The sequence below is a fragment of the Malus sylvestris genome, chromosome 12 (assembly GCF_916048215.2).
Source record: "Malus sylvestris chromosome 12, drMalSylv7.2, whole genome shotgun sequence".
Classification (NCBI taxonomy): domain Eukaryota; kingdom Viridiplantae; phylum Streptophyta; class Magnoliopsida; order Rosales; family Rosaceae; genus Malus; species Malus sylvestris.
In genome coordinates this window covers 18,744,616-18,799,675 of record NC_062271.1, presented here as the reverse complement: position 1 = coordinate 18,799,675, position 55,060 = coordinate 18,744,616, and the positions used below count along the sequence as shown (strand labels likewise).

The following is a 55,060-nucleotide window of genomic DNA, read 5'->3' as shown; positions in this document are numbered from 1 at the left end:
CCAACATAGTGTTTCAATGTTTGCAAATGCCTACAATTATAAAACGAAACACAAATTATTATAATTATTAATTAAAGTTATGACTACAATTATAAAAAAGTTATAAAAAATTGTTAATTACCGTTCAATTGGATACATCCATCTATATTGAACAAGCCCTGCAAAAGCTGCTTCATCTGCCATGTGAACTGGGAGGTGCACCATTATATCAAAAAATACAAGAGGGAATATTTTTTTCAAGTTGACATAATATCAAGGCAATTCTTGAATTCAATTGCTTGAATCCTTCCTCAGACTCATTCTTACTACACAACTGTCTGAAAATTGAACTCAACTCTAATAATCTGAAAATTGAACTCAACTCTAATAATACCATAATAACAACTTTATGCAAAACCGGACATATTGCAAGCGGGAGTAGCTGTTGCATTAAAACATGGCAATCGTGACTTTTCAACCGATGTATTTTTCGTTCATTCACGTGCACACATTGCGACAATTTTGATGAATATCCATCGAGGACCCGAATAGTAGACAACACTTTGCAAGAGGCAGTTTTTTCTTCTCTTTTCAACGTGAACAATGCTGGAGGTCGAAATGTTGTATTTCCATCTTTATGTGGCTGTTGACTACGTCTTATGTTCATGACTTCAAGATATGCATGTGCAGCTAATCCATTTTTAGACTTTTCTATATCTAGTAATGTTCCTACCACATTGTCACATATATTCTTCTCGATATGCATAATATTGTGTCTAATCAACAGATGCCTCCAATAAGGTAGTTCATAAAAAATAGATTTCTTCTTCTACTGATTGTTACTACTTTTACTGCTTGAAGTTCTTCTTCTGCGTTGCCCAATTGAAGCATATTTGTTTGGTTTTCCAAAAGTAAATCTCAATCTAAAAAGTTCTTCAAGACATTGTAAACCAGTCAACTGCCTTGGTGCACTACGATGCTCTTTTCGACCATTAAAAGTTGTGGTTTGCCATCGAAACCTATGATTATCTGCAAGAAAGCGTCGATGCCCCAAATAACAAATCTTACGACTCATTGGCAAGTAAATAGATTATGTATCATGCATGCAATGTGGACAGGCTTTATAGTCATGTGTACTCCATCCTGACAACATTCCATAAGCCGGAAAATCACTTATCGTCCATAAGACGGCAACCTTCATTGTAAAATTTTGGTTGGAATACGCATCATAAGTAGGAGTGCCCACCTCCCACAACTCATTCAACTCATCAATCAATAGACGGATGTACACATCATCTCTTCACCAGGACTGCGCGGTCTTGATATTAACAACGACAACAACAAATTCGGTTGCTTCATACACATTCAAGGCTGCAAATTGTAAACAGAAAGCACCACAGGCCATGTGTTATGGTCTTGCCTCATTTTCCCAAAAGGATTAAATCCATCACTGGCCAACCCTAATCGGACATTTTGAATTTTTTACGCAAACTCTGGATATAAATTATCCAAATGCTTCCATGCTGGAGAATCTGAAGGATGCCTCATAAACTCATCCTTAGGACATTCAATTGTGTGTCACCTCATATGTTCAGATGTATGTTTCAACATAAAAACTGCTGCAATTGTGCTTCTAAAGGAACATACCACATAACCTTAGCTGCGATTTTTTTCCTCAAGGTTTCCTTTGTGTTGGTAATTTTATATCTTGATTTACCACAAATCGAGCATACGGTCAACTCCGAAGTGTCTTTCTAATAGATCATGCAATCATTAGGACATGCATCAATCTTCACATATGTCATACCCAAGTCATTTATAAGTTTGTTTGCCTTATAACATGATTCAGGCAAACAATCCCTTTCAGGCAACATTCGTTTAACTCGAGTAAAGTGGTGAAGATCTTGTCTGGCATTCTTGCTAAACACTTGATCTGATACAGTCTTACAACCGCTTCCAATTTCTTAAACTCCTTACAACCTAGCCACAAATCTTGATCTACCTCTTTAAGCAACCTAAAAAAAGTCTCCACCTCTTCTTACTGCCCTTCCCCAATAAGGGGTTCAGTAGATGACCCAACACCTTCTCCTGTTAATGGTTAGACAAATACATCATTAAGAAAATCATGCATACCAGTCACCTTATCTCCTATTTCTTCTTCTCCAATTGCCACAATTTGCTCTCCAATGTTAGGCTCACCATGATGGCGCCACCAAGCGTTTTTATAATCTTTATCCATATCATACAATACGAGATGTTCAACAATAGTGTTCCTAACAAAAGTATATCGATTACAACATCATTTGCAAGGACATCTAAACTTATCGGGGCCAACACCATTTGCAACTGCTTAATCCAATAATAAATTAATTCCATCTATATACGCTTCAAAATTTTGAGGTATCGTCAACCAACTCTTGTCCATGTTTTACTACTTTACAAGGCAAAATATTACGTTGACACTAAGATCCCTACAATCTTTCAATCCCTATCATGTAGGCATAACTATTAGAATTTTCAATTTCTATCTTTCAACCCTTGAACTCTATCACGATTGCAATCTTTTGATTTCCAACACCTATTATAGTAAAAACAAATTAAAATAACAACAAAACGTTATCAAAATTATGCTCATCTAATCTTGATTGTTTGTTAAATTCAAGTTTTGAATATCCTCGTACCAATTAGAGTGCAAAAAAAATTTAATTTAACATAATATATTCTTATATTACTATATATTATCAGTTTATGTTATATTTAATAATGTTAATTTAACAGAAATGCTTATAAATATTATTTATTTTCATTTTCTCATAACAATTCAAGTGACAAAATTAATTAATTTGACTAAATGTTTATTAATTTAATATAAATCGTACAAAATTATCTAAATACTTAAATTAGAATTTTTAAATAAATAAACTTGTGTATTATGCAATTTAAAAATTAAGGAATTTAGTGATAGAAACCTGAATTATGGAAGAATTCCATCGTCGATCAATTCTTTATGTACTCAACCAGCTCAAATAAAATCCCTACAAAATTAAATTGCAAATAAAATTAAACATAAGAAGAGAAAATAAAAATACTAGAAGCAACAAAAACTTACTATGGAGAAGAAGGAATTAATGAAGTTGGAAGAACAAATAAGAAATATGCGAGAGAAGAAGAAGAAAACATGGGGGAGGGTTTATAAATTGGAGGAAGAAATAAGAAAGTTGTGAGAGAGGAAGAAGAAAACATGGGGATGGTATATAAAGGCTACCAATCTGTCGCCTACAACTGACATCAGATTTCAAAATATTTAAAAAAAATTAAAACTATGTCGGCTGCAACTGACACTGGCTTTGAAAATATTTCTTTTAACTGAAGCTAACATTATATCGGTTACAACTGACACAAGGTTTCAAAATATTTAATAATAATTAAAACCTATGTCAGCTACAACTGACACTGTCTTTGAAAATATTTAAAAACTATCATTAGTGTAGGGTAGAAGCGACACCAGTTGTCTTTTAAGTGACGTTAACGTTATGTCGGTTAAAAGTGACACAATTTATTTTAATGCGACACCAGTATTAAAAATATTAAAATCTATGTCGTTTATAAGCGACATTAACAATTTATGTCGGTTATAACCGACAGTAATTCTGACACCATGTTAAGTAGGTGTTGGAATGTCTTATCCGCCACTATGTTGTATAAAAGTGACACCAACCACCGATATAGTAAGGTCCTTTTGTAGTAGTGTAAGTTCGAAGTTTTGTTATTAATAGTAGATAGCTTGAGCTAGGTATTGAGCTTAAATTTTTTTCAAGCTCAATGGAGCTCAACTTGTATAGAAAGTAAGCCAAGCCTAATTTGATCTCGAAAATTATTAAACAAGCAATACTTAAACATTGATATATGATTTGGCTCGACTCATTTGTGGACGATATATGTGAGTCCACTGTTGTGTTTTTTATTTTCCCAATGTATAGTATACTTTGGGTCTACTCACATCTCTTTATCTACTTGATTGTAATTAAGATTATTCGATGAAAGATCTCGATGCAATTATAAATGTTGTTTATCAAACTCAAACAATATGGTTTTGGTAGTATAAATATAAACACGTAAAAAAAAAAAGAGTAACAACCCTATTTTATTGTAAGTTGGGAAAGTTGCTATAAAATGGGAGAAAGGTAATTCGTATGATATGATGATTTAAGCTACTGACTTAAGTATACTGTCGGTGTAAAATCATCTGCTGCTGCTATTACTACTACTAAAAAAAAAAACTAATAAAATTACAAAGAATTACATGATAAAAGAAAAAAAAATGATCGAGTAATTTGTCCTTTTGGTTTGCCACCGATGGAATTAATTTCTGTTTGTTGGTTGATTGATTTGGTGTGGTGTCGTGGCTCCTCCTGCGGCATGAAAACGAAGACACCAAAGCATGATCTTGGAGCAGTCTTCTGGTGGGATTCCTTTTAGTTTTGTTTCGTCTTCAAGAACCACTTGCTTTACAAATTTGATCGTCTGTTGCCAAAACAGCAATTGTTAAACTCAAGAAATATATAAACATATATATAAACGCCTGTGTTTGTCAGTACTAATGTATAGGTGTCACTAATAAACATATATTCAAAAGCAAAATAAGCATCCACATGCTTTTATAATTCAAAAAAAAAATATGATTAGTTTTGATATCGTATCAATTTAATAATCTTATTATCTTCGTAATTTCGGGCATGGTTTTATTTTTATTTTTATTAGATTTGAATCAAGACGTTACCCTTACAAACATGATTCTACATATTTAGCAGTCGTAACTTAAATATTGACGTTAGACTGTATAAAAAGGTCGTACCCAGTGCACAAGGCTCCCGCTTTACGCAGGGTCTGGGAGAGGTGAATGTCGGCTAGCCTTACCCCCATTTATGGAGAGGCTGCTCCCAAGTCTCGAACCCGAGACCTACCGCTCATGGACGTTAGACTGTATGATAGGAGAAAATTTATGTACCTGATAGGAGCTTTGAAGAGATGAAGTGCGGCCCCATCTCTCGGGGTCCCAAAGAATTGAACTATTGAAAGCAAAACTTGAGATATGAATGGGAGGCCTAGTCTCAGTTTCATTGTTCATTTGCTTCAAATGCCATCCTATGACTTGTTAAGAATCACATACAGGTCCTTCAATGATCACCTTCTTTATGTTTGCTGAAAGTAGTGCCATTGGCCATGTCCCAAAAACCCTGCAAATTAATATGCAATTGAAGCATGCATTTTTAATTAATAACACACTCAAAAAGCAGTAGAAACAAATACTACTTTACAAAAGATTCTCCTTCAATAGATTTCTGTTTAGATATTACAAGAATGTATCCATTTATGTACAGTAATATAAAAATCAATAGTAAATTTTATTTAGTGGTTTTTATTCAGAAATTTCGAATGAAAAACTATACTTATATAACAGTCACACCACATACATAAACAACTATCAGCTATATTGATGCACGTAGATCCCACTGCGAGACCTATGGATGGTTTCAAACCTCGGAATTAGTAATAAGAATAGTGAGAAACTAGACACATGAACATTAGAATATGGTGCTATCCACACATTTTTTTACTTTTTACATACCTTTATTAATATATATTATTTGATCATCTTAAATTCATTTGATTCAACAATAAAAAATTTAAAAGGATGTGTTGATAGCACCACCCTAGAATATTTGCTGTATTCAGTAATCACAACCTTTTTAGTCCTAATACGGGACACTTCTTTTCCTCTTCCGGCAATCACACATTTCTTAGACACTACTCGAACTTTGAAACCTCCATCCCTTCAGATAAAGAACCATAAGTTCTGACGTTCAAAGAAAGAAAGAAAATGTTTGACATTTTCATGATATCAAAATCCATTTCTAACAACATAATACTAGGCAAAATTAATAATACAACAAAATATTCGAAGTAAAAAAATTTAATCGAATGAGAAAAATAGTGAATTAAGGAACATTTACGTACTCAATTTCTCTGAGCTGGTCGAAGAAGCCAAGGTCGTAAACATTAGAAAGCCCGGCAAAGTGAACAATCCCACTAATCCTGTGCTTCTCAATGTGCTTAAGAGCAATGTTCCTCTGGCGATCCCTTTCAGCTTCTGCGTCTGTGAAATTCTTTCTCGAAACCAAATGCCTATACATAATCCCCGTTCCCCTCAGCAATTCAGACACTTCATTCGTCTCTGTTTTCGGCGCCACCACGACCCAAAGCAACGGCTGAGGAACCAACCTTAAAGTATTGGCCAGTCTTTTCAAAAACACACTTTTAAACTTAATGTCTTTCGTGCTTGTTGATGTTGCAGTGACTATGATTATGAACCTTCTCGGTGTCATCACCTCGGGTTCTTTCTCTTCTTCCACTTCTTCTTGTTGTGACATGAACCTCGTGTTTTCGGAGTACTTTTTATGCCTTGCAGGTTCTGCTGCTGCCGCCATTGACACATTTTGTGCCTCTGTAGCTATCAAACTTCTATTAATAGCATCCCGTACTTCTTGCGGTGGTTCTACTGACTGCGGCGGAAAGTGCGGTGATTTATTGGGGGAAACCACGGCAGCGGTTCTAGCGGAAAGTGACGCCTTACCCGTTGGAGCAAAGCCTGAGAAGAACCCCATAACAAAACACAAAGCAAAATGGACCGCTGCTTTCTTCCATAATTGAGCCCTCTTCTTTGTTCTTTCTGTTGTCCCCATTTCTTTGAAAAAAGCTATTAAATTTGGTATTAGGGTTACTGAGTTTCGGTGGGTTTTGGTCAGAATAATATATGATGTAGGAATTTATGTGTAAAATTTTATATCAGTTTTGTTTTTACGAACAGGAGTAAATTTCTTATAAAAAAGAGACGGAGCTAGCTAACTTGGTTATGGTTGGTACTCAAAAACTCAAAGAGCATTTGTTTTTGCTTTGAGGTGTTTCTTTAGGTAAGGAATTTGCTTTTTTAGGTTGTTGCTTCAAGTAAAAACGAGTTGGAGAGAAATCGGAAACTTGAGTTGCTGTCTTCGCACCAAATTGTTGTTGGGATAGAAACCCATCAACTAATTGGCATCAAAATTCAACCGATTGCTAGGATTTGTTTTGTAATTTGGAGTCGACCAAATTATATATAAAGAAAGGAACAAAAAAAGAATAGAGAACATGAAAGGGGATCAAAGGGCATGAATTTTCAGAGTCAATAAACCATTAAAATAAGAATAAATACACTCAAATAGAACATGTTTAAATTTTACTTAAAGATAGAATTAGGGAATAAGTTATCTCTACTATTTAATTAAAGATTGTAATCGGTTTTACTTGTGTACATGTTGTGGAGACATAAATTAATCACTTCGAATAGGAGGAGGACACGCAGACAATATGCTCATTATGACGGTTTTTACTTGAAGTCAATAGTAGACCATTAATTACCTAAGGGAATAGGACATAGTTTGACCTAAGGTAGTTAGGCTTTTATGCCACTAACGCACCATGAAGTTTCCGGGCTGCCCATGACATATATTATAGGCTCACCAACTCTCCGTAATCTCCCCTTAGGTGCTTGGAAAATGCACTTTTACCAATAGGGATCTTCGGAACTGATGGCAGGATTGTAGAGACTGTTGTGTATCATTAAGGATTGCCTAGTATGTTCTACTACTTTTTTGACTTAGGCATTGGAAGTTTGTTGGCGGACACCCTACCTTTTTTTTAAGGGCGTTCGTCAATTAGGCTAATGGTGTTTGTTCTCTTATAAGTAGAATTACTTCAAATTAGCCGTGTACAAAATTTGCATCTACAAGTATCTCTAACGTAATTGTGTTATTTTCATCCTACTTTATTCTATTTGATGATCATCAACATGAAGGCACACTACTACGTACTTTAGCATTCTGTCAATGAAATAAAGATACATGAACAACAATTTACACATGTTTGTTACATTAGCATGAGACGCCATAATAAAACTGTAATTCGTTCTATATAAGTCTTTCTTCCGCAAGATTAACAAGAACATGTACATACATAACAGCCAAAGTAAACGTGATGTTATGAGTCGTACGAATTTTGAGTTTCACCATTATGATAAAAAATCATATGTAAAGCTGATGATTGTTGAATGAAAGCAAAACTCAATTGCTCAAGGGCCTCTTGTTAAGCTTAAGATTAGATATGAAAATTCTTCCACGTACCCCGTTCCTGATACTTGAAGGAGCCATTAAACTGACACATCATCTCATTCCTTATATTTTGATCCAAGGCAACAGACATTGATGTCACTAACTACTCATTGAGTACCATTAAAAAGGCTTCAAACTAGAATTTTTTATTTTTTAAATTTTTTATTTTTTGTGGTTACTTTTGGAAGATATACTTTAAATTTGAAAGAGTGAATGTTTTTCTAAGTGAGATTTAAATTAAATTTCAGAAGGCATAGATGTAATTAATTTTTTATTTAAATATTTTTAATGAAAAGTTGTTGAGAATCAGTCTTATATTGATAGGAGGAGAGATATTGTACGAACAATTACAAATAAGTTAGGTGACTCTCGATATTGCTAATTTATTTTGTGGTAGAACGTCAACTTTCTTCAAAATGGCTTCACAAAACTAATTTTTAGTGAGAAGCACTTAATGAAATTTTGTTAAATAATAAGGCCAAAAACAACGGGTGATTGCAATATCATAAATAAGTTAAAATTTGGAGGTAATGATAGCATCATAAATAAGTTTAAGTTTAGAGCAATGACAGTATTAAAAACAAGCTGAAATTTGATGGCAGTTATTTATTCATAACTAATTGTTTCTTAAGAAACAGTCGTCGGTACCCCAAAACTTGTTGGTTTATGACAATATTTCAACCGTCTATTATCATTATTATTAATAGGGACATTTTGGATGCGGTCCCTAACTATTAATATTCTTTAATTGAAATCTTGTTGGTTTTCAATTTTTTATCGAAGTTCCTGAAATTAATGTGATAATGTATTTCTATGTAGGTTACTATATTTTTTAAATTAAAAATTAAAATTTATAGTTGTTTGTATTAATGAGATTTTAAATAAAAAAAAGCCCATAATTTGTGGATTAAAATTATTAAAATATAAATTATACTCTCCAATATATTGTGTGTGTGTGTGTATGTATACAAACATGGGTACATTCATCAAAATTAACAAAAAAATTATTTTGTACCAAAATATAGGTACATTCTTCAAAACCACACAAAAAATAATAGATATTAGGCTTAATAACATTAGTAAATTTTTTTGATTAAACTTGACATGGATACATTTTCAAATCAAGAAAAAGAATGTACCCATATAAGTTTAAATTTAGATTAGAAAAAATAAAAGTTCATCAAGAACTATTATTAAAAATTAGTTTTGTGAGACCATTTTCATTAGTTTTCTTAATTTAGGAGTGGTCAATTTTAGTTTGAACTTATTTGGTTCTTTTCTACCTAAAAATCGAACAGGACCATATATAATGAATCTAACACCAGAATCCTATATAGCCTCCTCAATAAGTGGGAGGGCAGACAATCCTTGTCCCCTATTTATATGGTGGATTAAATGGACTCTTGTCCAGCTTGGTTTTTAGGGGTGGAGTTGCTATACGATGATGTAAGTTGTAACATATAAGAAGGCATACTTGAAAGGAAATAATTCCTTTATTCTAAAATCCTTCCTGAGTTTGAGTGATGTGCGAAAATCATTGTTGTTTCAAACAAAAGAGCGGCAGATGAGACGAACGAACATCATAAGCCAAAAACAAACGGGAGAAATCTCTCTCCTCTGACCACGATGAAAAGATTAAAATCCCCACTACCGTTGACATTCCACAAGAGTCAACCAAGTCGACCTCCATCTCTTTTACCAAACTTCAACAACGAACAGTTTAGCAACAACTACATAATCTCCTTGTGCAAGCAAAAGCTTTACAGAGAAGCCATTGAAGCATTTGAGTTTTTACAAGGTCACACGAACTTCCCAATATTTCCCAGCACTTACACAAATTTGGTTTATGCTTGCTCGTCTTTGAGGTCTCTCGAACACGGCCGGAGAATCCATGGCCATACTTTGGCATCCAATTACCAGCCGGACATTGTTTTTCAGAATCATGTTCTCAACATGTATGGAAAATGTGGGTCGCTCGCGGATGCACGTAAGGTTTTCGATGCAATGCCTGAGAGAAATGTGGTTTCTTGGACTTCACTGATTTCTGGGTACTCTCAGAATAGTCAAGAGGATAAAGCCATTGAATTGTATTTCCAAATGCTGAGGGCAGGTTGTGTGCCTGATCACTTCACCTTTGGAAGCGTCCTAAAAGCTTGTTCGGGTTTGCGGAATGAACTGCTGGGGAGACAGCTGCATGCCCATGTTGTTAAATCAGAAACTGGTTCTCATCCTATAGCACAGAATGCCCTTACTTCAATGTACACGAAGTTCGGTCTGATTGCAGATGCTTTTGATGTCTTTTCTCGTGTTCCGACAAAGGACTTGATTTCTTGGGGTTCGATGATTGCAGGGTTTTCCCAGCTTGGTTATGAAAAAGAAGCTTTGGATCACTTCAAAGAAATGCTCTTTCAGGGTGCTTACCAGCCGAATGAGTTTATATTTGGGAGTGCTTTCAGTGCGTGTGGCGGCCTTCTTGAACCTGAATATGGAAAGCAGATACATGGGATGTGCATAAAATTTGGTTTGGGGAGAGACATCTTTGCTGGATGCTCCCTTTGTGACATGTATGCAAAATGTGGGCAATTGGAATCTGCAAGAACAGTGTTTTATCAGATAGACAGGCCCGATTTAGTGTCCTGGAATGCAATTATTTCTGGGTTTTCGAATGCTGGTGATTCTAATGAAGCATTATCATTCTTTTCTCAGATGCGGCATAAGGGACTGATCCCTGACGAAGTTAGTGTTCTCCCCATACTAACTGCTTGCACAAGCCCTTCAACACTCTATCAGGGTGAGCAGATCCACTCCTACATTATCAAGAGGGCTTTTGATTTTACCGTTATTGTATGCAACAGTTTGCTAACCATGTATGCCAAGTGTTCAAATCTCTATGATGCATTTCTTGTGTTTGAAGATATAAGAAATGATGCTGATTTAGTTACTTGGAATGCTATTATTAGCGCGTGCATGCAGCACAACCAGGCTGGGGAGGTTTTCAGATTACTAAATTTAATGCGTATTTCTGAAACTACACCTGATCATATTACTTTGGGTAATTTGATTGGAGCATGTGCAAATATATCATCTCTAGAGGTTGGGAATCAGATTCATTGCTTTACTGTAAAAAGTGGGATTGTGCTTGATGTTACCGTCAGCAATGGATTAATTGACATGTATACAAAGTGTGGATCAATTGGAAGTGCGCAAAAGCTCTTTGGCTGGATGGAGGATCCAGATGTTGTCTCGTGGAGTAGTTTAATCGTGGGTTATGCTCAGTTTGGATATGGAGAGGAAGCTCTTGACCTTTTCAAAAGAATGATGGAATTGGGCATAAAACCCAATGAAGTTACACTGGTGGGTGTCCTTACTGCTTGCAGTCATATTGGACTGGTAGAAGAAGGGTGGAAAATATATAAAACCATGGAATCCGAGCATGGGATTGTACCGACAATAGAGCATTGTTCTTGTATGGTTGACTTACTTGCTCGTTCTGGATGCTTACATGAATCAGAGGCATTCATCACGCAAATGGCATTTGAACCTGACGTTCTGGTATGGATGACTCTACTTGCTGCCTGCAGAACCCGTGGGAATGTTGAGATTGGAAAACGGGCAGCAGAGAATATACTAAAATTAGATCCTTCCCATTCTGCTGCTCTCGTGCTGCTTTGCAACATCCATGCATCTTTTGGCAATTGGGATGATGTTGCCAGGTTGAGGAACTTGATGAGAGAAAGGGACGTCAGGAAAGTCCCAGGGCAGAGCTGGATTGAGGTTAAGGATAGGATCCATGTATTTTTTGTTGAAGATTGCCTGCATCCTGAGAGAGGTAAAATATATGCAATGCTAGAGGAGTTGTGGCTGCAGATGCTGGATGATGGTTATGACCCACTTCAGGCATAGGCTTCAAGTAACAACGTCGAATTATTGTTTCCGGAGCAAGATGAAGTGGATACCAGGATCTTTTGAAAGTTCCTAGTCTAAACAAGATAGCATCAGTCAGTCGTGATCTAAGACCCCAAGAAATGCTAAACTGCATTTCGATTGAAAGGCAGGGCGGCACAGCCCTCACCTGAGGGACTGGTTAAGGCTGCACAGCAGTAGAGAGCGTTAAGACCCTTAACATTGACTGAAGCAGTTGGATAAGAAGGCAGCGGTCAGACCTGCAGCACCAGGGTAGTATGCAGCGGCAGTTTCAAGTTTCAACCATACAATGTCTACTCTAAGTCTGCGTATCAAGAGGAAAACTTTTCTCGTTCGCAAAGTTGAAGGCTTAAAACTATGAACTGCAAAACGATACTTGATGAGGTGACCGGATTTGAACTCCAGCAGGTAAAGTTATCATTGGAGTTACAAGTCCACAAAGACTTGCATTCTTTTGCCCAGTTGAATCGACAATTTTCGCTTGTATTGGTTCTTCTACAGCCGTTGAATTGACAATTTTCGCTTGTGTTGGCTACTCGCACCCAAGGGACAAGCTACCTTCAAAGGAGGATGTTTTGTTGTCAAGTTTTAGACGGCAGGGGCATACATTTGACTACAAAAGATCACATTAGCATGTACTTGTGGATAGTTATGGACTTCTGAAACTAACTTGGACCATTCAGATGGATGCGAGTCATCATTTTCCCTCGCGTTCACAACGTTCAAATTGGGTTACTCAATTATGAACAGCTTATTGATGGCTAGACTCATGATAAAGGAACTTTGAGTTGTTTCATAAATTGAATGAAATAGATGTTAATTTCGACGTCAATTTGTAAATATCGTGTACATTTCGATCCGTACAGCATCCCAAACTATTCAATTTGTAAATATAATTCATCGATGACAAATGGTTGCTTTGAGGACTTCCAATTCAAAATTGCAAAATCCGGTCGACGATATGACAATTGCTTCACTCTTTCTCATCTTTCGGTTGTGTTGATATCGATTCCCTTCGGGGTCGGTGCTTTTTCCACTTCTGTTTGCGCAAGGCCATGATCCAAGACGGAACTTCACAACCTGATGTTGACATCACATTAGCTATATTCTTAAGATATGGAATATCTTCCTCTGTGTAGAAAGTAATAGCTTCTCCACTCCTCCCTGCTCGTCCGCACCGACCTTCACAGAAAAATTACAAACAGATTCAATGGCACCGTAAAATAATTCCCCAAAAACAAATTCAAATAGTTGTAGCGAAACGTGAAGCAGCCTTGCACTGCTTGTCTCGGGAAAAAGTGATACAATCAAGTGACTACGACATAAAACGAGAGAAGTTCTTCAATTTGATAAATAAATTCTACAAATTATGAAGTGATGGTTAAACCAACAAATAAGTCTTACGGAACAAACCCAAAAAACATCATATTTGTTCGATGGTTTTCCAAATTAATCATCTACCAAATTTTCTATTAATACATTCTCATAAACCATATATGATATGTCTTCTAGAGAATTCTTTTCTGAAAGAAACTACTGACCATTGTAAATTTAACACATTCCATATTTCATGTACATACGTTACAATCATAGGGATGGGGAGACATACCAATCCTGTGAATGTACGCAGCTGCAGAATCTGGAAAATCATAATTAATTACACAGTTGACACCTTTGAAATCCATACCCCGAGCAATAACATCAGTGGCAAGTAAAACCCATGTTTTCCCAGCTCTGAAGTCATCTACAGCATTTTCTCGCTGTATTCCAATTTATAATCAGTATAAAGGAGATGGAAAAATTGTTCAAGTATAACATATGTAACACGAGAAATCGAGCATGATATACAGTTACAAGTGACTCAACATTACATGGGCCCAAGTACTAGTAGCGGAATTCCAATGTAAAATGAAAATGCTAGAAAGAAAATGTCAAAATTCCAGTTCTTTCTTATTTTCATGCAAACCTCCTCAGGATACATAGATATTCAGGACCAGCCTTTTTCACGATACCATGAAAACAAGTGCATAATCAGGTATTAACATCAGTTAAGGTTTTCTTTCCTTAATTATACACTTATGCCAAGCCATAGGATTAAGGCTGATCCTCTGATAACGGTGGGAATAAATTACCTGTGCTTGGGACATATCAGAATGTATGGCACCAACTCTTATGTTCTCAAACAACAGTTCTCCATAGAGTTCCTTAGCTCGCTCCTTGCTTTGTACAAAGATCAACACTGGTGGATTCAGACTCTACTAACAAGATAAAACAATAACAAGAAATTGGTCAGCAAATAAAACTGATCCAGGTGAAAGTCTGGAATGTTAAACTGATAAAAGATATATGTCAAGTACGTGGATTAAATGATCTAATAATTGGTGGTTATTCAGTAACATTGGTTAACTTCTACACAAAATTCCTTGTTTGGTCATTATCTAGATCTTGTAGCTTTTCAAAATTGCGAGGACGTACACTAGATAATAGCCTTATTCAATTAAAACTAGGTACAAAACTGTATGAAGTGCCCTTGGAATACTATTTGATACACAATGAGGACTTGTATTTCATATCATCATTGAACTGGATCCTGAAGCGGTTATTTAGAAGAGGTTCTTAAAAGCAAAATGTTGCCTCTATCATACCTCCTTAAAGCTTTGACGAAGTGCTAATAGCTTCCCCTCTTCACTTCCAGCAAAGACCAATTTTTGCTTGATAGTCTCAGAAGCAGTATTTCTGTATGAAGAAAACATATGAAGAAAAGATGCAAATCAAAGGAACCACTGATGCAAGTCAAGGGAGCCACTCCATGATTTTCAACAAGATAAAGTCAAACTCACTTCCTGCCAATGATAACTCGAACAGCATCATGCATTATAGTGCGGGCAAGCTCCTCAACGAAATCAGGTAAAGTAGCACTAAACAAGGAGCGAATAATTGAAGGGTTTGAACATGCTTTGACCACAGAGTCAATCTGCTTTAACAAGCCAAGCTCAAATAGCTTATCAGACTCATCCAATACCAGATACTCAACCCTGTACAACACAAAATATTTAAGAGGAAACATAATCAATGTATCTGAAATTTGTGTAGTGCTTCAAAGACTAACTAGTCTTGTTATTCATCAAATTCACTTCTTGAGCCATTTTAAAAATGATCATTTTGCCCCAAAATCTCATTTGTACACGTTGATTTCTTGTTTATACCAGCCTCTTTGAGTTTCTATGAACAAAAGATGAACACACCTGCTTAAATCAACCTTCTTTTTCCGGATAGCCAACCGTAACCGAAGTGGAGTAGAAATGAGTATGTCACAGCGTATTTTTGAAAAATCTGCATTTCTTGCCAGGTCTTTAGTCATTAATTTGATGTAGAATTTATTTCCTTTTGCCATCTTTTTGCACTCTCTGGTTGTCTGAGCAGCTAATTCTCGTGTAGGACACAGAATAACAGCTCGGATGCCATCCTTAGATGTATGCTGGTTATATGGGAAAATTTTCATCAGAAAAGCTCAGCCATCAACATTTGCAGAAAGAAACAGTTGAATGCATGAGCAATACCTTAAGTTTCATTAGCATGGGACAAACAAAAGCAAGGGTTTTTCCAGATCCAGTCGGAGCACAAGCAAAGCATTCCCGACTCTAAAATAAAAACGATGACAAAGTTGATGAGAACATCTTTCAAACAAATGTCAACCCGTGCTGAAGTACTGCTGAAACTGAAGCCTTATAATAACCAGGTGATCTCTTACAAAACAACGTAAAATTTACAAGAGTAGCAGATAGCATAGGTAAGAGACCATACAGATAAGAGGACTGGAATAGCCTGCCTTTGGATTGGCGTTGGTTCTTTAAATCCAAGTTCCGCCAAATTCTGAAGTAAATATGGCTCGCACCCATATCTAAAAATAACCAAAGATTAGCTCTCATTTCAATCATATTATCATATGCAATATCAAGCTTATAAGCGAGAAAGCTTAGAAAATCTGTTCAGCATTCATAGATATCCTACCTAAGAAACACTAAAATAAAAAGAAAATAAGGAATATACCTAGAGGTTAAGTCTGCAAAACTATCAAGTGGCGAAGGGATGTTATTTCCGGACACATGAATGTTATACTTCTTTCGCAGCAGCGAATCCCGCTGAATCACAAAGAAAAGTATAAATCCTTGAACTTTAATTTAAGCACAAGGAAATTAACAAACACAAAAAAGATGAAGGAACCAGAAGCAAAACCTCAAGTTGCCTATTTAACTCCTTCTTATGCTCGGATAGTTCATTTCCAGGCTTCTGTTTCTCCGCTTTCGCTGCCTTCGCCATTTTTGAGGTCTTAAAGACACTAATCCCCTCCACACCCTCTATCCCATCACAAAATCAAACAAATCATTAGCAAAAATAAATCTCAGGGTTTCAACTGCATACAAATTCAACACCGAAAGCAATGAAATTACCAGAAACCTCCCCCTTCCGCTTCCTCTTCTTAACTGGCACCGCTCGCACCTCCTCCTCCTCCGCCGCCACTTGCTCCGTTGCAGATTCCGTAATTCCGAACAAGCTAGAATCTTCTACCACTTTCTCGCTCTCTATGTTCTTCTTCTGAATCAAATTTGAAAAGTTAATTCAACAAAATAATAGAAAAATCGACACTGTGATGTGCTTTTCTGAGAAAAAACAATCGGACCTGGAATCTGGAGAAGTCCCTGGAGAACTTTTTCCGGTTGAAGTTGACGCCGGCGAACAAAAATGAAGTGCCTTCTTCCATGATTGGAGGCCGGTGACAGGGCGGCGAATTGGCCAAGGTGAAGCGAAAGCTCTGTTACAATTTGCGGGTTTATGAGTCGCTCGTTAAACCCTCGGCTTTGCTCTTCCCCGCGAGTGCTAACATTAATCGCTGTTTTTGGTCAATTACACGGACATCCTTTAACTTTTTGAAAATGACATCTCTGCCCATAAATTTACTTTAAATTGCATTAACGTAATTTTAATTAGGGGTAATTTATTTCAATTTTTTTTTTTTTTTGTACAGCGATATATTTTACACTAAGGGGAGCGGGAAGTTTGGCTAAGTTGCATAATGGGTAATCTAATTTGTTATCGAATTCGCCATCCATAAAATTCGAACCTAAAACCTCTTACTTACAAGTAAAGAGGAACACTATTATATTGTAGTACTGAATAACATGAGTAATTTATTTGAATATTAGAATTGAGTCAAGCTATAAAGATATATATATATATATATATATATATATATATATATTAGTCTATTCTGGAAAATAAAATGATCATTAAGTTGAAATATGAAAATATTTATCGACTTAAACCAGAATTTCTAATTTTTTTGGTTGGAACGGTTATGTTGCATGGACACGGGAAAGCAAGTATATGACAATTAAAATAATATATGAATTAAATATGTGTATATATATGTGTGTGCAGGGATGGATTCGTGATACTATTTTTTTTTTTTACACAATTTTTGAACTAAGTTATGTCTGGATGAGTGACTTTCAAATCTTAGAAAATTTAGACTACGTGACGAAGAAATAGACTACAAAGTGGCATTAAAATGCACCTTGTACTCATTGCAAATAAGGATTTTGTAAATGACTTCGTTCAAGACCCATTTTTGCCAACATATCTCGAGTAATTCCTACTCGAGAGGATGCCAACATTTTTTTTTCTTGTAGAATACAAAAGACAGCATTCTTTTGTAATTCCTGAATTTTTAACATTTTAAACAAAGAAGATTGGGTAAAAAGAGAAAAATGTGTACGAATATCATTTTCTTTGGGAGCAATAAGAATTTTCTGTGGACAAAATTGTAAGAATTTCTTCAATCGTGTGAGAAAATTTGGAATCTCTAAAATCAAAGGATAAATCATAAATTGTAATCGTTTTCCTCATATTTAACGAGAAACCACTTGATCATCAAAACTTTACATCTCTTACAACAATTCATCATCCATGGCATACAAGCATGGAAAGATGCAAGATAAGAACCATTGGAAACCCCATGCAACAGTCTGCCTATTCATCTAGCCCATAGTCCTCCCCAAAGTACGTATCCACCAGACTATTCGCCATATTTCGCAAGTCCTCGTTTTCATGAAACTGAAATCTTTCCATCGCTTCGATCCCATTTTCTTTCTCAACAAGCTTTGGGCCCTCACCGTTCGGCATCCCTCTCAAAACCTGCATGAACTAGCAATATAAGAACCACCACTTGTCTTCTTTTCTAAGATAGAGGATTTATATTGTGGTTAAGTTGTCAAGGATTTTCATTACTCACTCTGGAGTGGCAAACTTTCATTTACGGTACAACATTTCATATCAGTTTATGAAAACAAATGTACCTAATGAATCATTCAGTAGTCACATAACCAATGTTACTCTGAACCATATTCTGTAAACTCCTCCAAAAGTGAAACGTACAGTGTGAAGCCAATATTTCGTAGATGTTTGCTTACCAGCTCTGTGAATTGTAGTCCGAGTCTTGCAGCTTCAGTATCAGCAGAGTTCACCAAATCAATGAAACCAGCAAGGCATCCTCGACCAACAAGTGAAACCAAGTGCTCCAGAATAAAGTTCGGTTTTCCATCACGTTCTGTAGGTGAAATAGGAAGAACACAGAGGTTGCCTAGTACATATGCTACTTCCTTTCTTATATCAAATGGTGCTGTGGAAAGAAGGCGTAATAGCACCAGCACCGCCTCACTTGAATATATTAACTGCTTGTGCTCTACAGAACCAGCTGCTATATTAGATAGCACCCAAGCTGCTTCCTACATTAATGTAAGTTGAACTTTGAATAAGCATGGGTGAGTAAAAGATCTATCTCATAACATTAACGACAAGCTTATATACCTTCTTCAGGACCCGGTGCTCACTATTCAAACACTTCACCAGGACTTCAATTATGTTTCCTGAAAATTTCATCATTATACATATAAATGAACTTGTCTTATAAATACGTGTTCAGAACAGTTACAGTTTCCCATCAAAGGGGTAATGGACTAGCCTGTGATTTCATGCCCAGGAACGATAAGAGCTTGTGTTGTCTGTGAATCACCAGCTATAAGGTTACCTAAACTTCTTAGCACCTAGATGGAACCCAATTGTCAGTACGATCCATATACTAGAAATATTCATCTCAAATCCATGTACTCTAAACAACTTTTACAATGCCATCTCCTCATAAATGGATCAACTTAAGATGGTACATCATATATCACGTGAACTCTGAAGATATGATACATGATAACTAAAAGATCACAGTTTTTGCTCAACAATGGAACCGTGTCATACTTCTCTAAATTCCCTTGTCAATCTCACAATAAGAAAGATAGAAGGGCATATACAAACATGTAGTATTTGATGTTCACCTCGATTTCATCATCAGGATAAATCTAGAAGCATCTTATAGCTCAAGAAACACATAGAATCTGGTTTTTCTTTTGGGTTAGGGCAGGGTAGGGGATATTGGCACTTGACATACAACTCGCATGTGGTACAAAATTTCAAGAGAAATAGCCAGAGGGTAGGTTTCTGCAGTGGGAACAAGTACATCCATACAGATAACAAATAAAGCATAGCGAATGATAACTTGAACTAGTACAGCCATTAATCAAATAAAACAATCAAAAAGGTAAATTGTTATAACCTTCAATTTGATACGTATAGTTGCTCAATGAGCCATTATTGAAAGAAAGAGAAGGTCAATAAAGAGCTTATGTATACATTTAAATTCCACCTTACCGGAATAAGCAACTGCAAACTATGGGATGTTGCCAATCTCTCCACGAGCAGTTGAAGGACATCACTCTTCACTAGCATACCGGTGGCAAGATTTGAAAGGGCTGAGAGATACACAACCACCCATGCTACTTCAGTTGCTAACTCATCATCTCTGAATTCAAGAAAAAGTTTATGGTACACTATCATCATAAGGAAAGGCAGTCCAAAATTTTAATGACAAGAAATCATGATGACCAGAATTAACTATGGTGTAAATGCAATCTACTTAGATTGATGAACCACAACTTACGATTTTCTCAAGTGTCGAATAAGTGCATCCAATACCCCATCAACTCTAATGAGCTCCGTTGTAGCCTTTGGATTAGGTCCCTGCATATTTAGCAACCGAGGTTATGTTATAAGTTCTTCTCAAAGATGATGTGTAAGTCCACATTGATGGTGGTATGTTGCCAAGAACCAAAAGAAAACAAAGTGAAAAACGAAAAGAAACACACAATAATGGTGCAAAAGCAAGGGGTGCTGAATGTCACACTAATTTCCAGGTAAGAATGGTTACTCAGAAATGGGGCAAAGAGGCCACAGAAGTCCAAAAAGAGCTCGAATTGTGAAGAAAATGGCATGGTGCTATAAAATTGTTCATGAGGTGAATATTTTAGCACCTTGATTAGGTTTGATAGTGCCCAAGCAGCTGTTCGCACAGTTGAACCCTTGTTTGGAAGCATCATTCTTGCAAGAGGTAGTAATGCACCTTGAGATAGCAAAATACTTCTCAGCTCTTCCCCTTCACCAGCAACGTTTCCCAATGCCCACGCACATTGCTCAGCAACAGGCAGGGAACTTTTTTCTGCAAAAGACGTGCAACTATATCAAAAGGGCCATCTGATCAGACAGCTTAAAATTCTGCACTAAGTATTGCATGCCATGATCTCACTTTGAAGTGGTACTTCAAAAGGTTAGGTGGTACCTTACAAGCACTACCGACACCAATATCACATTACATATGCAAAGTATAGAGCCAAAAGTATCAGCGAAGATAAAGAAAATTAAACAGGAGAAAGTAATTGCTATTGCGATCTAAAAGGAGCACACAAGACATTACTAACCTCCAAGATGAGCAATAAGCAACGGTAAAGCGGGCAACAAAGCTTTTGTTTCCTCAGGTTTCCCCGCTGCTATGTTCGTGAGGCACCAAGCCGCCTCAAGCAACTGCATTATATTAAAAAATAAAAATAAAAAAAAAAGGTGAAAGAGGCAGAATATATCCTTAATTCTTACTCAAGAAGTTTCTTAATTCCAAATGATTTCTGAAAACATTCACTGGCGTATGATACTTTAGTGCCCAAACTCCATAGGTGTGTCTGATGGGTTTTTAGAAACCAGAAGTTCTGAAAGCTGCTAATTACTATGGAACCTAACAGCAAATAACATAAAAGTTCCTCCTTTCCCCTTTTTCCTTGAAATAAAGTTCCATAAAAGCACTACTTATCAAGTCTATGTTGAATATACAAATTAGAATAATACCAAATGAAACCATATTATACGAAAAGTTGGTTGAACCTGCTCGTCTGGAGAGCCAAATGAAAGACATTGCACTAATAAAGTTATTACTCCAGCTTTAAGGGCAGCTTCAACAGGAGGGAATTCTGATCTTGACAGTAAGCGTCTGAGTTCACGAAGGGCACTCACCCTCTTTTCCAATGCACCTTTTCCCCTACAAAGTACACAACGACAATGGTGTTTAATGGGGTTGCTTTGAAGAGACCATTGAACGGTTTCATGTTTCATATCTTTCGATGAAGTGTTTCATGTTTTCACAAAATTGAGCCTAATGTTCCTCTAAAATTCTCTCAGTATTAATGCAGACAAATTAAATTCACATACTGATATGCAACCGCAGACTTCAACCCTTCCACTGCTGAAGAAGTTTGAGCCTCCAAGATGGATTGCTCTTCATCAATGATCATTTCACTCTCAACCGTATCATCACTATCTCCGCTAATCCCCACTCTGCACAAGCGCTTCGCACGCACCAGCAACTCTCTTCTTTCCTTTCCTACAGAAACTGCTTGCTGCCGCCTTCGCTGTCCCGCAACATTGGCAACTAATTTTCCACACAATCACAGAACAACTAAATACAGCTCCAAAAAAATTAACAAAAATTACAAGTAGTCCGCTCACTCGCAAGACCAATGATAAAAAGTTCAAAACTTATGTATCTAATTAATTGTCAAGAGGTTTAGGACCTCAAAGAACAGAACCCAATTCAACTAATCCCCTCTTTGTTCTTCCTTAACATTTACTTGCTTGATTTTCCGTTTGGATGCCGAGAAAAAAAGGTGGGAAAATTAAAGAATCAAACACTGAATTGAACCGAATCCACAAACCACAGAGACCCAATACAGAATTCAAAATAAATTCCATGAAAGTTTGATTTTCCAATCTATTTCCTTAATTTATGAGCAACCCAATAGCGTTGAAGAACTTACCCGAGGACTTGATAGGGTCTCTTCTATGGGAAGCCATACTCTCATCCGCCATTAGAGAGAGATAGAGAGTTCCGAAACTAGCTTTAAAGCCTAGCAGCAGAGAAATGTACGAATTACGAAAGGAGGGTTTTGAATTGTATTTAGGAGGTGATGACGTTGCCGATACGCTTGTGGGTTTTAGGCAATTGGGCCGCCCTTGCCCTGCCTTTTGACAAACCGGTGGAGTTACGCTTAGAGCATAGTAATTTGTTGTTGCTCGTGTAAAAATACATATCCCCTTTTAGTCGATTTCCGACATTGAATCCATTGTTAATTAAGAGCCTGTGCTTTTAAAATAATTAAAAGTTGTTTTGGTGAAATTGTTTTTGTAACCAATTTTTAATAAAAATACAAGTAAATTTTGGAAAAGCACTTAAAATGCTTCTTGGAAGAAGCACATAACTGGTGTTTCTTGTAAAAAACACTTAAAGTGCTTTTGGAATACAAAAACATTTTCTATAAAAGTGTTTTTAGCTATTTTAAAATCATATTCAAACGAGTCATAACCTTGTGTGTTAAGGCAAACCTATGGAAATACCCCTTTATCATTGAAAAATAGACACAATGTAACTTTATTGCATTGGAAAAAAAACTATGTTGTGGACCCTCTTATTAGTGGATTATCTTGGGGAAAGAATTAATATTTGTTTGATTCTTTTCAATTACTTTTAGTAATATGATAAATGCCAACATTAGTAGGACACTAAGGGTGCGTTTGGTACGTGGGACGGGACGGGACGGAACGGGACGAGGCGTTCCGTCCCGCGTTTGGTGCGCCAAAAATTGGTGGAACGGGCTGTTCCACGGGACAGATTTTGGGTGTTTTTGCGTTCCACCTCCCCCCTGGAACGGGTTTGTTCCACGTCTGTGGAACACAATGTTTTACCATTTTAAGACAAATATACCCCATGTCTTTTTCAAAAATTACACCTTCGTTCCGTCCCGTCCCGTCCCGTCCCGTCCCGTTCCGTCCCGTCCCGTCCCGTCCCGTCTGCGTACCAAACGCACCCTAAGGGCCCGTTTGTTTTGCTTCACTAGGTTTCACTGGACTAGACTGGACTAACTTTTAGTCTAGTCCAGTGTTTGTTATCATGCAAGCTAAGATTAATGAGATTAGCATGGACTCGCCAGTACTAGCAGCGTCACTAGAGGTTCTTAGCTAGACTCCTTGAAAACCATGAGACTAGCTAAGACCTGCTTCGTTCCTCTGTCGATTGTTTGCTTCCCTTCGCCAACTCCACCGAAAAATGGGTTTGATTTTCCCAAAAAGAAGCTCGATGACTCTGCCTTTGAATCACCACGCGCCTACCGCACATACATTGGGAAAGCCTGGACTTTCACACATTCTGCCGTTGAATCATCGACTCAACACACCAACTCCCCTAACATGTCTCAAATCACAGGGCTCCAGCTCTAAGAAGAGTCTGGGTTGGCCAGATCTGGGGCCCGGGAAGATAACGGTGAATTGACAAAAAAAACAAAAACAAAATCGCTCAAGACTTTAGGTCATTCTTGAAGCTCAAGTGTAGGAGAATTAGAGCAAGTTTCTTCATTTTTTGTGACTTGAGATAGGAGGCAGAGATGGAGAGGGTAGAGAAAGAGGAAGACAGGGGACTGAGAAAAATGAGGAAACAGAGAGGTTTCTAGAATTAGAATAAAATATGAATTGAATGATATAATATTAGCCAACAGGATCCTCTTCGGATCCTTTTGGTAAGGATCCTAGGAATCTGTGAATCGTGTTCGTTCGTCGTACATCGTACGGTCAGTTTTTATCAAGTACTATTTATGTTTATTTTTAAATAAAAATATTTAAAATAATTCACTGATCCCCGCGATTGATCCATATATAGTATGGTCTTCCAGCGAGGATTAACAAAGCAGAACCACTAGTGACCCCCTAATGTGGATTAGCCAAGTAGGGTCAAGATAATCAGGTAGGTAGGTAGTGACCTCCCAACGTGGATAAACCAAGCAGAGTCACACTTACAGAACTATTAGGCAGTGATCACCCAACACAGATTAACCAAGCATGATCACCCCTAAGTATAAATGGCCATAAGGATCGCCCAATGTGGATTAACCAAGCGCGATCCATATATAGTATGGTCCCCCAATGCGGATTAACCAAGCAGGACCACTAGTGATCCCCCAATGTGGATTAACCAAGCAGGGTCATAGTCCCCTACTAACCCTTAATTTACGAAACATTTCAATATGCAATTTGAATCACTTTTTCACAAATATTACCAATCCATGAATCAAATCACATTTGATAAAAATAGATCGATGACTAATTATAAAAGAATCACATTTTAACAGAAAACACATTTATAAAACCATGTCATATCCACAAAGGATATTAATATAAGGAATCGGGTAATCACTATATCACATATATTAAAGTCACTCACCAAGATAAATCCGCAAAGCTTCACTGAGTCTCTAGTAATATTAATTTTAGTAATTCAAATGGTTTAAGACCTGTCGACCAAATGTCAACGGTGGGGTCCACACCCTAGCAATTTAATCTGAAAGATCCGCACATCATAATCTAGATCCGTAATTTCCTAAGGTTCGCATTATGCTCAAAGAACAACATATTAAAATCTCATTGCGATCCGACGGTCGGATCTCAACCAATTGCTAGAATTAGGTGTCAGTTAACAATTTACTAACTTAGAAATTTAATTCTGGAAGATCCGTATGTCGGATTCCCGATCCGTCAGTTCCAGTTATTCTCGTTGGATTGGTGATTCATATTTTGATCAAGTAATGTATCGTAATGAAACTAACTTCTAACAATCAAATTACATCATACAGATATCAATTATGGAATCAGGGCATCCAATTGAACTTAGGAAGACATCATCGGCCCACTGGCCTCGCTTCGCTGCACGTGTCACCGTGGGTGGCGGTCGACCGCCCCAACTAGTCGAAAAATTCAACTATTTTCAAAAATTGATAAATTTTACAGGCAAGTACATCTCAGTAAGGGGAGCAATTTTCATACATGTGGTCAAGGCCAATTCAGTCGGGAAGTGTCCCAATTTCATCCAAACCCGTCGGAAACCCTAAAAATGGTGTACTTCGATTCGTCACCTCCGATGCTCCGCCACCTTTATAGTTTTTTGGGATTTGTTCATGGGGTTGAGATGAGTCTATTGGTGGTGGTTATTGGTTGTATTACCTTCATAAATAGTGGATCGCCGTCGTAGAACCCGCACACCTATTGATGCGGTTCTTCGTGAACCCGAGCCAAATTTTGTCAGTTTTTGGGTGTGTTAGGTAGAGGGAGGATCATGAAACATTTTCCAGGTGGTAGATCACCTTACTTCGCTAGAGAAATGGTGAGAAAGCCGTCGAAATTTGTCAAACCTGTCGGGTCAGGTCGAAGAAAGGAATTGGACAAAATGATACGGTGAGCCTCCCATTTCTCCCTTCCCCTCATTTCTTTTCCTCCCCATTGGCCGCCTCCCCCTCATTTCCCTCATTACTCTCATTTCTCTTCATCCCTGTCTATCACAGCCTTCCATCTCTCATTTCTCTTTTCTTTTCTTTCATTTCAGCCACATATGTGGCACATCTTAGACGCCATCTCAGACTCCAAAAAATTTGGGGTCTTCTAGATAAGGCCAAAATTACATAAACGTCCCTAACTTTAATTGTTAATAACTCTTTTGTGATAACTCCGTTTCACGAATGGTTTACGCCTACGCGTTTGTGAGATTGAGCTCTATTCAAATATATAAATTGTGATCTCGAACAGTCTATGAATTTTAAATAATTAATTTCCAAACTTCACTTTTCGTAACTAGTTTAATAAAAAAATCTAAATTCAAACAAATTAAAATAAATTCTTGAAAAATAATATAAAATCTCAATAATACAAATACGTGGATTATAACAATGAAATCCAAGAACGGGATTTCACAGGTTAGGTCTCCACCAATAGAGGGCATATGGGAAGAAGCACTACTCATAGGAATCAACACACGAAAACTTTGTTATATATTAATTATCCCTTTTCCTTATCAGGATCGAGACTAACAAGAATGGTTGGGGCAACAAACATCCATCTCGTTCATTTTTTTGATACTTGTATAACCATCGAAGACTGTTGAAGTGACTAATTCCTGCAAATTAAAGGGCGTTGAAGACAGAAAAATTATTGGAGTAACTTTTTATCTAATACCAACATGCTTGATATTAAGTAAAGGTCTTTTCTTACCATCCCCATAGTGTACGAGACAAATGTATGCATATCGATTAGAGTCGTATTCTATAGGTATGATTCTACCATATATGTCTTTTTCATTTCGTTGAAAATCGATTTTACAGTATAAACGCTGTGACCTCCCCCTTTATGCCTTACGATAATGATTCCTCTACCATTATGATAAACAACATAGAGGAAAAATGAAAGGAATATCTTATCGAGGTAATCGTACTTGCTTCGGTAGATATGCTCTTCAAGTGCATGAACCCGCTTGGATCACTTCTAGACAAATAGAAGTAGGGTGGTGAGCAATGACACAAAATGCATGCCGTGGTGGAAAAATATAGGTATGCATATTTCCAAACAAACATGTTACTGTAAGACCTACAGAAACACATATGGGTTTGGGGAAAGGATCTCCCAAATATTGGGTAGTTGTCGTTAAACCCGGTAGAATACTTTATGAAATGAACAAAGTAGTACAAAATATAGCAAGATGGGTTATTTCAATAGCGGCATCTAAAATGCCTATATGAACTCAATTCATTCTTTCTGGATAGGAATGTAGAAACAAACGAAAGGGATTTTTGGATACGATCTCAACTAACATTGTTTTGTATAATTTTACCTGAATGGTTTTATAAATGTAATTGCAGCATCCGTACTTGACTGTAGCTTAATTAGACTCGAACTTAATAATAACAAGGACAAAAAACAAGGCACCACATCAATCCCTAGATTCATTTGAAGTTAATTAATCACTTTGTATCCAAGTTAATCTCATGAGAGCTAGCCACCTATAATGACATAATTTTGTGTTGTGATAGTAAGCAATATCAATATGATGGCTACATCTGCAATCCGTACAACAATCATTAGTTGTGCTCCCATGGTGGCCAACGCCAATTTCTACATTACCATGCATGACCGTGAGTGATTAGTATACCTCGTGATGAATGAAGAACAACACATCCTAGCCTCAAGTTCATTTCTGCTATGCCCATTTGTGTTATTGTTTGGCGACCATTTTTTTTTTCGTTATACCTGGAGGAGCATGTTAAATTAATCATCAACTCTCAAGCTTAGAGTCAAACTTCTTGAGTGGGTAAGTTAGATTTTTCAGCCTTCTTAAGATTATCTTTTAATTGAATTCTTTTTTGTTTTATTTCATTATCCTCCCTGACCTTCTTACGATATAAATTCACGAGGAAAAAATTCTCGCATGTTATGACCTATATTTAACTGAGAGGTGCAGCATAGAAAGAAAGAGAGTGGAGAATAGACTTGAGGAATTGGTGTGTTAATTCTCCAGTCCTTGTGCCTTTATTTATAGTAATAAGGAAGGGAGAAACTTGCTCTCCAAGTAATACAAAGTCTATTAGGAAAGATCTTCTAGATCCCAAAGGATTCCTAATCTATCTCTACTTAGGATTTACACAATCATAATATATATTACAACATATGTCACAACACTCATCCTTGAGTGTGCAAATACTCAAGTAGATGACGCATCAAATCTTCAGGCAAATGTAGAAGCAGTTGATGAAGTCGTCTCATCTAGTCGGCACAAGTAGCGAATGCGAGTCTCAAAACAAACGGAAGAATGCATGGGTAGTTAAACTCACAAAACCTTGTTATGGCAAAACCCAAGGTGGGACAAAAGTCCATAGTCAAAGGAGAAAAGTGAGAAGTTGCATTCAGTCAAAACTATATGTCTTTGGGACACAAGCAGAACATACACAAGGGTATGACCAACCTAGGAAGGGTGCTTCGTCAAAACCTAGTCAGGTAGCAAAAACCCAATGGGGAAAATGCTCATAAGTGTAGGGAAAAAAAGTACATTAAGGTCAAGTGAGTATACTTCTAGATACTCCTCCTAAGTTTAACAAAACTTCCAAATGAAATTACAAGCATTGCAAATGAGAAAGTTACGCATACAAATTCCTCGAACAAGTTTTTGGAAGGTAGACTTCGACAGTGGCGACGTGTAGAGGTCGGCAAGGTTGTTTGGGATCAGACTGCTTCACTTCCATATGCTTGGTGTTGACTTATGAGATGTATCATGATTTGGTCGATACATACGGCGTTGTCTTTATGGATCGTTATTGGGACTCAACAATAAATGATAATCGCAGGGAGTTTGAATATGCTCAACAAGAGTTATCGACCATATCTCCATATGATGAGATACAGTGAGTCTTAGAATGATTCAAGGGTTTCGCAGCAAAATGTCTATCTGGTTAACCTCCAAGATATTGCGGTGTTTCTTAATGGTAAAGACATAACCATTAGGGAATGTACCTTGTGCGGTCAGATAGATAGTCTGATCCAGTGAAGCCTCCAAGGTAAATATCATTCCGAAGATCAAGAGGGTGTGATCTATTCTGAGATGCATAGGGATAGGTAAGCCTAAATCCGTAGTAACGGAAAAATGTCTTTAACACCAAATTTGGTGGTGGTGTGTAGGCGTAGTGCTGCTTTATGCCAAAAGATTATTAGCACATAAGATGTCTGACCTAGTGCATTGAGCTAAGTACAACAAATGCCAATTGTACTTAGATATGGTTGCCTCATGTTCCAATTTAGAACCTTATGCTCCATATCTTCCATAAAGGTCTCATTTGCATCTAGCATACAGACGATCAGGGTATACTCGGACATAACACCTTCTAGGTCTAGTTATAGTGGTGGACCATAATATCATCAGAACTAGCTCGAAACTTCAGGTTAAGGTAATGTCGAGTTCTCCCGAGATCATTCATCTTAAAGTCTGACTTTAGGTGCGAGTCAATTTTCTCAACTCTAGCAATTTCGAATTTTGTACACGCAGCGGCATATATCTCTAACTGATCAAATATTCACTTAGACGGGTATACCACATCCACCCAAATAGTTATGCATCCACAAAGTGAATGCCTTATCAGAACTGAGAGGGTGTTATTGTGGTATAGAACTATTTGAATTAGTACATGTATGGTGCGTTTGTTGCACTGGATTATCTCGGGCTGGACTAAGCTCAGGAACTAAGTTAGACTGGCTTAGACTAGACTAAGCTGGATTAATTTAGTGAAGTGTTTGTTCTAGTGTCGGACTAACAAGTAAAATAATATTTTTCTTTTTTTTTCTTTTTTCTTTTTCCTTTACCATTTTCCAGAACACATTATCTCTGTCGACAATGTTCTCCCTTTTCTCCATTTTTTCTTAAAATGTTATCCTCACAACCCAGAATCATTGTCTACTTGATTGGGTTCTTTTGATAATCCACATGTGGAGCCTTTGCAAACAAAGCTTCATCTCAATATTTTGCACATCTTCACAAATTCGTTCAAATAAAAAAAACCCTTATTCACTGGAATTGCGAAAACCATATTCAAATCACAAAACCCAGATTCAATCCCAAATTCGCTTAAATCATAAAACCCAGCTTCGCTGGAAGTGCAAATCTTATATTCGAATCACTAGGGAGAGGAGAGTTCACGAGTGTAGGCAAGCAATGGCGAAGTGAGCAAACGAAGCAAGCATGGAGAGGAGAGTTCGCGAGTGTAGGCAACAACGAAGCGAGCAGATGACAGGAGAGAGGACACGACGAAGAGAGAGAATGGAACGCATCAAGGTTTTAGCAATCCCATGGTTTTTGGGGGGATTGGCTAATACCTCATAGTGAAGGAGATAGTCCGTGTGAGTCTCATTTAATCCCACTTAACTTAGTCCATATGAGCAACAAACACCGGAGTACCCTAATGTCTAGTCCTATCCGGTCTAGTGAGAGTTAACGAGTCCAAATAAATGCACCCGTAGGTCATTTAGAAACTCCAAGTAGGTTTTGTATCAGGATCTCAGAGATACTATAACCACGTTAGTAATGCTGCAATCAATCACAGGGCGTATGAGAGAAGCTTTGCACCACAAGTCGTCATATCGCATTATTTCATTCATCTTATTCGTCATGGATTGATTCTTCTAGTTGACTAATTAGTTATACGTTGACACTAATCAATGGAACGCGCTTCGTTATCGTCACTTTTCATTTATCTTGGTAGTTACCATATAATGAAACATCATCTATGATAATCGCATTCCAATTCCATATCTTATCCAAACTAATATACTAGACCAAGAACTTCTGGTCTCAAGAGTAATCTAGATTTATTTTCATGAAATGGAAAGGATTAAGATATCGACTGAGTGGATTCATTCGTGCCATGTTCTTCCACTTTTAGGGAGGTAAATCCTTCGAACCAAGTGATCTTCCATGCTTCTAGCGCAGGACAGATTGGTTGGCTAGCCACCAATGTACAAAGGTCGACCACAGTAATGGCGTTCCTGCTTTTGGGGACGAAGGTCCGTTGTACATTTGTTACATTCATCTTTACAGGCACATTTGTAGCTGATATATGTGATCTCGTCACTTTTGCTAAATCAGGTGAAATGTCTGGTTATACTCTAACGATCTAGATTGGGATCGAGATGAGACATGATGGAGACGTCTACAATAATTCACATTGTTCTTTAGGAACGTTGACGTTCTTATCTCCCCCTAACGATGTAAAAGTGACAATCCGCAAAACGAGCAATAAAGAGATCGCCTGTCAAAGGTTCTAAGTAACGAATATTAGAAAGAGAATCATAACCAACATAGATTTTCATCCTTATCTGAGGACCCATTTTTTGTATGTAAGGGTGGCGCAAATGGCACATAAATCGTACAACCAAAGACGCGCATATATGTGATATGTCGAGTTTGTATCTGGTAACCAACTGACACGTGCTTTACAAGGTTGGGTTGTGATGGGCCTCAGGCAGACCAACATGTCTGCTTGTAATATTGCATGGCCCCAAACAGAGATCAGAGACTTGGTCTGTATGACCAACGATCGTGCAATTATTTGAAGCATTTAATAAATGCTTCTGCTGGCCGTTCTCAGTATAAACATGGGATACTAGATGTTTAACTTCAAAACTCAACCGACATGCAATATCTTTCAAAAAATTTCGATGTAAATTTTCCAACTTATCCAATTGAATAGATTTGATCAGATAATCAGGGTGGTGAGTCCTGAGCTTATTAATCTGAGCCACTAGTGTGGAGAAGGTAGCTCGTGGACAATAATTACACGTGTGATCAACGTGTAGTAGCATCAACCAATACCATAAAGTATCTAAATGGTTCATAGGGTGGTTGAATCAGTCTACAAATGTCCCCTTGAATATTTGTAGAAAAGATGGAGAGTGCTAAGACATGATATGTTTCCAAGTATGATGTCTTTACTTCTGGTAAGTGGATGCCCAAAATGGCACATTACGGATCATCCTAGATATCCCAAACGTATTCACAGTGAAAATTCCTTTGGAATCTTGGGCTTCTGGCTAACCACACAGTGGGCCTAAATAGGTGTAATCCACTCGTTGGGACGTTCCATCTTCTCTAGAATATGTTTCTGGCTATATTCATAGGAAATGCAAAGGAATTTTACTCCATTTTCTACATTGGTTTCAATATGGTAATAGTGCTCTCGAATATCCTTAAAGCTAAAAAAAGGCGTTCTTCCACAATAAAGTGAGTATAAAGCTTCCCTTTATGGTAAAATCAGTACCATTGGCCAATATAGGGCAGTGCCATGCCCCACAATCAGGTTAGATAAGCCTGAAATGGTTGTCTCGCCTGATATTTTTTCTAGGAATCCTGTGATCTTATTCGTTTTTTTTCGTATATCTTGCGGTTAGTTTTCGTTAGCTACTGTTACTCGCGGGATCTTTTCCTTTTGGGATACCGAAAGCTACGCCAATATGGGTGCGTTTGTTGCACCGGACTATGTCGAACTGGACTAGCTTCAGGGACTAAGCTGGACTAGCTTAGACTAGACTAAGCTGGACTGATTTAATGAAGCGTTTGATGCAGTGTCGGACTAAAAAGCAGGACTTTAGTATTATATTATATAATCTATATCTTTTAATATTTTATTATTAAATTTAATCAAATACTAATATTTTATAATATTTACCTTTTTTCTTCTTTCTAGAATCATCTTCTTTCAACTTTTTTTTCTTTGTTCGACATCTTCTCTCTGTCTAAACCTCTCTTTTTTCTCCGCCCATTGTTTACCTCTCCTTTCTCTGTACCTCTATCTTCTCCCATCTCCCTTTTTTCTTCCGATCCATCTCAAATTACTCTGGCCTCCTTATTTTTTAAAGTTTGAAACTTGTATTTATTTTGTTTTGCCTCAAAGAAAACGACATGGAGCGGGTGCTGAGCTGCAGGTAACGAAGCGAGCTGAAACTTTGTATTTATTTTGGAATTAAGGGCTCGAGGACTTTCTGGGAGAGGGCAGAGAAGTGCTTAGGCTTAAAGCTGTGGTGTGGGGGATTATGATGTTAAGAGCCAATGCCATGTGAATTGTTTCTTTCGGATATATGGGGTGGGCTGTGGTGGTCGTCTGTTTCTCTGCTTTTATTCCTCAGCCGCGGGAATGAGGTGGGACAGGACAAAGATGCAGTTTGTGGCCAAGTTCTTCATATCTTTGTTTTTTAGGTCGGAGGGTGCGACCGATGAGCTTGGTCTGAGCAGAGGTGAATCGGACGACGGAGCTCGTGAGTTCTCCGATTGAAGTTCGAATCGAGGTCTTTGTTCATGATTCAAGGTTGGGGACGAGGAGAGGGAGAAAACGCGAGCAAATAGGAGAGTAGAGGACGTGAGCAGAGATCATTTGAAGGGATTAGCTAGTCCCATGGTTCGCGACGTCTCTCGCTAAGACCGTCTTGCACGGTCCTTAGTCGAGGCGAGTCCGGCTTACTCCCACTAAAGCTAGTCCCGTGAAGTAACAAACATGGGACTTGACTAACTATTAGTCTAGTCCAGTCCAATGAGGGCTAGTGAAGGGAAACAAACGCACCGTATGTGTCCTCCTTTGTATGTTGAATCATAGATAAAAGAAAACTTTCAGCGTCAACGGTTTCTTCAACTTTCTGGAGAAACAAGCACACCATATCCAAATCAAAAGCCAATCATCTTCCCTTTTCAACAATTCTCCAATCCCCACTTTCCCAACTCAATTCCGATCCCATTTCTCAACACCCTACATCTCCCGCTCAGATTCACTCCAACCCAGATCCGGCGAGCCGCCATTTCTCAATCCCAACTCCCATAACCTCGGATTCAATCGCGAACCCAAAACCCAGAAATCCTCTGCCTCTCCCGGCGTCTCCGCCATGGCTGAGCCGTCTCTCAAAGCCGTGACGCTGACCCACGTCCGGTACCAGAGAGGCGACCCACTGGGTCACTTCCTCGCTTGGATTTCCCTAATCCCAGTATTCATCAGCCTCGGCGGCTTCGTCTGCCACTTCTTCTTTCGCCGTGAGCTCCAAGGCATGTTCTTTGCCGTCGGCCTCTTAATCTCCCAGGTCATCAATGAACTCATCAAGGATTTCTTCCAGCAAGCTCGGCCGGAAACCTGCGCCCTGCTCGAGATGTGCGACTCGCACGGATGGCCCTCGAGTCACTCGCAGTACATGTTCTTCTTTGCCACCTACTTTACTCTCCTGACTTACAAAGGGATTGGGCTCTCGGAGACGACGAACAAGTGGGCTGTGATTTTTCCGCCATGGGTTTTGGCTTTGCTGACCATGTATTCGAGGGTTTATTTGGGTTACCACACGGTGGCTCAGGTGTTCGCTGGCTCGGCCCTCGGAGTTTTTCTGGGGGCGGTGTGGTTCTGGGTTGTGAATTCTGTGCTTTACCCGAGCTTTCCGATGATCGAAGAGAGCTGGTTTGGGAGGTATTTTTATATTAAGGACACTTCTCATATACCCAATGTGTTGAAGTTTGAGTATGATAATGCGCGAGAGGCGAGGAGCAAACTGGCTGCCAAGAGTAACTGATTGATGAAAGCGCATTCGGGTACGTGCGATGCAAACATTTCTATTTGTTTTTTTATTCCTGCATTGAGCTGTTGAAGTTATACTTGAGATGCTACTCATGTTCGTTTGGTATATGCTTCGGTGAGCTATGATCGAATGGAATGTCAATACTTTATCGTAGTTTAGTGTTGCTTTTTGATTGTCCAATGGAATGTCAATAGTTTATCGTAGTTTAGTGTTGCTTTTTTGATTGAATAGTTGATTGAGCAGTGATTGAGTACATTGGGGAAGGAGTATTCTTGTTGATTGTTGAATAGAGGAAAGGGAACAGGAGTTGTAGGCTTCTGTCATTTGGTTGTAGCTATAGAGTCATGGACTGAGCTTGGATTTGTGTGGCTTCGTTGTGCTGTTAAAATTTCAAGTGCAAACTTTGTCGGTTTTGGTGTTATTCATGACGAAATAAGTCTCAAAGGAGATTGTTAGAGTCTTGAGGAAGTTGGAAACAGAAGTGTACATGGGAGAGCAGTCTTTATGAAAGGAAGTTATGACAATACACTATGTAATTATATGTAATCTCCTATAGAAATTGTGACATCATAACTCAGTACATGCCGAACCTGGGTTTTTTATAGATGAGCTTCAGAGAACACCCCTGATGATGGTTGATATGTCTTGTTGCATTGCTTTGTTTATGTGCTTAATCCTTTAGCCCTTTAGTTCCAAGGGTGCCTAGCCGCAAAACTGGCATGAAATGCATATTTAGAGCTTAAAATTATTTGCAACTTAGTATTTAAATGCTCTTCTTTTCTCGTTTTCCAGGTAAGTTGCTCAAGATTTCCATCCAATTATTCGGACTTTGCTTGTATGGACAAGATATTATTCGCTTGGTATCGCTCCATTCGAAAAATAATTATACTTGGTATCGCTCAATTCTGAAAATAATTATACTAGAAGCCAGTTGGACGGATCTTGTTTACACTGCTCTTCTGTAATAGGAAAGTTTGAGATTATTAGTTACTTTGTATTGACAATTGTTTACATGTTTGTTCAGCACACATTCAATATAATTTTGCTTAAATTGTTAAGCACACTTTTCCAATTGCGTGGCTCTTGAATTTGTGAATGCTTTATGGTAACTTGTAGGCTCAACTACAATATATCACTAATCAGCGCTCCTATTTGCGTGGTTTGTTTTCTTTGCATAAATGCCACAATTGCTCGGATAGGCACAAATGCCGACTTGGACATTTGTTTTAGATGAATCATCATGTCGAATAGGCACAAACGTTTGCAAGTGTCGGGTTTTGCAAGTGGAGCAGAAGCCACATTCTGAGGTTATGGACACAGGTCCGTTGAAAGCAGAACTCCAATCCGAACTGCGAAAACTTCCATGGTGCTCCAATCCAAACTGCGAAAACTTCCATGGTGCGTTGCGGATACTACTTGCTCAGAGGGATTTGAGTAAATCTTGCTCAGGTCAGTCTTGAGGTGTCATTATATTCTCTTGGAATAGATTGATTTACCTTGACATAGTTTGCGTCAAAGTTGGAATCCCACCAATATAAGGAGACGAAACAAAGAAACCTTGTGTAACACGTAAAAGAAAAACAGAGGGGTTATCTAAGAAACTTGTAATTAGCGGTTTCCCTATAAATATTACCCTTCTGCGCAGCAGCTACCTTCATCCACGTACGTACTCATCGAATTCCAGCCGGCCCTATCTCATTAGGCATGGAGGAGACACCGAAGAAACTGCTCATACTCTACGCAACTCAAACCGGAAACGCTGTAGAGGCCGCTGAGCGGGTGGGTCGTGAAGCCGAGCGCAGAGGCTGCTGTCCGGTCCACCTCCTTTCCATGGACCGATACGACGCTGGTTGCTTAGCTCAAGCGGAGGAGGGCAGCAGAACTGTAGTAATTTTTGTCGTTTCAACCACAGGCCAGGGGGTTACTCCTGATTCCATGAAAGGATTTTGGAATTTTCTTCTGCGGAGAAACCTAAGTGGGCAATGGCTTCAAGGACTTCATTATGCTGTTTTCGGGTTGGGTGATTCCGGTTACCAGAAGTTTAATTATGTTGCAAAGAGGCTTGACAGAAGACTTTTGCAGCTTGGGGCAACCCCTATCGTCGAAAGAGGTTTAGGAGATGAACAGCACCCATCAGGGTACGAAGCCGTTTTGGATCCTTGGATGACATCTTTGTGGAATATGTTGAATGAAATCCATCCCAACTACTACTTCCCAAATGGCCCAGAATTTTTTATACCAGATGACAAGGTTAAGGAGGCTCAACCAAAAATTCGGATTCTGTATCATGAAATCGACAAATTGGATTCACAATTCTCCGCCACTTCAGACTTGAATCATCAGGCCGCGTTGTTGCACATTGAAAGGGCTCGCAAAATGTCTCCAGGAAAGTTCTCATCTCATGACGAGAATAAGCCCGACTGCTTTCTCAAATTGGTGAAAAATGAACGACTTACTAAATCATCTGGCAGTAAAGATGATAAAGAGGTGCATCACTTGGAATTTGAATTTGTTTCACCTGCTATTGAATACGATGTCGGTGACCTCCTTGAGGTTGTTCCCCGTCAAAACCCTGCTGCAGTAGACGATTTCATACTTCGTTGTAATGTGGACCCTGAATCATTCATCACCGTCCATCCTTTGGACGCGGAGAACCAGCTTCCTGGTGCTTGTGGTATTGCCGCCATCAAATTGAAAGCCTTTGTTGAATTGACAATGGATGTTGCATCTGCTTCTCCTCGACCCTATTTCTTTGAGGTAATGCATATGTTTGCAACAGATGAACATGAAAAGGGAATACTTGAACATTTAGTGTCACCTGAAGGTAGAACCGTTCTACAGAAATACATTCATAAGGAACGGATGACAGTAAACGATGTATTGAAGAAGTTTCCCTCCGTTCAAATCCCCTTTGAATGGCTGGTACAGGTGGTTCCTCCTTTGAAACCAAGAGCTTTCTCCATCTCTTCGTCCCCTTCAGCTCACCCGAATCAAGTTCACTTAACAGTGACTGTCGCGTCATGGAGATCACCCCTTGGACGCAATCGAGCAGGTCTCTGCTCAAACTGGCTAGCAAGGCTTGATGCCAAACAAGAAGTTTATGTACCAGTGTGGTTTCGAAAAGGTTCCCTTCCTCCCCCACCGCCATCTCTTCCTCTCATTCTCATCGGACCTGGAACCGGGTGTGCACCTTTTCGTGGATTTGTGGAAGAAAGGGCCATACAAAGTTTGAATAGTACAAGAACTGCTCCAGTGATGTTCTTCCTTGGCTGCAGAAACAAAGACAAGGATTTTTTATACAAAGACTTTTGGTTATCTCATTCCGAAAATGGTGGGATTCTTTCGGAAGCAAAGGGTGGAGGGTTTTATGTTGCCTTCTCAAGGGACGACCAGTCACATAACAAGGTCTATGTGCAACATAGGATGCGGGAACATAGCAAAAGGGTGTATGATTTGTTGAGGCATGGAGGAGCTGCTATCTACGTTGCCGGTTCGGCTACAAAAATGCCGGCAGATGTATTATCTACATTCGAGGAAATTATTGCTAAAGAGAGTGGGCTTCCACAGGAATCAGCAGTAAGATGTCTTAAAGATATACAAGATGCTGGCAAATACCATGTCGAAGCATGGAGTTAGTTGAGCATCGCTGCCACTGTCACTAGCTTTGAATTTGCCATCCGCTGGCAGGAGTAGTACTATAGGATCATATTTTCCTTACAACTATTGAATAAAGTTGTGATTTTCATTTTTTGGTTAAAAGTTAACTTAATCCTTATGATTAACATGATTTATTATGAGTCGTACATTTATTTGCTACAGCTGATTGACTAAATGACTTTAATTTTAATTGATTTATAATATGAGTGCTAAACTATGAAAAATTCGCTTGCTACAACTGATTGAATGAACCATGTTGAATCAAAAGATTACAATCATCTTAAAACGTATTAGATGGTTAAATAAACATGAAAATGTTTTCTCTAAAGAAAAAAAAAAGTTAATCAAATGCATGGATTAAAGCTGAATATTAGTTTTACCAATACAATGGTAAATTAAAAAGTACATACTAAGGTTTAATGATATTTTTTTTATTCGTAATTGAGATATCTTATAAATAGCAAGGACATTATACTTTTGAGCATAGTGACCATTGTATGACTTATTTATCCAATCACATTCCTCTAAACAAGAATATGTTTGTAAGTTGAAAAAAATTGATGGGCCCAATTTACACTCTCATTCTTATTTAGATCTGGCATTCATGTCGTATTTTCTGTGTTCGTGTCATTTTCGTGTCATACCCGATATCTTAACGGGTTGTGTCATGTAACACCCTTTAAAATAAACAAGTAAAATGACCCGACCCAAAATTAACCCGATAATATTAACAAGTAATATGATCCGACCCATTACCCATTAAGAAAAATATATTTTAAATCAATAAATAATCAAATGAAAAACATAATACTAAATAAATATATACATACCATATTGTCACATCCAAAAGTATATAAGATGTATCAGGAAGACAAGAAAATATACGAATTATAATAACTACAGCTAAACAAAAACTTTCCGCAAAAAATAAACATTCCAAGCTTTCAACTGCCTCATTTAATGATGGGTAACAATTGGAGATAAAAATAATCAGCTCTTCCTTGAACATTGCATACAAAGAAATGGAAACAGATGCTAAGATATCAATCTATAAACTGAACTGGTGTTGCGTGCTTAACTTACAAAATAATAATAAAATGAATGCAAACTCTGCAAAACCAGAAGAGTTTAGAAATTAGAAACAGAGTACTTAATCAACTAAATTCATAGTTAAGAAAAATGAAAATCACTATCTAAAGGAATTATTACTTTAGTCTAAAGAAGGCTTTTCAATTGCACTGTACAAATGAATAGTCTTTGGAGCCGAATTTCACTTTATTTACGAGGCTGCCATTGACTTTCTCTGCCGCTGATTTCGTGGAAAGGCAGGGGTGCGATGGTCATTTTAGTCTGTAGGGTTTCGAACGGGTTGGGTGGGTTAGCGAGTTTCAATTCCTTTCTTTCTGAGCTGCAGTGGGACTCGGTGAGACCATGCCGTCGGGAGAGAGAGAAGGAGAGGGAGAGGGAGACAGCGCGAAAGAGAGAGTGGGAGAGGGAGGAGTAAGGATCGCTCGCCGAGGGTTTCGCAGTTGGGAGGCCATGCTGATGGAGATAGAGATAGAGATCGGAGAGGGAGAGGGAGAGAGGGAGACAGAGACAGAGCGACAGAGAGAGAAGGAAAGGGAAGAGTGGGGATCTCAGCGCCATTGCTGCAGATCCTTGATCTTCTTCGAATTCTTCTCACCCTCTCACAGTTGCAGCATCACTTGCCCACTTATTCACTCACTCACTACAGGTACACCTCTTAAACTCTCGCTCACTCTCTCTCCACTGAAATTTGGAGGTGATCTTCCAACCCTAAATTGATATATTTCATACCTTGATTTTATCTTAATTTATCTGGAATTGATCTGCATATGTGTAGTATAGACAGTTTTATCTAATGTTGTAGAATCCATGTCCTATTCAGAAATTCTGAGATGGTAAAGGTTACGGAAAAATTGGAAGGTATATAGAAATTCCAATATGTGTTCTCCGGCCGATTTGAGGTGGGTAATACAAACTTTTATGTTAAGTTGATTTGTTTTCGTTTTTTGGGATGCTTATTTTCATCTGGAAACAAGGATGAGCATCCAAAAGTTTCAATCTTATACCCATTATTCAATACTGGCTCAATAATCATCAATTTTCCTCTGACTTTGCTTATGAATTCTGATATATAATCAAGGACACACAGGCGCACCAACGCCTCCATTTTCCGGTGAAAAATCACCACAGAACCACCACCGCTTCTCCCGTGCACGTGTCGACCATCGTAGAAAGGGTTCCGTCGGGCTCAATCAGAGTGGGTTGAGGGCAGTTTGCAGAGTGACAGAGGGTGCTCCGCCTCCACACCAAGGCCAGCATCAGCCCCACCCTCCTCATCTCCAACATGTACCAGCGCCCCGATATGCTCACCAACCCCGGCGTCAACCCCCAAGGCCAAGCCCTCGGCCCCCGCAAGATCCAGGACAACTTCGAGGTCCATCAATTTCTCTCTCTCTCTCTCTCTCATTGGGATTTTCTTTTTGGGTGCTGGATTTTTATGTCTTGAATAGGGATTTTGTTTTTGGGTGCAGGATTTTTATGAGGATCCGTTCGAGGAGCTGAGCAAGTACGGACTGATCGAGAGCTTGAATATCTGTGACAATTTGGCTGACCACATGGTATAATTTTTAATTTCTAGGGTTTTTTTCTGTGTAATTTTTTTAGTTTTTTTGGTATGTTACAAACATGATGGTCGATGTTCGTGATGCTATGGTGGTTTTATCTGCCGCTGTAATATGCTTCGTCGAAGTCCTTTTGATTGATTTGTGGTCAGTAGATGTATTGTGCTACATGACAGTTTGGTGTTTATTGCTCATTATTGCTGAACTTCCAACTTAGAGCTGAGCTATTAATGAGGACTGGGTTTATTTTGAATTTTCGATTGATTGAATTTTTAAACATGCTGTCTATCAGGGCTGGCCTTAAGACTGTTGGATTTAGGATGAAAGCAAATCGTGCATTTGCACAATCGCACATAAGAAACTTCATTGTATAATGTTAGAAGACCATATGTATGTAATAGATTTTCAATCATTTGAGTGAGTTGCTCAAATTTTAATATGTGATGGTGTTGCATAATTATTTCCTGGCTTCGCATTATCATAAACTATGACAGTTCCATGAATAAGATTAAGTAATAAATCTGGTTTTGTTTATTGGAATTTGCTCTGTGGTTTTGTTTATTGGGATACCTATTTATGCATAAAGTTGTGCGACATGCCTTTTAAAAGGAACTGTTTCATAGTTGTAGAATACTCATCCCGAGTAGTTGAACGTTTAAGAATAAGTTGCAGCAAATTGTAAAATAACGGTTTGACAATGGCGGCTTCTTAAGCGGAAGATCCTATTCAATTCTCTATCTCACTGTTGGATTTTCCATTCAATTCCTTATCTTACTGTTGTATTTTTCATGGGGGTTTGGGTGCACAATTACAGGGAGAGAAAGAGAGGGTGGGTGCGGTCATTTTCTCTTTCTAAATCATTCCTTTCTCAATTTGTGTCAATGGTTGTTGGTGTTTGTCTTCCTCCTTGAGGTAAGGACTTTTCAATCAATTTCTGAAGATTTAATTTGGGTTTTACTGTTTCAGTTCTAACATTCACGGATCTATGAGCAATAGTTTCAGATCTAATGGTTTTGTTTTTAGAATTTTCGTAGCTGTGTAGTTCTCTATTTTTTTTGCTTCTCAATCTGAAAAATGGATTGAAATCTTTTTTTTTTTTTTTTATTGCAGTAGACATAACCCAGAATTTATTTTTTCATTTGGTAAATTGGGTTGTAGTTCAATTGATATTTAATCATGTAAATATGTTTGCTTTTTTGTGTTTATTTTTTCTTTGTAGATGGAGAGAGATTGCCTTTGGCTGTTAAGGAGTTGGGCACATGTGATCTTTACTCTCAGGTGAGGCTTTATTTGATTCTTATTTTTCAATCATGTTTCTTTCTTGAGAGCTACATCTTTCAGTTTCATAATTTCTGCTGCAACCCATTTTTACTTAGATGTGCTTCAAGTAAGATTTACATATTGTCATCTTGACATGTTGGTTATTCAATATTTTCATAGGAAAACTAATGAAAATGGCTTGAAAACTTTGAGTTTTAACGATAAGGACAAAATAAAGGGTAAAGTGAATAGTATTAGGTTTGACTTTTTAGTGTAAAAATGTGGTTTTTCGTTAAAGTGAACAGTACCATGGGTTTTTCGTTAAAACTCCCTATTTTCATTTATGCCCTTTTAGACTTTTAGTTGTTTGAATGGACTTTCTATAATCTATTTTATCTAAATGAAGCTAAATTTAGTAGTTGTCTTTGTATATTGTATTTGCATTGTTAAATGGTTTTTTTTTTTTTTTTTTTGCTGAAAAATATAAATGATCACATGTAACAAATTTACAAGTTAACTACTTACATTAATAATTTAATGAACGTTTAATAGATACATCACAATTTTGTTCATAAGATTTGTACAAGTATATCAACCCCCATAAATTCTATTTCTATTAAAACAGAACAGAAATGCTCCTAATGCTACTCACCAAGGTGCAAAATCATCAGGAAGCATTTTCTGACTCTTTCAAAGCCCCTCTGGTAGGATTCCATTTTTTAGCCCCAATTTATTTTCTCTGTTTCGGTGCTTTTGAAAAGTTTCAGTTTTTCGTAGTTCTCTAACCCATCAAACAGAGTACTCATACATGTACACACACACACACACACACACACACACACACACTTATATATACATATATGCACCTTCTTTAGTTTCTCTGTGAAACATGTATTCACTCTGTTATTGTAAAGAATGTTTGATTTAGTGACTTAATTAATCTCAACTAGCCTACTGTAGTTGAAGATTTGGATTTTACTTTAGTTTATTTTAAATGAATGGTTTGCACTCCTAATTCCATGTCTTTCTTATGTTCATGGTTTTGATTAAGCTTTGTGACCGTGAGGCAGTGTGTCTAAACCTTCAGTTGGTATTTCTTAATGAAAGAAACTAATACAATAATCAAAGGTCCGGTTGGGACCCTTCTTGCGCGGGTTAGAAAATCACTTCTGAGAACAACTCCTCCCACTTTTAAGCATGTCGGTGAAGTACATAGCTCTCGATTGCCACTTTTTGAAGATTCCCTTCTCTCTGTTTTGAGATTATACTCTTTGAAGAGAAATCCAATCTTCGTATTGGATATCTGAACAAGCCAATCCATGGGTTCTGCTCAGGTAACTTAGTGGTGAATTAAGTACATTTAATTATCAAATTCTTTCAAGCTATTTCCAGTCAAATGTGCTAGCTCTCTGTCAATTAAATTGTGAAATTAACATTTTTTATATTAACCAGCGGAATTGCTTAATTAAGATGCAGACAGGTTGAATGTAGGCTTAGGTTTTGGACTTAAAATTGTTTGTTTATAGCCTAAAGCAACCAACCCCTCTCCGCATGGCATAAACTCTGTATTATCTTAGGGATTCGTGGTTCTCTTTACAAGAAACATGCTTGACTGGTGGCACAAAAGAACTGTCGTCAAAGAGTGATCTGTTGATTCTTGGGATTTTTCAAATTAATTAGATCATGCCTTTTTGTTCTGTTTTGGTGTACCGAGAATTCGGATTTCTTAGAGGTTTTAGGATTCTTTGTGTGTTTTGTCCATTACCTTGCTTGGTTATTAAATTTTTATTTTTTGAAATCTTGAACTGATTAATTCAGTTCTGGTGATGGGCTTGCAATTGCATAATGTTATGATCTTCTGAAATATATTTTTGTTTGTATATGTAATAGCTGCAACCGTTGCCAACATAGGTGTTTTCAATATATCAGTTGGTGGTTTCACAGTAAAAATACCGAAGAACGAAGATAAATAGTTTAATTAATTTAGTAGAAATGTTCATTTTTGGTTTCTCGGTAATTATAAGTTTGAACTTTTGTAATTTATATAATCATTTTGGAAATTGATTTCACAAGGAATATACCGAAGAAGAAAGTGGAGAAATAGCCGAAGAAGAAGAGTAATAGTTATCCTTTTCTGTTTTGGGTAACAGTTTCATCCCCGTTTGTTTTTCCTTCTGTCCATGAATTTGTTTTTAATTAATTTACTCTAAATGTTCGTGTTTGGTTCGTGGGGAATTAAAGTTTGATAATATATTGCTTATTGTTCATGAGTTGCGATCACTGCAACAATGTCTGACAATGGAGACCGTGAAAAAAAGGTGGGGTCTAGGATTTGGCTCAGCAGCTGCTTAACCAGCCAATGGATGAGGACGCTAAAAGGTCAGATATGTGTACAGGGACCAGGTTCTCTCTTTTTCTCTGCTCTCTCTAAAATCCAGTTCACCAAATTTGGAAATGTCAAAGCTCAAGTTATTTATTTGTGTAAGTTGTTGAGATACAGATAAATGAAATGAATTTTTACTTCATGTGGGAAAGAAAGGTTAGTTTAGTTGTCATTACTTATTTGGCTTATTTGAAATCAAATTTGGTCAGATTGGGTTTAGCTTAATCATTTGGTTGCGTACATTAAATTGTTGGTTGGTGCTGATTGTTGGAAAAAACCACATTTGTCCATCCTTCTGGAGTGGAGCACTATCTTTCTGACAGCATAAATGCTCTGAGAAACTGCTATGGAGACAAACGGTTGTTTACTCCGTTCTAGGTATGTTTTTCTTTGGTATTTTAGAGGGATTCTTAACTCTTCCCATTGTAATCTTAACCTTTGTATCTATCTCTCCCAAAAGACGATGAGAGTAACAACTGTTGAAAAGCAAATTCTCAGATGTATCTGAGCTTATACATACATTGGACAAAAACCGAATCTTAAAATGGGGCAGTGAGTTCTGCAACATCCTGGTGCTGCATATATTGTCACACTTTTAAAAGTTGTATTTCTCAGATATATTGGGAATTTAATTAGTTTTATGTCATTTTCGTAGGGCAATTTAGTAGAGATTTAGCACATAAAAGAAGATGCGTGAATCAACCTAATAGTGATTTGGTTCAGCGTAAAGACTACTGCTAGGGCACTCAAGTCATTTTCTTAATTTATGCACATATATATTATACGTAACCAGCACATGTTTTCAAAGGATGTTAGTTAGTGTTCATGCTCTGCTGATATTTTATTATGTTCATTTTGATTTTGTTTTTCAGTTGTGGTAATAGGAAGTCTTTTTTTTTTCTTTTTTTCCCCCTCTGTACAGCTTTTCTAAAATTCAACTGTTGTTCTCAATTTGGTTATTTGAACCGAGGTCAGTTAGGCTGTGCCTTTGGAAGGTCTCACTGCTTTTAAAGTTGAATGGTGCTAACTGAATATAATGCGTTCATTCTTCAGTGTGTGTGTGAGAGTGTATGTGAATGCATGCAGTGTGTGCAGTGTCACTTGGGCTGTTGGCTTTTCAAGGTATGTTCATTTATAGAGATTTGTAACTATTGTTGAATTTTTAATGTATGCTTGGATTTTAAAGGGGCACCGTATTTATGGGTTGTTGCATGATTCTAGGGAGATAAAGAGGGGATTGAGAGGTCATGCTAAGGAGAGTATATTACTTGCCACTGAGGAATATACTACATATAATAGCAATTTGATGATGTGTGGCATGCTTTAACTAAGGGATATTTTTGTGTAGTAAGAAAGCCGTATAGTCACATTTTTGGTTTTTTTTTTTTTTGGATTTGGTAACTGAAATTTTATGTGTGAACTACATGTTTCTTCTGTTTCTTAAGGAAACAGAACTTTTTTGGAAACCATCCTCATTCTAATCAAAGACGTTCAGTTTCTTCCCACTCATTGTACAATGTGTTTATATGCTAGCCCACTTGAATGTATATAAAAAAAAAATTACTTATCTTATCGACCTCATTCACTCATGTATCCCTCTGTTTGTTCATAATTGTGTTGAATTGATTCAACTTAAATGTTTTGTATTTATCCGATTACACCTGAAACAACAGGTTCCCGCAGCAACGCGCGGGCATATTTTCTCGTATCTATCAATAACATAGAAATAAATAGTTAAATACCCAACATTAAACTGAAAAATCAGCACAAGATTTGTAACTAATCGATCCAGATAGGTCCAAGAAACAAAAAATCAACGTGTTTCAACCAAATAAGAACCGACCTTTCCTTCCAATGCTTCAACTACAGCAAGAGCCTTGTCCACTGCACGAAGTAGGAGAAAAAAGAGACTGAGAGAGGCTACTAGAAGAACTGAAACATACGGCGGGAGAGAAGGGCTAGGAAAAACAGACGGCGAGACCGGGAAAGAGGGTTACGGGAGTGGGGAGAGAGAATGGGATTAGGGCTTTTGTTTTGATCAAATGGTAAAATTGGAAAATAATGGAATGGAGAAGGGTTTTTTCCGTCCAAAAAAGTTCTAATAATATAAGTGAAATAGAATCCAACAATACAGATTTACTCTCATTTATCTTACGGCTGTTATTTAAGTAAAGTCTTTAATAGTTTTTTAATTAATGTAGAAGTGCAAAAAAAAATATAGAAAAAAAATATAAACGCTCGTAATGACAAGCTTTACAATTTTTGTGAAGAGCTTAACTTCGAAATTCGCCACTATAATCATATAAATCATAGATCAAAACTTAACCGTTGATTGTTTTTTACATATACATTTCATTTTTCTCATAAAATTTTGTTTTTTCAGATTTTCTTTTTTGAAAACATTTATTAGAGGATGCAGGAAGATGAACGGTTTGGATCGTTGATATTATGTTCAGAGTTTTATGGTTAGTGAAAATATTGCTTGATGTTTATAAAGTTTCTACAAACTATATGACATCGACTCATATTTCAGTTAACTGTAAATATTGAAACGTGATTTAAAGATTTGAACCGTTCATCTTCTTACATCTGCCCGATGATCATGTTTTCAAAAAAGAAAATTTTAAAAATGAAATTCATTAAGAAGAATAAAGCGTAAATGACAATCGATGGTTAAATATAAATTTAAGGTTTATGGATTATAGTGTTGGATTTCGAAGCTGACCCCTTCATGAAAGTTGTAAAGCTTGTCACCATGAGTGATTGTATATATATATTTTTTTACATTTTTTACATTTCTACAATCATTATTATTAATTTTATTAATTTTTCCCTCAAATAAAAACATTATTAATGAGGGTTTGGAGGATTTTAAAAATCTAAACGATAATGTAAGTGTAACCATTATCTACTCGTGGAGGAATAATGATGAATCACGAGTGTTTATATATTCTTTCACATTTTTCATACTTGTATGTATATCTTCTTAATTCTTGCCTATACAAATACTATACTAGTTTATTTTAATTTTGGACAACAAAATGTTAAGTAAAATTTATCCTAGTAATGATAATAAGGAACTCTCCTAATAAAAATAAATAATGACTAAAACTTTTTTTTTTATATAACTTATATAGAATAATAATACAAAACTATATATTTAATATAGAATATATTGTATATATTAATATGGCTTTGTAATAAATCTTAATTAAACTTTAAAATTATCAAAATAATTTCCACTATAAAGAAATGACAGGAGATTAAATTAGTTCATACAATAAGTCTGCCACAAAATATTAAATTCCACACGCATATACATTGTTATCTTACACTAATACTTGTCTCCTGGATGAGTTTTCTAAAACCCATAAAATGCTCTTCCTTAACTAAATTCTAAAGGTTTGTCAAAAAAAAAAAAAAAAAGAATAAAATTTTAAGTGCAAAATTTTATATACTAAGGAAAAAAAATAAAGAAAATACATAACGTACCCACATGGTAGCTGGCAAAACCGGAGTAATTTCTCAAATACACATGGAACGTTATGTGGCGATGTTACATTTTACTAACACATTATTGTAACTTAAGGTGAGCCGTATCAACGTTCTTGTTCGCCATTATTATAAATTAGCTACAGTAAAATTTCTAAAGTAGTTAAAATTGGGTCAAAACCAATTTTATAACTCATAGAAAAGGTGTAGTTAAAAATATTATTTATAGACTCTTTTATCTTTACTGAATGTTGTAATTCTTAAATAGGATTCGTGAGGATTACAATATGGAAATAACAAAAGTTTGATGCATGAAGTTGTAAGCTTACTTGAGAAGTTAGAAACATTTTAGCTTTCAACAAAAAGGTGTCAATGTTGATAAAGTATACGTACCTGCAAACTCCAAGACGTGACATCAACTTTAAAAACTAAAGTATTGTCCCAAACAACTTTAAAGAAATATTTTAGTTCATTTTAAAATTTTATTTGTAATATTGCATATTTTTTACTCATTGATACTTATTACTATTTTGGGGCGTGTTTCTTTAAAATTGGGGCATTTTGATGTAGATGCTTCGTTTTTCATTTTGTTGATTAAACATCTATTCCTTTTAAGAAATTGATTAAACATTTTATATCTTCTATAACTTTATTGAAGGTACGTTTAATTATATTTGTACGTTTAATATGCGTATATTTGATTTTACGATACATTTGGATTTCTAGCATATTTTGTTTATTGGTACATTAGATTATGAATGTAACAAAATGATCGGTATGTTTATTTTCAACAGTACCACAAGTTTTAAACAGATTTTTTTGTATAACGATACATAAAATTTTAACACACTAATGAATTTTCTTATGAAAGCATTAATGACTTCATTACTCATTTTTTTAGAGATAATGAGGAATTAGTTAAATAATAATTTTAATAAAGCCACAAAATTCTACTTAGTCATACGGTTTAGTCGTATTCATTTTTATTTGTAAGTAAGATATCTTATGTTCAATTTTCGTCAAAGATGAATTTGATATGTTAAATAAATAGAAAAATGTTGAGTTAACAATTGATCAAAGCATCTTAATCAAAATTTGTACAGGAACATATGATTCATTCGCCCTACTATCCTCCTACGGAGCAATTCAAACTCTTAGTAAGGATGGGCTAGGGCTCGGGCTACTTGTTCTGACTTCCTACCAGGTTTTCCAATGCGAAGAACAGAAACTTATAAGTGGCTAAAAATAGCGTGTGTAATATTATAAAGAATTAATCACTAATAAGTTGTCATCTGAATCTTACACGTTCTTTGTTAATTGAAAACATTTGGAAATTTCTTTTCTATTTTTTCTTTGTTTTTGATTTTTTGATTTTATTTTTATTTTTTCGTGCAGTACATTTTAAAAAAGCATAAATAAATAATTGGGCGCCAAGCCGCCAAGTAATAACAAAAGCAGAAGCACACACCGAAATTCACAAATCAGAGAGTCGGAATCGGAAAATAAATTCACGATAAAAAGTAGCTTGGAGAAGAGAGCTTGAAGTCATGGCGAATCCGGCTTCGATCAAACCTGTGAGTCCAGCTTCGTTTTCTTTCTTTTCTCTTTGATCTTTCCTTTTCGATATTTTCCGCTGAAATTGCGTTTCGGTTCTTGCGATCTTGAGTTGATTTGTCGCTGAAATTGTCAATGAAATTTGAGTTTCTGTACTTGCGATCTTGAATTGATTTGTCACTGAAATTGATCTTTGCTTTGAACGCGTGCTGCTGGTGTTGATTCATCGCTGACATTTGCGTTTCGTTGCTGAAATATGATGCTGCATTGTATTATTTTTGAGTTGTAGTGTCGCACTCTGGTCGCACCGATTGCGGTAATCTTCGAAGTTTGGTTAGGGTTTTGCTCTTCTCTGTTCTTATCTTGCATTCTATAATATAATTACTCTAGTATCACCGATGTTTTCCGTCGGTCTTGAGATCTTTGCTTGAGATCTTTGATTCTTGCAAGTTCGTAGAACTACGACGGCTGTGTTCGATTGATTGCAATTTCATCAACCACGAATTTGAGTTTGATTCTTTGAGATAATGCTTGAATTAATTTGTGCGTTGGAGTTGATCATGGATTTGTTGAACATGTCCAATCGTGGTGGCTGCTAATTAGTCAATTTCGTTTTAATTTGGTCTCTTCTCTTTATGTAGGTGGATTTGCCAAAAATTGAGTTAGAAGATGATGGTCTGATTGATGAGGATAGTTTGTTGACAGAGGAGGATAGGAAGAGACCGGATCTACGTAAGGAATCGTGGTTCACAAATTATTTTTCTTTTTTCTTTTTATTTATGAATTTTTTCCAGAGTTTGTCAAAAAGTGGAGTCAAGTGCGATTTTCGCTCTGTACTGAGTAATGTGCTTTTGCAGCTGTTGCAGTTACAATCCCAAGTAAACCACCTTGCAAGAAAGTAGAGATGGTAGTCTCCCACCCAGTGGCGAAGTCAGAAATTGTCAAGGGGAGGGACGACATTTAAAAGGTTTAAGGTCCTAAAAAATGTGGACATCCGTTCAAGGTCCAAGTCTTGGGTTGGCAAGAAGATTATGTGAACTACCCAGAATATTCGTAGGAGAATTTGCACTGACCAAAATATTCGAAATATTCGAAAGAGTATTTGAACTACATTATTATGTGGAGGAGGATTTAAGCATCCTTTATCCTTTCTTGTTGTATCATGTCATTACATAACTATATAACAAGTAAAGTTCTAAGACGTAAGTGCTGGATGAGCGGTGGACGTGACCCAACGCTTAGGCGAGGATCTAGATGAACTAGGTTGTACGTATAAATAAGTGTTTATTTATTATATAGTGATAATATCTAAAAAAAATTGATTAAAAAACACATAATATATAAAAATATTGACAATTTTATTTGTTATTTGTTGAATTTGATGTAAGACATAAAAATTCAAAGCATTACGAGTTCATAATACAACAAAATATTTTTGAAGCTAGTATGAATTTATAGTTAATTTTAACATAAATAAGATTGGCAAATACGTAGTTTGAAAACTATGTGGGCAAACTAATTAGACAATAACTAAAAAACAAATATAAGAAAAGTACATGTAAATATCAAGTTAGGTGGTGCAAATTGGATGGACAATAGTTAAAATTGGGTGAATTTTACAAGGACACGTGGGATGGGATGGGAGAGAGAGAGTCTCTTCTTCCTCCTTCGTTTTCTTCATTGGAACCTGAACTCCATTTCAGAAACTGCAAATTACAGGTCTCTCTTCCTCCTTTCTTTGGTCTTGGGTATTTTGAAAAAAATAGACAGCTCACGCGCAGCCTGCGCTACACAGCAGAAGGGAAACCCAGAAAGCCAGAGCACTAGACGGAATTTCATCACTTTCGATGGGATCAGAGAGGTAGAACCACCACTCCTGGGCTTTATATCCGGCGAGAGGAGGGGCGGCCGCCCCTCCTCGCCCTTATGTAGCTTCGCCCATGCTCCCACCCCAGTAGATTTGAACATATGCAGGTCGCAATGTGGCAGTGCATTTTAAGTATATCTGTTCTTTTGTTTAATCTGTACAATCTGCAGTGTGGACTCGGGGATGCTTTTCGATGCTCTGCATGTCCTGTTAAGGGTATTCCTCCTTTCATACTAGACGAGAAGGTATGGTTGGATTCAAATCAATCATTTTCTCCCACTGTCTCTCTGCCGCTTCTCATGGTAAATGTTTCTCGTTTGCAGGCAGGCTGTGCTGTTGATTTCACCGATTTCGAGAGGCATTGTGACTTTGACAGAGTATGCACTGTTATTTCTGATAAATCTTCTTTTTAAGGACGTCTTCCGTTATTCCTTCCCTTCTGTTTGCTCTTTCTATTTCCCTGAAAGTCATAATCTGCATTCTGCAGTGTAAACAAGAGGATGCTTTTCGTTGCTCTGCGTGTCCTTTCAAGGGTCTCCCTAGTTTGGAAACAGGCAATAAGGTATTTGTTTGATCAAACTCAATCCTTCCCTCCCCCTGTCCCTCTCTTTGCCTCCGGTTTCATGTTTAATGTTTCCCTTTTCCGGGTACATTTGTCGGCCAAGTTCAGCGAACCAGACAGCTAGAATGGTTGGTGCCGTCTGTGGAATGAAGTTTTGGTACAGAATCCTCAGGTTCAATGTTATTTAATTGGGTACTTAATGTCGGAATCATATATGTACATGATGTCAGCCATGGATGAGACTCGAAGCATTGGGCAGGAGTAAAAATCTGAGTTTAATGTTTGGTATCGCCGCTTTTAACTTACTCGTTAGATGATCACTGTTCAAGACCCAAGCAAACATAATTTGGACCGCCACATCTACGACCATGTCATGAATCCAACAAAGAGGAAGAGGAGGGATATTTATCATCAAGGATAGACCGAAGAAACTGCTCATACTCTACGCAACTCAAACCGGAAACGCTGTAGAGGCTGCTGAGCGGGTGGGTCGTGAAGCCGAGCGGCAGAGGCTGCTGCCCGGTCCACCTCCTTTCCATGGACAAATACGACGCTGGTTGCTTAGCTCAAGAGGAGGGCAGCGGAACTGTGGCGGCCGATGCTAATGTAACCATTCCTATTTTAACAATTTAATCTTTCTATCATTGAAAAAAAGGGAATCTTAATCTATAATACGTTACTTGCTGAATAAGAAATTTAAGTAATGTCAGAAGAAATTGAGTAAATTAAAAGACCAATCATCCTTGGCGAAGTATATGATAGGATTTTAGTACCCACAAAAAAAAAGGTGAAAATCACACAAAATAATTGCAAGAGTAGAGGGCAAGGATGTTGTAGTATAGCTGCTCATGCAAGGTCGTTTTCCACAATGATTATTTAAATAATTTATGTAAAAACAATTCCTAATTAACTACTTAAAACTAAAACTTGAGAAAGGAGATTTTGAATTTGGGTAATATTAAAAACGAATTTTAATTAAAAACAAATAGTAAATTCACCCAAAATTAATACGATAAAAGAAAAGAGTTTTTAAATACTAATTTATAAAAGCATTAGGATTCCTCCATCACCTAGACATCCTATGTATTTTTAGGAATTACTCATGAACTACACATGCCACTTTAAAGGTTAGGTTTTCCTAATATATTCTACTTGGAACCTCCAACATAGAACGTATATCTAACATGCAATCCGTCCAGATGTTCTGATCAAATATGAATATGAAAGACTCATTATGTTTTGTGAAAACCCTTTGAAAAAACATGCAAACCTTAAGACGTGGTGTTCATCTTAAGTGAAATTACAATTATCAACCACAAGAAGCCAGCTTCAATTTCACGGAACCTTCCGACCAAAATTGCATCAAATTATTTTCTAAAGATCCTAATGGTGATCAAGCATTAAGACAATTAGATAGTATAAAATTGTGATCAATAATTCAAAGCATGCATGCAATCAATCATAAGCAATTAACTAAAAATTACATATTCATGCTAAGGCTCAAGGCTTTGCCATAGCAAAACAGATTAGATACACATATTCATAATTAAAATCATAGAAAATATCATTATGAAGAAAAAGAATGAAAACACGTTAAAGTAAAAGTATAAAAATCTCCATGTTTGGCCAATTTCCTCTCTCAAAGAACGCACGGAGAAGAACCACCAATAAATAACCGCTTGGTAGTAAAACCCCAAAATTTGACACGAACAAGCCAAGAGACGCACGAACGTTCTTCAATTTGAATCACTCTAAAATTCTTCCGTTTGTTCATATTTTGCTCCAGAGAAAGTCGAATGTCCTATATGGAAAACCTAAAGCAAAGTATCAAAATTTTACCAAAATAATTACCAAAACATAGTACGAGTAGGGTGAAATATATAATATGATATTGATTCATCATTATACCAGTCCTATCTTCAACGCATCATCTTCGAATTCTTTAAAAGTCCTTTCAAGCTCAGCCCTAGTCAACGCCATCTCTTCCTCTCATTCTCATCGGACCTGGAACTGGGTGTGCACCTTTTCGTGGATTTGTGGAAGAAAGAGCCATACAAAGTTTGAATGGTTCAAGAACTGCTCCAATGATGTTCTTCTTTGAATGCAGAAACAAAGACAAAGATTTTTTTTATACAAAGACTTTCGGTTATCTCATTCCGAAAATGGTGGGATTCTTTCGGGAAGCAAAGGGTGGAGGGTTTTTTGTTGCCTTCTCAAGGGACGACCCGCCACATAACAAGGTCTATGCCATTGGATGCGAGGGCATAGCAAAAGGGTGTATGATTTGTTGAGGCATGGAGGAGCTGGTATCTACTTTGCCGGTTCGGCTACAAAAAAGCCGGCAGATGTATATATCTACATTCGAGGAAATTATTGCTAAAGAGAGTAGGCTTCCACAGGAATCAGCAGTGAGATGTCTTAAAGATATGCAAGATGCTGGCAAATAACATTTCGGAGCATGGAGTTAGTTGAGCATCGCTGCCACTGTCACTAGCTTTGAATTTGCTATCCGCTGGCAGGAGTATTATAGAATCAAATTTTCCTTAAAACTATTTAATAAAGTTGTGATTTTTATTTTTGGTTAAAAGTTAACTTAATTCTTTTGATTAACATCATTTATTTGAGCTATATATTTATTTATTACAGTTGATTGACTAAATAACTTTAATTTTAATGGATTCATAATTTGAGTGCTAAACTATGAATAATTCGATTGCTATGACTGATTGAATAAACCATGTTAAATCAAAAGAATACAATCATCTTAAAACGTACTAGATGATAAAATAAACATGAAAATGTTTTCTCTAGAGGAAAAAAAAAGTCACTCAAACGCACGGATTGAAGTTGAATATTAGTACAATGGTTAAATTAAAAAGTACAGTAAGGTTTAGTGATATTTTTTTATATTCATAATTGAGAGATCTTATAAATATCAAGGACATTATGCTTTTGAGTGGAGTGACCATTGTATGACCTATTTATCCAATCATATTTCTCTAACCAAGAATATCTTTGTAAGGTGAAAAAAATTGATGGGCCCTATGTTAACATATCAAAGATTCTGCCATTGATGAAGGCAAGAAGCATTGATATCACAGAGCCTTATACTCGAAGAAATGAATACAAGTGAAAGAAACAGAGAGA

The 55,060-nt window shown here is 37.0% G+C and overlaps 7 protein-coding genes, 2 long non-coding RNA genes and 1 pseudogene across 12 annotated transcripts; 5 read left to right on the top strand and 5 right to left on the bottom strand.

Moving 5' to 3' along the window:
• Positions 1 to 4,153: 4,153 nt before the first annotated feature.
• Positions 4,154 to 6,938, bottom strand: LOC126592451 (beta-1,4-xylosyltransferase IRX9-like; annotated as a pseudogene).
• Positions 6,939 to 9,609: 2,671 nt separating this feature from the next.
• On the top strand, positions 9,610 to 13,055 carry LOC126594227 (pentatricopeptide repeat-containing protein At3g53360, mitochondrial-like). The gene has a single exon (XM_050260437.1). The coding sequence runs from the start codon at positions 9,810 to 9,812 to the stop codon at positions 12,084 to 12,086; it is 2,277 nt and encodes a 758-aa protein (XP_050116394.1). The 5' UTR covers positions 9,610 to 9,809; the 3' UTR covers positions 12,087 to 13,055.
• Positions 12,878 to 16,988, bottom strand: LOC126594229 (DEAD-box ATP-dependent RNA helicase 57-like). 2 transcript variants are annotated; one of them, XM_050260439.1, is made up of 12 exons: positions 16,789 to 16,988; positions 16,559 to 16,700; positions 16,344 to 16,465; positions 16,158 to 16,249; positions 15,912 to 16,008; positions 15,668 to 15,748; positions 15,353 to 15,585; positions 14,948 to 15,142; positions 14,753 to 14,843; positions 14,240 to 14,362; positions 13,717 to 13,867; positions 12,878 to 13,289 (listed from the first exon to the last, which is right to left on the bottom strand). In XM_050260439.1, the coding sequence occupies exons 1-12, from the start codon at positions 16,867 to 16,869 to the stop codon at positions 13,081 to 13,083; spliced, it is 1,617 nt and encodes a 538-aa protein (XP_050116396.1). In that variant the 5' UTR covers positions 16,870 to 16,988; the 3' UTR covers positions 12,878 to 13,080. The 2 variants fall into 2 exon arrangements, with proteins under 2 accessions (XP_050116396.1, XP_050116395.1); XM_050260438.1 differs by having other exon boundaries at positions 16,559 to 16,703; positions 16,789 to 16,987.
• A 996-nt stretch (positions 16,989 to 17,984) lies between these two features.
• Positions 17,985 to 22,517, bottom strand: LOC126594014 (importin subunit alpha-9). The gene is made up of 11 exons (XM_050260211.1): positions 22,352 to 22,517; positions 21,747 to 21,966; positions 21,423 to 21,576; positions 20,969 to 21,071; positions 20,525 to 20,709; positions 20,155 to 20,234; positions 19,866 to 20,016; positions 19,129 to 19,210; positions 18,975 to 19,033; positions 18,578 to 18,892; positions 17,985 to 18,302 (listed from the first exon to the last, which is right to left on the bottom strand). Exons 1-11 carry the CDS (start codon positions 22,401 to 22,403, stop codon positions 18,138 to 18,140), a joined length of 1,566 nt encoding a protein of 521 aa, XP_050116168.1. The 5' UTR covers positions 22,404 to 22,517; the 3' UTR covers positions 17,985 to 18,137.
• A 10,974-nt stretch (positions 22,518 to 33,491) lies between these two features.
• Positions 33,492 to 35,562, top strand: LOC126592992 (lipid phosphate phosphatase gamma-like). The gene is made up of 2 exons (XM_050258827.1): positions 33,492 to 34,503; positions 35,283 to 35,562. The coding sequence occupies exon 1, from the start codon at positions 33,816 to 33,818 to the stop codon at positions 34,482 to 34,484; it is 669 nt and encodes a 222-aa protein (XP_050114784.1). The 5' UTR covers positions 33,492 to 33,815; the 3' UTR covers positions 34,485 to 34,503; positions 35,283 to 35,562.
• Positions 35,563 to 35,693: 131 nt separating this feature from the next.
• On the top strand, positions 35,694 to 38,306 carry LOC126592989 (NADPH-dependent diflavin oxidoreductase 1-like). Its single transcript, XM_050258824.1, has 2 exons — positions 35,694 to 35,939; positions 36,139 to 38,306. Exons 1-2 carry the CDS (start codon positions 35,696 to 35,698, stop codon positions 38,124 to 38,126), a joined length of 2,232 nt encoding a protein of 743 aa, XP_050114781.1. The 5' UTR covers positions 35,694 to 35,695; the 3' UTR covers positions 38,127 to 38,306.
• On the bottom strand, positions 35,954 to 52,494 carry LOC126592998 (uncharacterized). Its single transcript, XR_007612850.1, has 2 exons — positions 52,442 to 52,494; positions 35,954 to 36,311 (listed from the first exon to the last, which is right to left on the bottom strand). It is a non-coding gene; the product is annotated as an uncharacterized LOC126592998 (long non-coding RNA).
• Positions 39,063 to 46,467, bottom strand: LOC126592996 (uncharacterized). The gene is made up of 2 exons (XR_007612848.1): positions 46,282 to 46,467; positions 39,063 to 39,257 (listed from the first exon to the last, which is right to left on the bottom strand). It is a non-coding gene; the product is annotated as an uncharacterized LOC126592996 (long non-coding RNA).
• LOC126592995 (uncharacterized) lies at positions 39,506 to 44,593 on the top strand. 2 transcript variants are annotated; one of them, XM_050258832.1, is made up of 8 exons: positions 39,506 to 39,882; positions 40,057 to 40,135; positions 40,315 to 40,608; positions 40,706 to 40,792; positions 42,015 to 42,073; positions 42,681 to 42,759; positions 44,129 to 44,198; positions 44,327 to 44,593. In XM_050258832.1, exons 3-7 carry the CDS (start codon positions 40,519 to 40,521, stop codon positions 44,174 to 44,176), a joined length of 363 nt encoding a protein of 120 aa, XP_050114789.1. In that variant the 5' UTR covers positions 39,506 to 39,882; positions 40,057 to 40,135; positions 40,315 to 40,518; the 3' UTR covers positions 44,177 to 44,198; positions 44,327 to 44,593. The 2 variants fall into 2 exon arrangements, with proteins under 2 accessions (XP_050114789.1, XP_050114788.1); XM_050258831.1 differs by lacking the exons at positions 44,129 to 44,198; positions 44,327 to 44,593 and having other exon boundaries at positions 42,681 to 43,070.
• Positions 49,408 to 52,310, top strand: LOC126592994 (anamorsin homolog 2-like). 2 transcript variants are annotated; one of them, XM_050258830.1, is made up of 7 exons: positions 49,408 to 49,504; positions 50,126 to 50,216; positions 50,342 to 50,391; positions 51,522 to 51,596; positions 51,675 to 51,728; positions 51,839 to 51,916; positions 52,002 to 52,310. In XM_050258830.1, the coding sequence occupies exons 1-7, from the start codon at positions 49,478 to 49,480 to the stop codon at positions 52,035 to 52,037; spliced, it is 411 nt and encodes a 136-aa protein (XP_050114787.1). In that variant the 5' UTR covers positions 49,408 to 49,477; the 3' UTR covers positions 52,038 to 52,310. The 2 variants fall into 2 exon arrangements, with proteins under 2 accessions (XP_050114787.1, XP_050114786.1); XM_050258829.1 differs by having other exon boundaries at positions 51,839 to 51,913; positions 52,022 to 52,070.
• Positions 52,495 to 55,060: the final 2,566 nt, after the last annotated feature.

Excerpts from the sequence above, each read along its gene's own strand:
- LOC126594229 (XM_050260438.1), bottom strand. The coding sequence starts at position 16,869 with ATGGAAGAAGGCACTTCATTTTTGTTCGCCGGCGTCAACTTCAACCGG. Across the intron at positions 15,586-15,667 it reads CCATGCTAATGAAACTTAAG|CATACATCTAAGGATGGCAT; the intron begins GTATTGCTCATG and ends CCATATAACCAG. Across the intron at positions 13,290-13,716 it reads TGCGTACATTCACAGGATTG|GTCGGTGCGGACGAGCAGGG; the intron begins GTATGTCTCCCC and ends TTTTCTGTGAAG.
- LOC126592989 (XM_050258824.1), top strand. The coding sequence starts at position 35,696 with ATGCCGACTTGGACATTTGTTTTAGATGAATCATCATGTCGAATAGGC. Across the intron at positions 35,940-36,138 it reads TTTGAGTAAATCTTGCTCAG|CTACCTTCATCCACGTACGT; the intron begins GTCAGTCTTGAG and ends TCTGCGCAGCAG.
- LOC126592992 (XM_050258827.1), top strand. The coding sequence starts at position 33,816 with ATGGCTGAGCCGTCTCTCAAAGCCGTGACGCTGACCCACGTCCGGTAC.
- LOC126594014 (XM_050260211.1), bottom strand. The coding sequence starts at position 22,403 with ATGGCGGATGAGAGTATGGCTTCCCATAGAAGAGACCCTATCAAGTCC. Across the intron at positions 21,967-22,351 it reads AGACCCTATCAAGTCCTCGG|TTGCCAATGTTGCGGGACAG; the intron begins GTAAGTTCTTCA and ends GTGGAAAATTAG. Across the intron at positions 18,893-18,974 it reads AGCACCGGGTCCTGAAGAAG|GAAGCAGCTTGGGTGCTATC; the intron begins GTATATAAGCTT and ends ACATTAATGTAG.
- LOC126592995 (XM_050258831.1), top strand. The coding sequence starts at position 40,519 with ATGTACCAGCGCCCCGATATGCTCACCAACCCCGGCGTCAACCCCCAA. Across the intron at positions 40,609-40,705 it reads AGATCCAGGACAACTTCGAG|GATTTTTATGAGGATCCGTT; the intron begins GTCCATCAATTT and ends TTTTGGGTGCAG. Across the intron at positions 42,074-42,680 it reads CATGTGATCTTTACTCTCAG|AACAGAAATGCTCCTAATGC; the intron begins GTGAGGCTTTAT and ends CTATTAAAACAG.
- LOC126592994 (XM_050258829.1), top strand. The coding sequence starts at position 49,478 with ATGGCGAATCCGGCTTCGATCAAACCT. Across the intron at positions 51,729-51,838 it reads GGCATTGTGACTTTGACAGA|TGTAAACAAGAGGATGCTTT; the intron begins GTATGCACTGTT and ends TGCATTCTGCAG. Across the intron at positions 51,914-52,021 it reads GTTTGGAAACAGGCAATAAG|CGAACCAGACAGCTAGAATG; the intron begins GTATTTGTTTGA and ends GGCCAAGTTCAG.
- LOC126594227 (XM_050260437.1), top strand. The coding sequence starts at position 9,810 with ATGAAAAGATTAAAATCCCCACTACCGTTGACATTCCACAAGAGTCAA.